General features: G+C 45.6%; 1 protein-coding gene across 1 annotated transcript; it reads right to left on the bottom strand.

Annotated features, from left to right (window-relative positions):
* Positions 1 to 22,429: 22,429 nt before the first annotated feature.
* HEATR6 (HEAT repeat containing 6) lies at positions 22,430 to 51,737 on the bottom strand. Its single transcript, XM_075904787.2, has 20 exons — positions 51,499 to 51,737; positions 46,509 to 46,616; positions 45,972 to 46,112; positions 43,679 to 43,794; positions 41,116 to 41,230; positions 40,690 to 40,791; positions 39,973 to 40,110; positions 38,586 to 38,881; positions 37,998 to 38,175; positions 35,659 to 35,865; positions 34,993 to 35,092; positions 33,957 to 34,309; positions 33,088 to 33,210; positions 30,927 to 31,013; positions 29,915 to 30,049; positions 28,420 to 28,542; positions 26,985 to 27,109; positions 25,759 to 25,855; positions 24,690 to 24,894; positions 22,430 to 23,527 (listed from the first exon to the last, which is right to left on the bottom strand). Exons 1-20 carry the CDS (start codon positions 51,709 to 51,711, stop codon positions 22,980 to 22,982), a joined length of 3,510 nt encoding a protein of 1,169 aa, XP_075760902.2. The 5' UTR covers positions 51,712 to 51,737; the 3' UTR covers positions 22,430 to 22,979.
* Positions 51,738 to 72,089: the final 20,352 nt, after the last annotated feature.

Raw genomic sequence — 72,089 nt, 5'->3', positions numbered from 1 at the left:
TGGGGAGGAGACTTTTCTGTAAATCAACAGACCCAGAAATAGAACTGGGATACCCCAGCTTTTCCATCTGGTGGCCACATCCCTCTGCACCTTCGAATAGCCCCTGTGTTGGCTGAGTTACGGGGGTGATGGTATTTGGGCTGTTACATACATTTCTTTGATTCTCATGGGCTTCAGGAAAAGTTCTCTGAAGTAATTAACTATGCCCAACTCCCTTTTTACCCAGGACAATTTTTTTTTTATTAAGTGTGTCATTGGGTATAGCTCTTGATTATTATTGGTTACAGTTCAGTTGAAAAAACTGGGAATGTTTTGTTACTGAGATTTCTGTGTGCATGTCTTCAGTTTGTGGACACATTTAGCATACATACAAATAAGAAAGTCAGCACAGGCAAAGCCAGCTCTACCTGGGACACTGCATTCCAATCAGAAGGCATGGATTCTACTATTTGAGCTATGGGAGAAACTCCATGAACTAGCAGCTATAGTAGACTTTTATCCTCTTAGTGGGTTGGCCACTAGAGGAAGCAAAAAGACCCACCTTCTCCTAAACAGGTGTTGAAGGTGACAGAAGAGCAGTAGGGCTGGTCAAATGTGAAGAGACCCACAAGCTTCTCCCATTCAACTCCATTTCAGGCCTCAAATGGAGCATGCCCTACTGTGCCAAACCATGGGCCCTTCACGGAGCTGTACAAGCACACCTCCAGCCTGACCCTGTGACCACCTCCACCTAGCCTGCTACTAGATTCCTACACTCCTCTGCTAACCTACCTCAGGCTGCAATCCGCTACACCACCTCTTCTGCTAGGGCTAGGGCTCTCTGAAGTTATTAGGTTTATTAAATTATAGCAAACTGTGCTGGGTTCATAGGGGATTAGGATGAAAATGATACCACATTATTTGTACTGCAGTAACACCTGGGTGCCCCCTGCGTCAGCACCCTATTGTGCTAGGTGCTGTACAAAACAGACTGAGCCATCTAGGACAGGAGCACTCCAAGTAAGAGATCACAAGGTGGCATTCCCATTTGGTCACAGCATTTTCTTTCTTTCAGACAGGTGAGCGAAGTGAAGGTTTTGTCTTGACTAGGAAAAATGTTGCATTTAGGTTGGTCTTAGCAAGCAAGGTACTAGCTCACCGTGACCTAAACTGGGCTTGACTAGGCGCAGTAGCTGAGTTGAGGTCAGGTTTGGCTAGCACCAATCTAACCGCAACATTTTCCCTAGCCAAGACAAACCCCAAGACAAGTCTTTGTGCGTGCGCGCCACATTCCTCAACTCCTCTCTAATGAAGTCTTCCCCCCACCAGCCATATAATTTAATTGAGAAGCTGGACAGTTCTCTGCCGTGTCCATTGGACACAAGGGGGCTGTGGTTTATGAGCATCGTTTTGTTTTTCAGGACTAGCAAGGTGCTGTTGTAAATCAAGGGAAGACGGAAACAGCGGGGGCTCTCGCTTCCCAGAGAGCTGGGCTTTCAGTGATATTTAATTGGTTGCATACTTTACTTATCAAGCCAAATGTGCTTTTCTTCTCCAGGATCACAGTTCGGCCGGCTAAGTTAGCTTAAAGGTTTTATGTTTGGGCCATTGAAATTCTTTAGGGTAATTTACTGAGGCCGTATGGGATTAGATGTACTTACTATCACAGGTTTTCAGTGTTTCCATCCTGTTCCTTCCCTGGTGGGATTAGATGGCCCTCTGAGGGCGTAGGTCTTTCTGGCTTTGAAGGGAGGGAAGGAATGACCTGTCTCAATTGGGAACACAAGAATGTTTGAGGGGCCACAGAGAAGGGGGCCTGATGCTCCTCTTGTGCTAGGGAGAATCAGGAGTCAATCCAGTGTAAAGTCTGAGTCCCTTATTGTGTAAGCCAGGTAAAACTGGGTTACAGCTCAGAACCAAACTCCCCTTGTAGAGCCACCCTGCAAGGGGGCCTGTAAACCTGAGAGTTTGCTGTATTCCCATGCATACAATAGTGCACAATAATAGAGTGCTTTCACCCCAGGCTGCTCCTGTAAGGTGCAGCAAATGAGATAAAGCACTTAGGGATGATCCAGACTGATTTCTTGCATCCAGTTTTACCCACTGGGGCTTGCACACACATGGGAGGTGGAGCTTTGGCTCATCCCCTGAGCCATATTAACAATGAGTGAGAAGGAGACTCTGAAAGGTGTCACTGAGAAGACAAGGTCTAACCCCCTTAGGTTTTAGTGCCTTGCGGGTTGCATGGGCCAGTACAGAGGGGCTCAGATGCTCAGAAGACTTGTATTCTCTTCATAGCTGCACCACTCTGAGCTTCTAGGCAACATGCCCCCTCCCCACCTCAGTTTTCGAAACTGTAAAATGGGGAGAATTATATTACCGTGGTCACCTGTGTGGAGGTCTAGGTTGGCAGGCATTATGCAACAGCTGGGTGCAACACGATCTTATATGGTACAGAGAAAAGGAAAGGATGGCTAAGAACCCTCCTGGGCATTAGAACCTGTCTCATAAGTCTACCTGCCTCACAGATGGACCTAGTCTTTCCTTACTGGGCAGGAGTAACTCTGACTTTCTATGGCAGGAGACTAGAACACAGAGAGATTATATTTTACAACCCCTAGCCCAGAAAAGGAGCCTGACAATTATGAGGGCCAGGCTGGCCATTAGAATGAGTCTTTTCCTGTACATGCTAGCGCTGTGCTGCTGTCTCTTACTCTGGTTATGCGGTTTGTTTACTGTCAGCACTTCAGACAGCTGAGACAGTGACACTAAGGGTATGTCTACACTACCACTCTAGTTTGAACTAGGGTGGTTAATGAAGGCAACCGGAGTTGCAAATGAAGCCTGGGATTTGAATTTCCCGGGCTTCATTTGCAGATTGCCGGGCACCGCCATTTTTAAATGTCCGCTAGTTCAGACTCCGTGCCCGCGGCTACACGCGGCACGAACTAGGTAGTCCGGATTAGGCTTCCTATTCTGAACTGACAGTACACCTCATTCCACTGTCTGGAAACAAGCTCTGTCCACTTCCCTCTGAAGTTTTCATGGAGATACTGTGGAAGTTTGAGAAAACTTTCTATTCAGTTCTGTAAATCTTAAAGCCCAAGGTTTGGATGACTTGACTGGTATCTCTCTAAAAGATGTAAAGGAATGGCATGAAAGAGGTCAGACTGCCTCAATCCCAAAACAGATTCTCCATGGCTGTGTCTAGACTGGCAAGTTTTTCCACAAAATCTACACTGGCCACTTGAATTTCCACAAGAACACTGACGATCTCATGAAAGATCGTCAGTGTTCTTGCGGAACTACTGTGCTGCTCCTGTTCAGGCAAAAACCCTCTTGCACAAATCATTTGTGCAAGAGGGCCAGTGTAAACAGCACAGTACTGTTTTCCGCAAAAAAGCCCTGATCGCGAAAATGGCGATTGGGGCTTTTTTGCAGAAAAACGCATCTAGATTGGCCACGGAAGCTTTTCCGCAAAAAGTGCTTTTGCGGAAAAGCATCCTGCCAATCTAGACGCGCTTTTCTGAAAATGCTTTTAACAGAAAACTTTTCCGTTAAAAGCATTTCCGGAAAATCATGCCAATGTAGACGTAGCCCACATGCTAAGTGTTGTTAAACGCCATCAGTGCTCCCAGGGTCTTGACCAGTGTGTCCTACAAGCTGAGCGCTTGGGTCAGTTACCTACAAGTGAGTCAAATGCCACCCCACTGATTAGCAGAGCACTTGGTTGTGCACACGCCCACATGTTTCAGTGCACATAAAATTTATTCCACACATGGGTGGAAAGATTAGAGGGAACACTGATCATGGTACAGATTGACTGGGGCGGGGGTCCTATAGATCCCCAAATGGTATTTGGCCCCACTGAGATCCTGGTGACATCTTGAAAGTCCAGAACCATTCCCCTCCCACCGCTTGACCCCAGTGCTACTTTGGGTCAGCAGCTTTTGCAGCCCGAGTAAGTTAATCAGTGACTGTCAGACCATTAACATACTACTAGTCAACAGACAAGAGAGCTTAGGGATGGAGCATAGCACCTGAATTCTGTTTTTTCAGCACAAAAAAGTGCTGAGTGGCAAATCGGATTCTTACCCTGCCCCAGCCTAGAGAACGTGTAATACTGAAAGAAAAGAAGCTTAAAACTCATACATCAGTGCTCGGCCCTAATAAAGTCTAGTTTTCAGATTTGGGTACATAACCCAGAGCACTGAGTTCTGAATAGGGGCATGTCTATGGAGATTTTACTGCCCAACAGGACCTAAATGCCAGCCTGAGCTTCAAAGTCAGTCTTCAGTTTGCAAGCTGGACTTGCATACCGTCTCCCATCCCTAGTCAACAACACCCTCAAGTAATTTGCTCAGTTGTGGCCACAAGAGGGATGGTCCCCCAGGTACTCAATTCAGGGCAGCACCCGCAAAAGGACCATTCCCAACCAATGCCGATAGGACAGCTCCATCTGCTACCCCTCCATACCTCGCGATCCCTTCTGAATGTCCAGTTGGGGGAAAATACCTTTCCTGTACCTTAAGAGAGAATGACTCGGGGGGGGGGGGGGAGAAATGTAACTACTTGACTCCAGCAGCCTCTCCCTGGGGACTGTTAGACAGGCGGGTTGGAGCTGTTTCTTATCTATGCTGGATTAGAGAATTTTTTTCAGCTCCCTTCTTGTTGAGCAAAGGGAGCTGGGCATATGGGAACATAACCCACAGCTAACTCAGCCTGCTGGCCACCTGATAAGTGGGGGAGAAGCTGGCTCAAAGGCAGAAATAGCTGCACCCACTGACTCCCTGGCGTCCAGCTGAACCTCGATTTGCTCGAGACCCAATTGCACTGGGCATGGCCCTGCAATCGAGGAGTCTTGGTGCCAGAAAGGCCTGGGACAAATGACAACGAGAGTCAATGGGAACTGGGTGCCTGTCCCTCTGGAGGTTTACAGGAGGACAGGGGAAGTGGTTCTGGCAACATTCAGCGCCTGTTGAAGACTTGCCTTCCCAAAGCAGCCAGCTACTCCCATGAAAAACCTTCAGAGAGCCATGCCTTGTTCCAGCTGACCTCCAAGTGTGGGGCTGACTCGCCCAGATGCTGACAGTCTGAACCCCATGGCTGGAGCCCCGCCCTCTGCTCTGAGGAAACAGACATGGAAAGAGATGCAGAATCTGGCCTCCTTGAAACCTGGTGTGCCATGCTCCAGTGCCTCTGAGTTATTGTGATCTGACGCCCATCTCAGGGCTGCGCGCAAGATGTGGCTCCAGAGAACAGACTTTTCAGTTAGACTCTAGGTTCCATGGCTGGGATTCAGCCCACGCTGAAACCAGATTAACCTCTGTGTAGCCACGGCTGTCGTTCCTGATCGGGGGGGGGGCTCTGAGGCAGGAGGGGTTTCCAGCCTCACGTCAGCTGCTGCGGGTGTAATAAAAAAAGTGTGGCCAGAGGAAGACTGTGGCGAGCCTGCGCTGGATTTCCTGGCCCCTGAAACAGGGGAGAGTTACAAAGGGTTAAGACCTTTGTCCCAACAGCCACCGATTCCAAGAGCTGCTGTGCCAGCTACTCGAGTGCTAGAACTGCACACAGTCGGCACCGGACTGACAGCCCTAAAGCCTGAAGTAGCCTGTTTATCCACAGAACGGGACTCTATTCTGGTGCCGGAGGAAGGCTGGAGGAATGAAATACAGACATGTAAGAGCCAGGCAGAGAGATGGGAGGTTCTCTGTTTTCTTGCTTTACTGGCACAGTCCCTTTGCCTCACCTGTCTGCCCCACCCTTCAGAAGTCTCCTCCACTCTTCTTGTGAGTTTGAGCACCACTGGACAGTATAGCTGTCAGAACTGCCAGTTTCCTGATCCATTAATTGCTTTGGAAAAAACACCCCAAGACCTGGGCCCATCAAAGACTGAATTGTGAGCTATGAATCCATGACAACTGGGCTGCTCTGGGAGCAGGCAGGTCAAAGCCCAGGAAGACAGTGTAAGAGCTGGGGACAAAGTACACTGGGGCCCCGGGGATCCAGCCAGGGCACAAACCCCCAGGGGAACCCAGAGTCTGAGCCACTTCGGGAAATGTTGCAAAACCTTCCTCTTCCAGAAGCCTTTCCGTTGTAAGACAAACTTACACTCCAACCAGCCCTGCCTGGCAGAGGTTGGCTCCACTCACTGCTATGGCACCTCCTGGTGGCTCATCTGGGGGATTAGTTCATCCCTGGTTTGATGCCTCCTCTTGCCCCAGTCTCTCACTCCATGGTCTGCTCACTCTCCACAAGCTGCAGACCAATGCATGCCTCTTGGTGGCTGCATACCAAGCCCTTCTCTTCCTGCCCAGGTGGGCATCAGGTTCAGTTAGGGGTGGGCCATCCCTCAACCAGGTGCAGCCTAGGCTGTCAAGCAGCCCTCCTTCAGAGCCATTTTAACCCCTTCCGGGGTGGTGTGGGGTGAACACCCGTCACCCTCCCACAAAAGTAGAATTCCATAAAACCAAGGAACTCAAAAGCAACCCGCCTCCCACTCGCAAGCAGAGTTTTCGGCAGAAGGATTATAGACACCACAAAGTCCACCAGGGACTTCATGGTTGCTACTGATTTTGAGTGACAGGTGCTCAGATACCATGGCGATGGGCAGCAACACAAAAGCCGTCTATACAGCAGCTGGACACGTGACTCCCTGCAGGGGCCGACATACACACTCTAGCTCTGACGGGGCTTGTTTACTGAAGCTAGCTACAGGGCCGCAGTGGTACAAGAATAACTCAGACTAGCTGCCTGTGGACAGTCCGACCAGCGCTGCCACAGCTCAGAGCTAGTGCACGAACATTTACACACACTGTGAACTACCTGCTGTGTAGATGTTCCCTTCGGTAGCCAGAAATCCCGAAGCACAGCACTGAGCAAACCTTGTCCTACTATAAAGGGGCTGTTTGGTTTGGAAAGGTGCTGGAATAACACCACATTTCAGGAGCAGATGAGATTAAAGACCCCACAAGCATGCAGCCCACATGAGCAGGGGGAAACACTGCCTTTCATAAAATAAATCTTCAGTCCCAGTTCAATGAGGGGAAATTAAAATGCCCAAACCTAGGAAATCAAGTTTCCCAGCAGGCTGGTCTTCGTAATGTTTCTGCAGTTATTGCTCAGGGAGGAGGTGGAGAGCTGCACAAAGGAAGCCATTGGCAGCGTGCAATGAGTTTCGTCGGTTCTACGCAACCCAAGAACGGGGCTATATATTCTTAGATACTGTGAACTGGTACTTTCCCTATTAATTAATTCAATACGTCCTGAGAGAGACAGAGCACGCTTGCAAGTAAGTTACACAGTGGGGTTGGGAGTCTCAAAAGAGTCAATGGACGTTCAATGCCCACACCCCACTGAAATTCAGTGGGAGCTGGCATCTAACTCCCTTTGGGCTTGTCGACACATGAAAGTTATTCTGTTGTAAATGTGCCCTGCCTTACTTCAGAAGAGCTAGTCCGGAAGAACTCTGTCTAGCCAAGCTCCCAGGCTCCTTAGAAAGTGCAAGCAGATAATGTTAGGAAAAAGCCAAGGTCAAGCAGGACAATAACGAGACAATCAGATTCTGAAGTGAACTAGGCACAAATGCACTCGCTTTTTCAAATACAAATCCAGGAAAGACATAGATCTGGCTGCCTCAGGCCTTCCCTAATCTGGGATCCAATCCTCAAAGGGTACAGTGCTAGCTGCTTCAGAGGAAGTGGCTAGGAACCTAGTACAGCTTGAACCTCCCTAGTCCGGCACTCTCTCATCCGGCAACATGGTCCAGCATGATTTTAGTGAGCCGGATGTCCACTAATGAGTGAGGCCAAGTTCCCCACAGTCCCATAAAGTTTGTTTACAGCCACCAGTCCTGGCTCAGTGTCCTGTGCTGTTCTTTAGCTCAAATTTACCCCAGGAAGCAGTGAAGTATTGGTAATGCCTGCTGAACAATATCGGCCCGCTGTGGTTTGGCAAATTCTCTGGTCAGGTCCCGAAGGTACTGGACTAGAGGTTTAACCTTATTAGGCAAGGACCAGATAGTCTGACCACCAGAATCAGCCAGCCCTGGACAAATCTGATGCCGAAATCCACATGGAATATGGATTATTTGTAACTGTCAGTGTCACCATGACGGCATTTACAATATGTATCATCTCCCACTCAGTGCCCCTGGACCAGGCCCTATTTTGGGGGAGGGGAAAAACATCACAGAAATACTTTAACAACTCTTCTTCCTCTGAAGTCAGTGGGATTTCTTGAGCACCTGTCTTAGTGCTTTTCTGAATCAGGGCCCATGTACTGCACCCTCCACTGTCCAGCTCCAGTCTGCTCCCTCCCACCCCCATTTCAATGGTCAGCTCTCTCCACTTCCCATTTCGCTCCTTCTTCCTTCCCCCGTGGCTCTATGGCCTCCATCCCGTCGCAGCTCTTTCATTCTATCCCATCCAGCTGCTCGACTGACTAGGGCAGGATGCTCACTGCAGCTTCTAGGCACTCTACAGCCCCAAGTCACTTGCACATTGTTTTATTGCATTTCATCCCCCACCCTTTGCCATCACGCTGTCAGCTGTTGCTTGCTTTCGGCTATTCGACCTGCTGTATTAACGGAGGAAGGAGGCTTTCATTGGCATGATGGGTAAATGCGGGAAATGGCCTCTGGAGCCTTCTTGCACACGCAGAGTCTTACTCCAGGAAGTGGCCCACAGCAAGCAGGTTTTAAAGAAACTGAAGTGCATAGTCAAGGATGAAAGCACACAGAGAGGGTTGCATGCGTTCAGCTCAGCAGATTTTGTTATGACCCCTACTGAGCTTGGACTCTGGCCTGGTACTAAAATTCTCTATGCTCAGTGATCATTTTGCACAATGAATTCATCTGTGTAATTGGGCTTGGTTGTCCCAAGATTAACCCTGTGTTTGTTTGGCAATTAGAGCTCTGGCTATGCAAAGCTGAATCTTCTTTCCTTTGGAGCTTATCTGAGAAGACAGGCCAGGTGGAATTTCCTAGACTTTCCTCGCTTGCTGGGAGTGGGGAGAAGGGAGGAGAGCAAAGAATTCCCCTCTCGTTTTAGTGTTATTTTTGCCATGCAGCAGTTTGCACAGTCCCACTGGTGCAGTCTGAGCCAGCCACGTTCGGAGTAGTTGCAACAGTCACAAGTCGAGTCCCAACATCCTGATCCAATTCCACTTGGAGCGGTTGCACTCCACCTACCTAAATTGCCCCTGCAGTTTTCCTCTTCCCCCTTCAGTGTTGCTTTGTCCTGTTAAACAACTGCCAGCCACCTTACATCCCAGAGGCAGCTGCCTTTCACTGGTAGGCAGAGTGATCTGTGCTCTCATAAGGGACCCTCTGTGAAGGCAGACACGAGACAAACGCGCAAGGCCTTTCTTTCTCTCTCCTTGTTCCTGTCCCTCTCGTCCATACTACTCACTCAAGTTCTCAGTGCTAGGATAAAGATTGCACAGAAATCCTCTTTGCAAGAGAGTAACAAAATGAACTGAAAGTCTCAGAGGGATAGCTGTGTTAGTCTGAAACTCTAACAATGAGTGGTCCTGACATACCTTAGGGCATGTCTACATCAGGAAACTTCAAAATAACTCCCCAAATAGCTATTTTGAAATAAGCTTATCCCCCAGCAAAGCAGGAGTGCAGATTTCAAAATAACCAGTCTGTTATTTTGAAACAGGCTAGGTAGTGTGGACGCTCCACTTACTATTTCAAAATAAGGAGGGGCATTTCAAAATAACTCCCTCATGCAGACCAGGAAATGGAGACCACACACACATATCATGAGATTTTGTGGGTAAAACACACTTCACCTGATGAGCGGGAGCAGAAATAACGGGAACCCAGACTTTATAACAGAAAAAGGGGAGGAAAAAATAACTGAACTGCCATTTGTTATTAACACGGCTGGAGGCCATTTCTAAATTGTTCCCCAGCTGCGTTTGCCAGTGCTTGGCTTATGGATGCATGCGGCGTGTTCTGGCCCAGTCACCCAGGAAGGCACCGAGATGCTCCAAGAGCACTCCTGCGGCCTTTCAGACAGGAAACCGCATATTTACTTATCTAGGTAATGCAATAAAAAGGGCTTTATAACTTGAGAGCTGCAACCCGATCTTTGAACTCACTCCTTTGCCTGACTTGGAACAAAATAATTAAAAAAAGTCTCCCTCCCAAGGAAAAATGCCTGAAGTCCAGTGCCGCAAGTTGCAGAAAGTCAGCATTAGACTCTCTCGGGATACCTTCCCAGCCAGGTGAGTTCGTGTCAGAAACAGGAGAGATTTCCTGAGTCACGACTGCATGTGGATATCAGCAGCATAAGGTCAGGTGAGTAACTAATCCACTGGATTTGGAGACATCTTCTGAAAGTCCCAATCAGTCCTGTGGGGCCCCACTCACAGCAAAGCTGGGCCCAGTAATTTGGGAATGCTCAGATCTGGGATTTTGGCTCATCTTGATTCAAGCCCTGATCTTTCCAGCTGTCACATGGGACTGATTTACTCACTGATTTGCTTCAGGGAGGCCTTGGCAGACCTTTTCTTCAGTGTCAATCCCTTCACTCTCCCTGGGCCTGAGTCCCTCTTACATGTGTGTACATAGGGAGCAACTCCAGGGAATCTAGTCAAGTAGAACAGATGCAAGAGCCTGATCCAAAACCCATTGAAGCTAATGAAAAGGCTGCAACTGACTTGAAGGAGCAATTTACTATGGCCGAGGCCTCATAGAACGAGGCTCCATGAATTTTGGGTTCAAATGCTTGCTAATGCTTAAAGCCAAATGCAGGAGGCATGGTCTCATTTCAGCAGATTGCCTGTTCACATCTTTCCAAATTCGGCATGATTTCCATTGAAAAACCTTAGCTGGATTGCCGCAGATTGGCTCAAAACTGGTCCCGGGTCCTCCTGGAAGGATCACTCTTGGGAGAAGCTTTCAGCAAATCTAGGCAGAGTTTGAAGATCAGGAATGGACGGACGGACAGACACACACCCCTTCCCCAAGGAGTTTCATGTAGCTCTAAGAATATCCCTCATCTCCCTGCTGTGAATGCCCCACTGCTTCCTAGTAGTACCCAACCCTCCACTAGATGCCCACAGGCTAACAGTGCAGGTAGAGTCAATTGGAAAGCCAGGAAAGAAAAAGCTAACAATTCCTGATGTAAGAGCTCAGGATCATCATCCCTGAGAGGTGGTGTCTGCATCTTGCTCTTTACTTGGCCAGCTCTTGATTCCAGCACTTGGGTGGGGTTGCATGAGTCAGTTTTATTGCTTTATGAACCCCAGTGCGCACGGCACAAATCTCTGGCATAGAATTATTTTTCAAACATAATAAAACTTGCCAAGGGATTCAGCAGATTCACTGATGCCATTAAATAGAAGGAGGTTATTTTACAGTACAAATCAGGGCTACTCAACTTTGGACACCCCAGGGGCCACAGTGATACTCACAGCACATGCCGAGGGCCGCAACTTAAGTGTGGTTGCCTGTACATGCAAATATGTATGCAGATAGCTTCTTTCACACTGACGGGCATGAATACAAAGATTAAGGCAAAACTACACAACACGCAGGCCCCATTTAAGTCAGTTCTGCTGATATTAATACAATGCAACATTTACCCCATTTCCACCCATATGACAACACTTCTAATGAGCTATGACAGTCCAGGAATTTGACTACTAAAACGTGTATCAACAGAAGACCATTATATTGACTCACCATTATGGAGAGAGTTCTAGTGGAGACGTGTTCAAAGGATCCCACCCACGGGTCATGTGTTGAGCCCTGCGTAAACCCAAACTGCGCCACGGGCCACAAACCAATAGGTTGCAGGCCACATGTGGTCCACAGGCCACATGTTCAGTAGTCCTGGTGTAAATGGATCTACACATGTAATCCACACGTTTACTGGGCGGGGTTCACTGTCCTGTGTAATGGTACTTAGATCATTTAGCCCCAGTGAATCCCTCCTTCAGTATGACACAGGTAAGTACCTATAAAGGCATCCGCCACCAACTAATGATGGGGGAGTAGGAGTCAAGAGCCTTCCTTATCTTCCTCTTAAGGGACACTTACAAGTTCAGCTCATTCATGACAATGAGGGTTGCATGAGCTATACAGCATCTAGTCCCTGAGGCTCCATCTATGCTGCAATGCTATTTTGGGATACCAGAGTATCCTGAAATAACTATCCCACATCTTCCCAGCAAGCCTGAGATTTCAAAATACATCTGGCTTGCTATTGCAATTTTCCTGTAAACCTCATGCCATAAGGAGTAAGAGACATTTTGTAAGAGCGGCTTATTTCAAAATTTGGAGCGGTGTAGAGCATGCCATAGTACGCAATAAACTATTTCGAAATAAGATCAAAATAAGACACACAATTTGCATAGCTCAAATTGCAGCTCTTATTTCGAGCTATAGTGCTGGGTAGATGCACCCTAAGTGACACACAAGGCCTTGCACATGGCCCATTCTACTGGAGTGAATTTCACCCCTGGGCAATAGCTATTAACTCACTTTCATATCTAGCTACCCTATTTGGGGTAACCTACCCTCAGACGATTCTTCAAGCAAAAGGCACCTACAGAAAAATCAAAAGATCTCGCCCCATACTCCATTATCGGTGCCATGGTCTGGGTCCTAAAGTCAATAAGGGCTTGTCTACAAACAGGAAATTGACCACTGTCGTTATTGTGGAACATGCTATAAGAGTGTCCACCCATATTCTGGTGGATTACCCAGTATAGACAAGCCCTGATGGCCACTCTGTATCCGGTTGGATTACCCAGTTGGTACAGTAGGTTGGTAGGAGAGTCCCAACCCTGTAACTAATCACAGAGCGTGATTGAAGATATGGACACGAAAGCCCTTTTATATTCTAGCTACTTAGTGAACCTAGGGAAGAAAAAACCCAGCTCTGTGCTCACACACACAAATTGCCTTTCAAAAGGCCGATGTGTAGCTTGCATGTCCCTTGCCACTTCTTTGGCTATAAATCATGCTGCATGTGATAAGGTAATTACCCTCTCCTTGAAACAATTCATAGAGAAGGCTATAAAAAGCCTGGCTTGTAAACAGAACAATAAAGAGGCAGCACAATAAAACCTCACTCAGGGCGGGGAGGGGACTCCATTTCTGCTGGCCATTAAACGCCTCTTGTTTTTTCAGACCAAGGGGTGTATGCCCTGGAGCTTGTAGGTGCTTTACAGAGGCCTTTGCCATCAACTCCCTGGGAGCTCCTATATTCCTTGCACAGGGACAATGTACTGCTATAAAACAAAGAGACGGGGGAGGATAACGCCACCACCTCTTCTCTAGCGTCAACAATGGAGCGTCTGCAGCGAGGGCAGCCTGCTCAGCTGCTCAGCATGGCGCTTGCTCTCTGGCCAGGCAAGGCGGATGGGCGTGATCAGGTCTCTCCTGCTCATAAAGCTTACATTCGTCGCACCGTTACACCACCGCATTCTGCCACCACCTGGCAAGTGATGCCTCGTGCTCAAAGGAGCGCCTGGATTTTTCTTGTTCCCCTTCTCTGGATTTCTGGCTGAGTAAGGTCGGCTATCACTCTTCCCAGAGGCAGTCAGTGCAGACCCCCACGGTTAGATCCTTCCAAGGGGGGGTTGCTTGAGAGCTTTATGAAGCAGCCACATGCATCCTGCCCAGCCTCTGTCTAGATAGAAACATTGTACTGTAGGGTATATTGTTTACAGGGCAGAGCTGGTTTTTTCACCATCAATCTTAACAGTCAAGCCGGCGTTCCCTGTGAGCTGTGTGCTTGGGCAGCCGCTCAGCAGAGAGTCAAAAGCTACCTCGCTGATTAGCAGGGAGCCACAGCTATGTGCTTTGTTTCTACTGGTGGTGCACATTCACACATGCCTCAGTGCACATAAAATATTTATTCTGCACATGGACAGAAAAGATTAGAGGGAACATTGCTGAGCATCTGTAGAGATATTCAAGGCCTGATTTTACAAGAGGAAGAATTTGCCCCAGAACCCATGAATAAAGGATACAACAGAGGTTGCTAATTAACTGTGACTAATTACGTGGGTGACAGATTTGCCTCTCCTTTGCCTGCTAGCCTGGGGACAGGTAGTTGATGTTACAGGTTCTCCCTTTGCAGAGGGCAGTGCATAGCTGTTGCAGAGGCTCTGGAAGGGTTAGTCTGTCCTCTATGTTGCCTTACAAGCACATTGGCTTTTGGAGATTATTATTAACCCCATCTAGGGGGCAGTTCCAGGTTTGGCTCCTCCTCTGGGCTGCTGTCACAGCATATGCACACCCCCATGCAGATACTGAGGAATATGGACACCACCTGTTCAGCTGTCAGGAAGTAGGCAACCTGCAGCAACCCACTTCCCTGTGGCAATGTGGCCTAATGGCCAGAGTCAGTAGCATAGTGCATGGGTTACAGGGCAGGACAGTCTCAGGGGGCCAGCGTCTCAGGAGTTTGGGGGCAGCAACCCCAGTAGGGGGCCCAGGCCCACCCTACTCCACTAGACCCTAACCCAGAGTCCTGTTATAGAGTGATCTACCACTCATACAGCAGGGACTCCTACTGCATCATGCTGAGCTCACGCAGATGGCAGATACCACTCACATGACCCTTCCAGCATCACTTCCTACCAGATCCGGCGTTGGGGTGATCCACATAACTTCAGGGTCTTCATGCTCCACCAGCTCAATGCAGCCTCCAACTCCCATCAGCTGGATCACTGGCTGAGTTACCTCTAGAGGTCCTGCTGCTCCAGCATGCAGCCCAGATTGAACGGAACTGCTCCTTTTTATACCACCCCAGCACTTGGAGCATGCCCAATCTGGGCGAAGGGGCGGGACTTCCTCTGCCCACAGGGGGTTTTAACCCCTTCTGTCCCAGCACCGTCACAGCTGCCTTTAGCTTGCCCCCAAATTAAAAGATGGCTTAGCTCAGGCTAAGCTTTGATTTATTGGGAATACCTTCTAAGTCCATGTAAAATAACCAAGAGATGGAACCGGCATGTGGCAAAGCATCTGCTTCTTTGCAAGGTCTCCCAAACATAATAGTTCTTCATAATTGAGGGGTTCTCCTGTCCTGGACCTTCACTATGTAGCCTTCTCTTTTGCAAAATTCAATGGCGCACACAGACTTTCCTAATATAATAAGGAAGAGAGATGCAAGTTGAATTCCTTTCAAAACAAAACAGAAAAGCCCTACCGCTACTTTGTGCTGACCTGTCCTCTTCTGTTTCCATATTAAAGGCATAAGCTAGCATCAGATTATAAGGTACTTATCCTCATGTTTTGCAAAACATCTAGCAAATCCCTGCTGCAGAAGGTGTTGAACAAACCAATTTGCTTTAATCAATAGCTAACAAGTCAGTTGCCTCATTAAAAGGATGGCTGATAAGGGGGCTTATACCAGTTCTACTGAAGGTGGTACAGGTTGAATCTCTATAGTCTGGTACACTCAGGTATAGCAACATCCGTGGTCCGGCACAATTGTAGTTAGCCAGATGTCCACTTATCATGGGTGTAGCGCAGTGTTTCTCAACCAGTGGTACAAGTACCCTTAGGGGTACTCGAGAGAAGTCTGGGGGGGGGGGTACGTCAACATGACTGAAATTTGGAGAAAACTGAATTTTTGTTTTAAGTTTTACAGCGTTTTATTAGTTTTGTACTTTCTCCACCCAAAAATTTCATCCCCCGCCCAGCTATGATTAAGTTGTTTAAACAAATTGTTGCAATGGTAGGGAAAAAAAAATTGTGTGTCTGAAAACTGTAGGTACTGTTTTGTTTTGTTTTTTAAAGGGGATACGTTATAAAAGTGTTGAGAGCAACTGGTGTAGCCAACATTCCTGCCGTCCTATAAAGTTTGTATACAGCCACCAGTGCTAGGTCTCAGTGTTTTCTGTGCTGTTATTTAGCTCTAATTTACCCCTAAAGCTGTGTCTACACTGGCACGTTCTTGCGCGAAAACGGCCGCTCTTGCGCAAAAACATGCCGCCTGTCTACACTGGTCACGTGTTCTTGCGCAAGTAAACTGACGTACTGTAGAAAATCAGGGCTCCTTGCGCGAGAACTCTGACGCTCCCTCTCAGGAAGAAGCCCTCTTGCACAAGAGCTCTTCCGGAAGAGGCCAGTGGACAGGCAACGTGAATTTCTTGCGCAAGAAGCCCCTATGGTTAAAAAGGCCATCAGAGCTTTCTTGCGCAAGAGAGCATCTACACTGCCATGGATGCTCCTGCGCAAAAGCACCTCTCTTGCACAAATGCACATGCCAGTGTAGACGCTCTCTCCACAAAAGAGTTCTTGTGCAAGAATCAGAGGGGTAGCCGTGTTAGTCTGAATCTGCAAAAGCGACGAGGAGTCCTGTGGCACCTTATAGACTAACTGAAGTGTAGGAGCATAAGCTTTCGTGGGCAAAGACCCACTTCGTCAGATGCATGTGTGACGAAGTGGGTCTTTGCCCACGAAAGCTTATGCTCCTACACTTCAGTTAGTCTATAAGGTGCCACAGGACTCCTCGTCGCTTGTGCAAGAAGCTGCCAGTGTAGATGTAGCCTAAATGTCTTCTAAGAGGCCAGGAAGCAGTGGAAGTGTTGGTAATGCTGCTAGACAATGTTGACCTCTCATGATTCAGCAAATTCTCTAGTTCGGCACCCGTCAGGTCCTGAGGGTGCCAGACTAGTGAGGTTCAACCCGTGTTTTAGAAAAGCTCTCTTTTGAAGATAAAAATAAGCTTATCACTCGTATTGAGGACAATTAGCAGGTCCATAACCCCAGGGTACCATGTGTATTCTGGAAATAGGAAAAAATCTAGGCATGCTGAGAATAAAAACACTGCCGCCAAGTTTTTGCCATATCGGCTGCGCTGACCCAGATGATTAGCGAAGGGCTGCAAATGTTCTTTTGTGCTGGTTACTATCGTCTTTCCCCTGGCTCGCTTGTTTCGCTCAGCCACCTGTTACCTCTCATCATTTAGGCCTTGTGTATGCTGCTGGTGGTGTGGCGGGTGCGCTGCTGTATGCTGCAGCGAAATGCAAACTGCATCCCTGCTGCAGCGAGTCGTGACACGTGGCAATGAAAGGCTTTGGCGATGGGGAGGAAGAGGAAAAAGGCTTTGGCAGCAGCAGTTTGGCTGCTGCGCACCCTCTGCTCTTGTCTTTCCCTGCAGTGGGGAAAAGCTCCAGCACCGGAGAGGCAGCAAGACACTAGCTGTGGGATGCACAATTCAGGGACATAGAGAACTGAGGAGCGTGCGTATGTCCTAAGGATATCACGTATCTTTACCCTGCTAGTCTAAGCAACGCCTCCCCATCTACACTGTCATTTATACCCAGGCTAGTGGGTGAGCAGTATCTGTACTCAACCTGCCACTCAAAGCATAGAGTGCAAGGGCTGGATTTGTCTGGGTACGGAGGCACCTAAAGAAGTAGTGAGCCCCCTCTTGTGCTTTGCAAATGCCCCGAGGCACCCAACCAAGTGCACTCCCTGCCTTTGAAAATGTGGCCTGAAGCTCTATGGGGCAGGAGTGATCACTTACTGCAGGCATATGCAGCATCTTGCACAAAGGGTTCCCATTCTGTGCAGTGCAGTGGTAAAGAGATACTGCTTCCAAAGGCTGAGGAAGGGTTGAGGAAGGAGGAAAACTAGGCACCGGTGGGCACATTCCAGAGGCATCTCTTACAGACACCTGAACAGAAATATGCAGCTCTGGATTAACGTTCCTCTGGGATTCGCTGGTACAACTTTTTCACCTTAAAGGGAACTGAAGCCCTGCCTCACCGCCTTATTTTGAAAACAGGGGACGCTCCAAAGAGACCACTCACGTCTAGTTTGCAATCTGTGTAGATTCTTAGCACTACAGTAACAGCTCCTAGCTTCTAAAGGAAGCCAGTCATGGGCTTTTAAATAAGCTGTGGATGTTTCCTCTGGTCTCAAACTTGGCATGTAATGAAGTGGCAGTTCTCTAGCAGTTTTGGCCTCTCTCCCCATCACCAGGTGTTTAAGGTGTCCATAACTCCACCTATTTTTCTGCCTGAATCAATGCTGGCAGAGCAAGTCGAGGGAAAGATTCTGGAGGCAGGGATGTCTTATTCTACGTCCCGTACTGGTCTACTGCACTCAGCACTCAAAGGCTATGTCTACACTCGCAGCTTCTTGCACAAGTATGGCCATTCTTGCGCAAGAATCCACAGAGCGTCCACACTGCCCGCCCGCTCTTGCGCAAGATTTACAGTACGGCGTGGCAAGAGAGCTTCTTGCGCAAGAGCTATGCTCTTGTATAACAGGTGTAAGCCCTCTTGCACAGGAGCTCTTGCACAAGATGGCAGCGTGGAGGCTGGGCAGAAATTTCTTGTGCAAGAAAGCCCCATGGCTAAAATGGCCATCAGAGCTTTCTTGCGCAAGAGCGCGTCCACACTGCCATGAGCGCTCTTACGCAAAAGCACAGCTCACACATGGCAGTGTGGATGTTTTCTTGCGCAAGACCTCTTGCACAAGAACCCTTGCACAAGATGTTCTTGTGCAAGAAGCTGCCAGTGTAGACCTAGCCAAACAGGGTCAGCTCAACCATATAAGTGAACAAGGCGGTCACCTTGGGTGTCAGGCTTTAAGGGGTGCCAAAAACTGAGCCAATGGGAGTGGCAGGGGAAAAGTCTGCAGGCGAACGCTTCCCTGAACTGTTGTTCCCCCAGCTGGGCGGGAGAGGAGAGGGGGAACAGGAGGATGCAGAGCCTCTTCCTCTCCCCACCAGGAAGAGCTGGCCATACAGGCACTTTAGCCTTGGCTCCTCCATTGCTTTCCCCAAATTACTGAATGGGAGGGGTAGGATAAGTCATAGTTTGCCTTGGGTGCCAAAAACCCTTGGAGCCAACCCTGCACTCAAACCTCTAGTGGGGCTGAGTGGCTTTCGCCACATGCAAGTTGCAAGTACTTGGGATGTGTCCTGGAAGTTGTCTGTTCAGACACATGGTATGGGTCCCACTGTGAGCCTATAACTAATAAAATAGTTGAAATGTTTGTGCAGCTGTTTCGGGGGTGAGGGGGAGGTTAAGCCAATGGCTCCTTTGAAATACGACCTTTGATCAAACACTCACCTGTAGCTAAGTGTAAAAAACAGAGCAGCACTAATCTCAAGTCCTATTCTGGGTCTCCAGATTCTGCCCATGAGCCGAGGACCTGATCCAGGAGGTGTCCTGTGTCACACTGTACATTTCAACCCCCACAAATAAATAACGGTCTTTGAGCACAGAGGCCAGGATATTTTATGGATGTCATAATCTGATGCTATATTTCCACCCACCTTGAAGCTCTTATGCTGTCAAAGACGTGTAAAGGGCTTTACTGTTAATGCAGCTGAGATTGTTGGTCAGCCTACTTTCTAGATTATCCCACTCTCTAGATTGAGGGCATGTCACACTGCATCTTTATCTTTGAAACAGTCACAAATCCTTCGTGGGTCTCAGTATAGCCCCCTGGCGTGTCCAATCGATTTTAAAAATAAACTAAATAGAGAGAGAACATAGGTTTCTACATGTGAGATGAGAATCCTACAGGCATACAGCCCAAAGTTTAGAGGGAAACTATGGAAAAAGCAAGAATAAAACTTCATGCATTTCCTGTAGGCTTGTCTACACTACCACAGACCATTGACCAAAATTACACAACTTCAACTACATGAATAATGTAGCTGAAGTCAACATACTTAAGTCTGCTTACCGCAGTATCTTCACAGTGAAAATTCAACATCTGGTCTCCCACGACTCCACCTACTCTTCGCATTTTGATGGAGTACAAGAGTCGATGGGAGAGTGCTCGGTGGTCAATTTATCGTGTCTATGCTAGACGTTATAAATAAACCTACACTGGATCGATCACCACCCTCAATCCAGGAGGTAGTGAAGACATGCCCTCAATCTAGAGAGTGGGATAATCTAGAAAGTAGGCTGACCAACAATCTCAGTTGCATTAACAGTAAAGCCCTTTACACGTCTTTGACAGCATAAGAGCTTCAAGGTGGGTGGAAATATAGCATCAGATTATGACATCCATAAAATATCCTGGCCTCTGCGCTCAAAGACCATTATTTATTTGACCATTCTATCCTGGTGACTAAGGATTAATATGCTTCACAGAAATAATTTTTGGTCTGCAGCAGTGCAGTTTAACATACTCTTTCCCAGACATCTGCTGAGTATATCAATGCTTTTTCATCAACCATGAATGTAAACCAGCCACTGCAATGTTTGTTTCTGCTGCACCAGAGTCAGAGGGAGAAAATTCAGCAATTGCGATTGGGAATTTAAAATAAAATGAGCTTGTCAAAGCTGCCTAGAAGCTCTATATATCCAGTTCCATTCATATGAACAGGAACTGGGCATTCAAGTCACTTTAAGGCCGGCTGCTTTGAAAATAGTATAGATTCTATGAAGAGAAAAATGTTTTCACAGCTGTAATGAGGATGGTATAATGTACTCCCAAGGTATATAAAATATACATTGGTTAATGCATAGCCCCCCAACCTGTTTGAGACCTGCAAAAAGCTAGGTATTCGGTACTCTGAGGTGGGGAAAAAGAGGAATTATTTTGGGGAAGTTTTATGGCCTGAGTAATACAAGTCAGTGGCCATTGGAGATATATCTACTAGCAATTGAAGATTGCCTACAATGGTATGTAGCCTGTCTCATTATACCATTCCTGCCAAACACTTATCTTGAAACAAGTTAAGATTTTTGTCCCCACTGCTCCTCCCGGAAGGCTGTTCTAGAACTTCGCTCCTCTGACGGTTAGAAACCTTCATCTAATTTCAAGCCTAAACCTGTGGGTGGCCAAATTATACCCCTTTGTGCCTGCACTCACATTGGCATGTAACTTAAATAATTTCTCTCCCTTCCTGGTATTTATCCCGTGGGTGTATTTATAGACAGCAGTCCTCTCTCCCCTCAGACTTCTTTTGATTAGGCCAAACAAGCCAAGCTCTTTGAGTCTCCTCTGATAAAGTAAGTTTTCCCATTCCTCAGATCATCCTAGCAGCCCTTCTCCACACCTGTTCCAGTTTGAATTCACTGTGAAAATGAATATACAGAAAATATGAGGAGTTATAGGTATATACTCTAAAAATGATGTTCTGTACGTAAAAAGCAAGTCACTCAAAAGTATCTTGTGTTGGACAAACTTATCCAGCCAGGAACTAGAAGTCACTTATCTGTATGGTGGACAATTGTATATTATTCAATAGGAGTCTATTTGCACATTAAGTCAAATGCTAATGAGTTGGCAGAGACTTCAGAAGGAAATTAACAGGAAGCAGTAAACAGGTGGGGAGGGGAACAGATCCTATTTTTAGATGTGCATCAAAGATTACTTCTGGTATATTTGGGGGCTGCAGAAAGACAGCCTTGTGTTCCTTCAGCCTATGAGGACAAGCCACCTGCAGGCTTGATCTTATGAGAAGGGATCTCAGCAATACTCGAAGAAGTTGGGCAAAGGGACTTGGAGTAAGCAATCTTAAAGACATGGAGGAATGTCTTGTTAGTTAAGTTTCGGCTCAAGAAATCGTGTTATGATTTTGTTTTCTATGGAGCCATTTGTTTCTTGTACTCTCACTATGCCTCCAATATCTGGTCTTTGACAAACTTATTCTTGTTTTCACCGTATCCAGGTGTGTGATGTGTTAAGAAATGTGAGTTAAATCTTAGAAGCTGATGTGTCCCATCCCTTTGGGAACAGTGTATCTAAGAGTTCTTGCGTGTTCACTGGAATATGGGCTGAACCTCCAGAGGGATGCCTGGGGGTGATGTTTGCCTATTGCTAGCCTGCAAAGGGAGCAGCCGTGTTGTGTTGCCAGAGGCTGGTGGTTTCAGGAAGCTGATCCACAGCAGGCACAGACAAGAAGGGTAGGTGGGGCTCATGTGCCTCACAGCCCTGGGTACACCTCTTCCCTTGGAAGCATCTCACACAGCTGTGCCCATCTAAAATACAGGTGATTAGCTAGCCAATGGGGAAGACAGTCAGTACAGCAGTCCAGTTCTAAGGTAGAGACCTGTACCTATTCTCCATACATACTCCATAATAAAAGTAACTAAATAATAATTGGTATTCAAGAGTTGATATGTCCTGTTAAATCACTGCATGGGAACAGAATCCGGAAGACAAAGTAACAGTGCTCAAGCACGCAACATGTACAGAGATTATACCTGGGGTTCTCAATACAGCCTAAAGGAGTTAGCCTCCCAAATCCTCTATGCCAAAACCTCAGCCCAGATTCTATGAACATGGTCACCCTTCAAGAAACCAGTTGCAGCTCTCAGGCAAGTAGGGTAGCATCTTGGCTGATGTACGGCATTATCAAACCTGGGACTACAAGTTCCAAACTCAGGCAGGAGTTATTTTGGGGGTATTGGTGAGATCAGTGTCTGTGCACAGGTGAAACAGTCCACTTGTGCAGGAAGAGGGTGAGTGTGTGAATTGATTTGCATCACGCTGCTATTCAAGTATTCCAACTGATATCTGAGTTTATTGCATGACTGTAATGAATGTGACAAAATATACCATGCTGAGAAAAGGCCATCAACTCTTTATATTTATGATCAGAGTTCCAGAAAAGTTAATGCAGACATTACCAATTCTGCCAGTGTCCTTTGTGGGCAAGCTTTTGAAGATAGCAGCCGACGGTGATAAAAGATTTTGGAAATAAGCTCATAAAAGGCTCTGTTCTTATAAAATATTCAGAGAGTAAAAAAGGCATTTGTTTTCAGAGTGATATCAGATCACTTACCAGCCAAAACAAATGGAGATAATTTACAATGAATTTAACAGTAGGGAAGTAAATGAGATTAAATGGGTTTTTTTCCTCAGCTTTGTAAAATTTTTCTCAAGAGTTTCAACTGATTCAAGTAAGTTTGAAATAAATGTTTTAATGTTGCCAATAGGAAACCTCTCTCCTGGACATCTTGCATACATGAAAGTGAGGTAGTCTACCTCTGTATATCATCAGAAGGCATAATTTACTGGTCATTAAAGCAATGGTTTTCTCTTCCTAAGCCTCTGTTAGTTCAGTGGAGTTGATGTGGTTTGTCAAGATACCTTCTAAATAAGCAGCTACTGCAACTCTAGTTTTGCCTTCTGACAGCTCCTCAATACCACAAATATGCTCAATAGCTGTTTTCAGCATTCTCTCTCTTTCCCGGGAGTTTGTGTGTATTCCTGCTTCATCTTCAACACCTGATTTCATATATTGCAAGATATAGGATCTGATCACATCCCCATTTTCTGCTATTGTTTTCCTAATGAATGGCAGGTCTGTGCTATTTGCCAAGCTTAACAAATGAATCAGGGCCTGGCAGATCTGCGTTCTTAGGCTGGCACTGTATTTGAACTCGAGAAAGTCCTCAGTATCTTCACTCTTCTGCAGAGCTATAACCAATGCACTCCAGATCTGGGAGAACTGGTCGGTGGTTCCGTAGCGCTCCCTTTTGGTTGGGATGGAGAGCGCCATGGCAGATTTGATTCGAACTTTGAAATTCTTGCATGACTTCACCACTGATGTAAGAGCATTATAGGCTTGTGCGGTCCAAGGAGCTTCTCCTAAGAAGCACGCAAAGTTGCAGTCAATAAAACATACCAAGTCAATGTTACAAAAGCCACTGTCAGAAAAGTTTACATTACACCTCACCAAACTTGTCTTCATTTGAAAACTCAAGATTTTTCCCATAAACATAAAACCTATCAACAGTTTTTTGATGTATTGAAATAAAAAAAGAAAATCTAGCTTTTTCCTCTATGTCTGAAAAATATACTTAAGGGACACTACACTGAGACTCCTGTTGTGTTGCTTTTATAGAACATTCTTCCAGCTAATTAGAACAATACTTTTTGAAGTTCAATTATTGAGTAGATGCCACTTATTACAAGGCAGAGACCTTAATTTGTTTTGTTTTAGTTTCTCTGAAGGACAAAATTTATTAGGAGTCCAACATTTTTTCCATTATCCTTAGTCACTAAACCTCATATGTAGCACCCGCTATTGCCCAGATCTTTCAAACACACACTAACTTAAACTTTACTATTGTGAATACCCATATTTAAATTAAGGTAGTAAAGCTAAGCATATATGGAAGTGTTTTCAGGAACACGATCTATTTAAGTGCACACAGACATTCTGGGCCAGATTCTGCCTATGGGATGTGAGGGAAATTTCAAACACTTTGAGGTTATTTTTTAAAAAAAATATCAAACATGCATATGCTAGATCAGCCGTGGCCAACCCACAGCTCGCGAGCCACATTCGGCTCTTCTCCCCGCCCTCCCGAAAGTGTGGCTCATGAAGCTGCCCCCGTGGCTCGTGAAAAGCTGTCTCTGCACCCCTGAAAAAGGCCCCTGACTCCCTTTGCTCACCAGGGCAGGGGAGCCATCCGGCACGGCCATTCAAAATTGCGTCTTCAAGATGGCGGCAGCTGGCAGGAGCCTCATGTGGCCAAAAAACCTTTAACCGTGTTTCTTAAAGGGGCAGTCCTTTTTTTCTTTTTTTTCTCTTGACAACATCCCCTCCCCCACCAGCTCTTTGAACTATATGCACAACTATTTTGGCTCTTTGCCTGTAACGGGTTGGCCACCCCCGTGCTAGATCTATTCTTAGTTTAAAAAAAAAAAAAAAAAAACTCTTAAGATTCTCTTTTGCAAGCACATTGTGCATTCCCAGCCAAAGAGGTCTGTGAAAAAAAAAAATTAAAAGTAAGATTTTACTTACCAAGTGGCAAGGCAGGGTTTTTAAATACGTTTCCTAGTGCATAACATGCATTCCACCGTACTTTCATGGTGGCCTCACCCTGGACAGTAGAAATAAGGGCCTGAATGGATTCCTTAATGGCTTCACTAAATCTGGGTTTTACTATGTGATATGGTTGAAGGAAATGAAGCAAATTTCCTAGGGCCCGGACTGCATTGCTCTTTACCTGAAAAACAAAGCAAAAATTATATTTTCAATGTATACACATACATCTGTCAAGATCTCTTGGTGCATATACAAAAGTAAATGCATGCATATGGTACTGAAATAAATTAATTTTAGTTATTTAAAAAAAAAAAAAAAGCCAACTGTCCAAAAAACAACCCCTTAAACTGCCTCTTCAAAAAGTTCCTGGGAAAATAAGACAGGCTTTACAAAATGAGCAGAACTTTAACCAACTTAGGCTGTGTCCAACTGACAAGAAAAAGCTACACTTTGTACTTTACTCAGGGTATGTCTTCACTAGGGGGGAGGATTGATGCTGTGGTGATCGATCCACCGGGGTTTGATTTAGCAGGTTTGACCCACTAAATCAAACCTCTGATCATTTTCCCATCAACCTTGGAACTCCACCAGAACAGGATGAGTAAGGGGAATCAATAGGAGAGTTTCTTTTGTCATCCTGACATGGTGTGAACCCTGTGGAAAGTAGATCTAAGCTACGTCGATTTGAGTTATGCTACTAAAGTAACTCAAATTGCATACCTTAGACTGACTTGTCCCCACACTGTAAATAACTAGATGCCAGCAGTTTCTATCTTCAAATGAGACAGATTAATATAAAATAAAATAATGTAAATGGTGGATATGGATTATGGTAATAATGCCAGTGGAGTCTCAATAGGTTTTGCAGTAGCTTCTAGGATTTGTTTATATGTAAGTGCTACTGTCAACTTCCCCAGTTATGCCATTCTTAGAAATTACTCAAATGAAACACATTGTATTAAATAGTCAAAAGCAAGTAAAGAGTTGTTTTAACTTTTGGCTTTATGCTTAGATTTATTCCTTTCCCTGCCCCACTCCAGCGAACCTTGTCTTTGTCCTTGGTTGCTTCAGTTGCTGACCGTAACATTTTCAATAGCAGGAGATCTGAGAATTCCTCTTGGAAGCTCTGCCCCATCACTTCCCTAGCAAAATAAGGATCCAGGATCAGAGCAGGCAGAAACAGGAGAGACCACAACAGAGCAAAGATAAGATATAGTTCCCCTATATACGATAAATAACTAAGTTGATAATACTCTTGATTTTAACTAAAATGCTGTGATGGAGGATAAACACAATATAGTATATATCATCACTGCAGGAAAGCCTGCTGGTAGTGAAATAAGACTAATGAAATACAGACATCAATAACCTGCTATCTGAAAGACAGAAAACAGTGTAGGAATCAATGGTAAATTTTCAAGTGGTAAAAAGATAATTGCAAGCTGGTCCATCATTCAGCACGAAGATGAGTTGATTAAGAAATATATTTATGATCCTATTTATCATTTCAAGGAATATTCAATTAAATCAAAATGTAAAAAATACAAAAAGAATAAAAGGAAATCTCATTTTTATGCCATACAGAGGCTGTGGAACAAATTGCTCCAAGATATGAAACGAAGAGTTTAATGGTATTAAAAAATGGATTAGATCTGGATAATAAAGTCATCCACGAGTTACAGATGATAGGAATACAAACCCTCATGCTTTAAGGTACAAGACAACCTCTAATTAAGAGCATCTAGGAAGAAGAATCCAGTATAGGCACATTAATCTAGAATTGCCCTCAACCAGGTTCTTGCACCTTTCTCCAATATTTATGGTATGGAACAGTCAAATACAACTAGGGTAAGTCTAGACTGCAAGGCTATTTCGGGATACCAGAACTACCTGAAATAGCTACCCCACATCCAAGGAACGTGTCCGCTATTTTGAAATAATTTTTGAAATAACAGATGCACTATTTCGGTATTCCTGTAAACCTTGTTCCCTGAGGAATAAGGGATGTCCTGAAATAGTGCTTTATTTCGAAATTTGGCACCGTGTAGACGCACCAAATTTCGAAATAGCCTATTTCAAAATAAAATTAAAAAAAAAGATACACAATTTGCATATCTTATTTCGATTTTAGAGTGCAGTCTAGAGATACCCCTACACTGATCTATTTGGACCATTGGTCTAACCAGGTATGGCAATTCATATATTATTTGGAGACAAATAATAAAGCTCTCAAGCTATTTTTCAAGTTTTAGCCAAAATGTTGCTACCTACATGTTAACAATCAGCGTGTCTGTCAGGTTGCCTAAGGACCAGGCTGCTTTGGCACGGACGTTGGGAGACTTGTCATGGAGGGAATTCAGGACTGCATTTGCTGTGTCAGCAACAAACATCACATCCTAGAGAATTAGAAGTTTTGTCATTTTTTTATGCATAACATTTTTTTTTTAAATGGAGGATTTCCTTAGCTCTGTACATGTCATTGTATTTAGTCACAGTGAAATCTGCAAAGACCAGCTATATTAAAGCAAACTTCCATGCTAAATAAAAACTTGAGATACTTTTAATTTTTTTTATTTTATGTTCCCAGTACAGCTTTATTTGATCTCTAGTTAACAACCTACCTCTACAAGGTGTCCAAATTTGCTCCTCTCTTGAGTGATTGCTTCTACATGATTTCACTGCATATTTTAATTTCAATGGTACTTTGATTTAAGCATAATTACTTGGACTGCCAATCTCGTACTCATCAAATGCCATTGTTGAAAAAGTAATTGCTTCTCCAAACTCCCTGTTGAGATGTCTCTCTAATCTTCTCTTTTGTGGCATGTTATATTTCGTTTCCATTTCCTTGCCTGTGATTAAAGCTTTTCTTTCCAAATATTTTAACTAAAATTTCAACTTCAGCTACTATTCAAATTTGTCAAAATATTCACCCATCTAAGACTTTTCAACCATGTTGCAAAAATAATGGAACCGCCTATGGCAACCATGTGGGTTAATACGGCTCCATAATGTAGTTTAGTCCATCTGCACAGCTGCAAATTCACATACACTTCCCCCAGGTCCCCTGTAGGCTGTGCTGATGGGAGTCTGTATCAAACACAGCTTTACAGTACACAGGGACAGACTCGGGATGAGATGTGCTGTGCCTCTTAGAAACACAGCACAGAACTCACAGTCCTGTCAGGCGCTAGCATCACTTTTAACTAACTTTGCACCGTCCCCGTTCTGGGCTGCTCAAGACTTGTCTAAGTCACAACTAACTGTCCTCAGCTGCTCATGGGCCTCCACACCGCCTGAAAACTCTGTAGCACTATGTGCTGTGACCCTATTCCTGACATGCCCCTCTTGCTCCAGCCCCAAGCCCCCTACGCAAGGCCTTGTGTAGGAGTCGTCTGCCCTATAGCTGCCTTCTGCAGTTCCTGCTCTGAGGCAATCTCTCCCAGCCAGATGCAAGGCTTTTAAAGTTTCCTCATACCCCTTTCACCTGACAAAGGGGCTGGAGCGGGGGGCGAGGACTTTACACGGCACCTCCATGCCACATTTCACACAGAAATACTGGACAGGTTCAAATGCCTATAGTGCCCATAGAACAGAGTGCGCAGTGTTGGTAGAAGTTCCACAAAGAAACCTCATGTCAACAGCTTGCTGCTCACCAAACGCATTGTTAAAAGCTTGAGAAAGATCATAATGGCCCATCGCTAACCTGCCTAAGACACGAGAAGAGGATGTAGACTCCAAGGGCTCGTGCAGCGGCAGCTTTCACCAGTGGATTCTCACTGTGAGTCAGCCCCAAAAGTAGCGTGATGCACAGTATCTGCCGGTCATCCTGCAGTTAGCAACGGGAACAGAGACGCATTCTTTAAAAGAGAACAGCGGTGACAATATCGTGCTGCAAAGCCCACTCTTGGGGGGGGGGGGAAGAAAAGCTAAGAAATCATGTGTGTTTAAAAAAAATAAATACCAGGAGTCTACAGAAGCAATGAGAACTTCCTGCATTCCTGTACAGGAAATAAGCAGAAGAGCTGACTAGCATTTGGATGCCACACAGGAAACAGGAGTACTCCCAACTCTGAACATAAATTATATGGCTGGTAGACAGAGTACTGTTGATTTCACCAACCTGTATCTTTTGTTATACAATGACAACCGGCTAGGGCCTGTGTGCTAGGGGGAAAAGAAGCAACAGAAAGGACTGGGGCACACATAGGTTCACTGCCCACCTGGATAGAACAGGAACTATTGTAATTGTAGGAGACCCAACATGCCATGAGACAGTGTCACTCTTCAGTGCAAAAACATTAAAGAAGGATCACAGAGCACATTAAAATTCACACTGTAGAGTTTGTGAGGATACAAGTCTGCAGCCAAGTCAACTGTACTGCACCCCAGCAGTAGGGCAATGACTGACACCAAAGTCTGAAAGGGAAGTGGGATCAAAGTACAGAGGTATGAGGTACACTCTGTGCTTGGAGAAGCCGGACCAACTGAATTCCAGGGACACTGCTGCATTAGCAGTTCCTCTTTAAGTGAGACCTGGCAGAGTTCTCTGAATCATGAAGGGCACAGTGACATGAATGGAGCTGCACAATACAGTGGCTATTTGCTGCCAAGGCTTTAAAGTACAGAAGCATATTTCACGGGGTAAAATGAGAGCAATGCCATCAGATTCAGTTGCAATGGAGAAAGCAAACATTATAGGTTCAGCTACATTTTGCTAGCCAGCCAAGTGGGGGGGGGGGGGGCAGAGAAGTGTGTGAACAACATCAGTCTACTGCCTTCAGTTTAGCTGTCTGCATGCTTCGCTGAACTTTATCAGCAAAATAGCAATATCTTCCCCATCTCACCCACAGAATAAGATTCTAAAGGCCATTCTTCTCCATGCAACACAACTGAGCTATTCAACCATGTCATTAATATGCAAGGCCTTGAAACAGTCTAGTGCTTGCTTGTGTAGCCATCTCCTAAAATACCTTTACAATCAAACTTTTTGAATATTCCCAAGCAGGCCTTTTTCAATCTTAATTGTTCATGGTTTATACAGGGAACTTTAATGTGAAAAAATATGAAGACTGCATGACATTAAAAAAAAAGTAGTGACCATATGAATTTACCATAGTTTCAACAGTAATATAGTTAGCGGGATAAAACCAGAAGACATAATATTTAAAAAGACACAATCAAGAGAGGGCATTTGTTACCTGCAGAATGCTAAAAGCTTCTGGTAAAATAGAAGAAAGAGCATCACAGGCACTTGTCTGAAGCGTAGGATGTTGAGCATTCTGAAGGGCACCAGGTAAAGGGCCATTTAGCATCATAGTCCAAAAAGTTACAACCTGTGGTGGAGAAACTGTTTACCAACTGAAACTATTAAACCACTGATGCTGATGTCAGATGAGCTTGACAATATTGCCCACATCTCTGATCCTGAAATGGACTGTCTTTTCTAAGACCATCTTTGAAACACACCTAGTATCACAACAGTGGGTATAAACAAGCAGGAAATTTACTATTACGACAGTTGGAAATCTCAAAATAGTTATTATGCTCTATCCTGAAGTTGTACAAATAATGTTTTGACTCTCCCTGTTTGTTTCATTTCTGTTTTATTAACATTCCATAAAATATTTTTAAATAGCCTTCAGTACACAGAAAGAGTATTTAACAGACATGCATTATTGCCAGAAGCACAATTTCTCAACTTCAATGAGCGTGTCAAAGAAATAGCCCAAATGGATTTTTCTGTGATCACACACACTTGGTATAGCCTCTTCAAGTTTAAAATATCTAATTCAAGTAATCACACAAGAGATGCCCGTAACTCGTCGTCACTTCCTTAAATTAGCTTGATATTTACCAGGAGGTTTACTCAGCTTTGACAAAGATTGTCATAACTGTCTTAGCATAGAACACACGAATACCATCTTAAAAGAATGAGTATGAACCACAGCAGTTCCTGTCAGCTCATTTTAATAGGAGGAAACAGCTTATCACAATAAAATCCTACAATCTATGCTTGTTTGTAGATTTTTACAGTATCATAGTTTGCTGCTCAGTGTATACCATACCAGTATCTAAAGATACTTTGTACTTCCCCTCTACCTCAGTTTTACATTAGATTGTTATATCTACATTCAGGGCCAATAAGTTTTCAGATTTCAAGACATGAATCTTCATTAAGTGTAATCCCATCTCAAAAGCCCACATACTTACCAAGTTAACAGGTACTCTCTGACTGACAGAAATGGTTGAATCTGGTTTATGCTGTTGTATTATGCCTGTGCCCAGCTCCTCCAGAAGCTGCCAAGAAAAAGAAAATGAACTGGCTCCTTATCAAAGCAAACTCCATTATTATTTGACTATAGAAATATTTAGCACAAACCTCCGTCATTTACACAATGAATGAAATCTGTAATTTAATGTTATTTTACGTTACACTCTATGACTGCTAGCTCAAAGTTAGTGGAAAAGTTCTTCTTAAATAAAGTCTCCAAGGAGGGCAACATAGTAAACTTCTCTGCCGAGATAGAAATGTCTTATGGTTCCCGAACAAATGGAAACTTCCATATCTCCCACATCAGCTGTCGTGGGAGTAATAAATAAGGGTCCATTTCTGGATTGCTTCCACAGCTAGAGCTCCCACTGAATTCAATGGAATTATGAGTGTGAAAAGAATGATTTACTGGACAGAGTAGGGTTTTGCACAATAAGCTGCTGTATGGAGAAAGGAAAGGTCTTGTCTGTGTGTACTGTATGAAGTAAACGCACAGAAGCACATTCAGAGTTCTCCCTCTATACCAGCGTTTCCCAAACTATGAGCCGCGGCCCAGTACCGGTCTGTGGGAAAAAAATACCAGGCCTCAGCATGGCTGCCGGGGTGTTCCAGGCTCCCAGAGTGCCCGTGCGGCACCAGATCCCCCAAATCCTGGGCTGGGCGGAGGATGCAGCCAGATGTTCTGGGCTCCTGGCAGAGGCGTAGAGAGGGGGACCAATGGGAGCTCCCCAGGTGCCACACTAGGGGAGCTCCAGGCTGGGCTGCGGGGGAGGTGTGGGGTGCTGGGCTCACCTGGGCTGCAGGAAGAGAGAGGTACCGGGAACCCAGCACTGGGACTCAAGGGGAGGGACAGGGAATCAGTGCTGGGCTCAGCATGTCTGTGCGGTTTGGGGGGAGGTGCAGGGAAACGGAGCTCAGCTGGGCTGCGAGAGTGAAGAGCTGCGGGGTGCTGGGCTGAGCTGCGGCAGGGGGGAGGTGCGGAGCTCAGAGATCAGTTTGGCTGCAGGAGGAGGGAGGTGCCAGGAGGCCGGGGATAGACTCAAGGGGAGGGAGAGGCAGGAAATCAGAGCTGGGCTCAGCAGTTCTGCGGGGCTTGGGGGGAGGTTCAGGGAAACGGGACTCAGCTGTGCTGTGGGGGAGGCACGCAAGGAACCAGTGCAGGGCTCAACTGGGCTGAGGTGGATGGGGGAAAGGCATAGGGAACAGAAGGCCAGCTCAGCTGAGCTGTGAGGGGCTGCAAGAAACTGATGCTGCACTCCCTTGGTTTATGGGGGATGGATTTGGGGGAGGTGCAGGGAACTAGAGGGGGTGGACAGCTCAGCTGGGTTGCAAAGAAGCCTAGTGGGGAGGGGAGGGAACCAGGAGCCCTGAAATGACCTCTCCTGGTCCAAAAAATCCCTCTTCTGGGACCAGTAAGGTCCAGAAGGTGCCAGACCAGAGAGGTCCAACTTCTTACCTAAGTCCCCTCCTTGCACCCTCCCTTCTAGCCAGATACCCTACCCCCAATCTGCTCCTGCTCCCGCCTCCTGGAATGCCCATGCTGCGCCGGGTCCCCCAAGCCCTGGCCCAGGCTGGGCGGAGGATGCAGCCGGGTGAAACAGTGAAAATGTATTCATTTTTAATTCTTTTTTTTATATGCGTTTATATTTTTGGACTGCAAAAAACAGCTCTGAAAAAAAAGGGTTCCAACTAAAGTAAAAAGTTTGGGAAACGCTGGTCTAGCCAGCTTTCTATACATTTTACAGTCCATTTATCCAATCTATATTTCCTTAACTTGCTGGCAAAAATATTGTGGGTGACCGTATCAAAAGCTTTGCTAATGCTAGCACTGGGGGCTCTGGGAGGACCAGAAACAATTTATTTGCATATTCACCATTTGCTTAATGAATATGCAAATCTGCAAATGAATGTTACCAGTCCTCCAAAAGCTCACAAATGGATTTACTGGTCCCAATGTCAAAAAGTTTGGGAACCCCTGCTATATACAATTCTCTTGGATTATAAAGATATTTTCACATCAAGCTTAACTACAAATACTTTAAAGCATGCGTACAGAGTAGCATTCAGTAAAAAGCTATCTGCATTTCTCCATGCTCTTACTTTGGCACCATGGAGCTGGATGGATGGATCTGTTTCTTCCATGCATTTGCAAGCCACCTCTCCAAGCTCTAATAAATAGCTCTGAGCCACAGGGAAATAACCCTTCACAAGAAGTGCCAAGACCTGCAGATAATGAATAGGAAAAAATAAATACTGAATTCTAATTTACCAACATGAAAAAGAAAAAACAATATTTTAGTCAATACAGTAACCATACACTAAACTAACATGAGAGCTAGAAAGTACAACATAAACTAGTGAACACAAAAGATATTTGAACCCTGTGGAATCTAGGATCTTGTTTCATAGAACAAGACAAAAGTACTATCAAACAAGAACTTGCAATAAATTAATTATTCACATTTAAAGTAGCTCTCCTGAAGCTCACTACTACCTAAGCAAAAGAGAATCTGTGAAACTGACAAGCCCTGGCTCTCCTATAGTTTGGCTGTCCTGGTTAATGAAGCCAGCTATGACAAGCATCCATTTCTCTGGCAAGGAAATGAGGCAGCTTAATTTCCTTAGGATGGAAGTGACAAAATTATACTTTTCTGCACTGTTACATCAAGAAAAACAAAGGTGGGTTCGTGAGTCTCAATCTTACATGGTGCTTCATTCAGGCCAAAGTCATCTTTTGCTATCATTTCACCGATAGATCTTTCTAGTCAAGATTTAACTTATATTCAACACCGGAAATAGAGGTTTACATAGAGAACACTCCCAATTCTTACTACATACATTCATGCCCCATCATTAGACAAGATAACTAAATGACGAGGGCAGCAGAACCAGCTGATACTGGTAAAATTTGATATTTATTCTTAGTTTCATACATTTAGTTAACTCTTCTAGCACTTGTTCATTCCTACCTGTAAAGATTCCAGTCGAACAGGAGATGGTTCATAGACAGTACCAGCTGTGAAGCTAGCATCGCTATCGGAATAGGAATCCTCTCTGGGCAGAACAGCAGTGGAGATACAAAGACGTATGAGCCAGCAGGGTTCCGAAGATGAACTCTCCCAATTCCCTGTGGGTTCCCCTTGTGTGGGTGGTGCTCTTCTCCACCACTCAGAGGAACTTAAGCGATGAGGAGTTGCTGTACCGCTAGTACTTAGCCCTGAAGAATTGGGTTGTTGCAGAAGTAACTGAACCTCTGGTGAAGGAGCTTGAGCGGACACAACAGCGCCCAACAACGTGAGACTAGAAACCCGAACGTTAACATCTGTTAAAGACAATATGGGGGAAAAAATTTGTAAAGGGTAAACATCACTAAGTGGTGATGTTACTTACACTGTTACCAATCATAAAATGTTGTTCTTTAAAAAAAAAAGCTAGTAATTAAGAATTTGAGCTGAGTTAAGATGCAGGTTCAAACTCTGTAAACTGGGATTCTCTGGTCCAGAAACTTCCAAAGTCCAGAATGGATGTTGCAAGACCATAGCGTCCCAGTGGAGCGCCAGCAGCGGGGAGCCCTGTAGGACCAGCAAGGTAGCAGGCTGACGGCAGTGCCACTCAGCACCTGGCATCAGGACTGCCCTGTGGGGCTGGGAGACCCAGCACATGGCTGCGTGGTGGAGCTGGGAGCCGTGGCAGTGGTGTGCGGTTGTCCAGAGAGGCCCGGAGCTGCAGTGCGTAACTGCCTGGCAGGGCCGGAAACCACAGCAGCAGCAGCTGCCCAGGAGGGCAGCAGAGCCAACAGGAGGTGGGGAGCTGGTAGGCTAGGCTGGGGGGGGGGAAGGGGGAGAGGGCTGGGGGCAGGAGAGGCAGAAATGACCTCCCCTGGTCCGGCAAAATCCCTCATCAAGGACCAGACGTTCATCAAGGTACCAAGGGTGCTGGATCAGGAAGGTGCAACCAATGTAACATATACAGAGAGAAAAGGATCCACCCCAGTGCAATGCAAACCTTTATGATGAACGTATGGCTTTATCTGGTTCCAAACTCTTGTCAATAGACCAGGTTTTAAACGGCTATACGGTGCATTCGATACCAAATTTGCAAGGCACTAAAACACATAAGAGATCACTGCATGAGAGGTGATAGAGGCCAAGCTGAAAATGATTTGTCCTATGATTTAGGTCATTTAGATAGCTATGTTGATTGTATTTGCAAATAACTGAAGACAGTTGCACAGTATTTGAAAATTTGACCCAAAAACTGTGCTTCGAGAATAATTACTATGATCACATATGACCAATCATAAAAATCGAGATATGGAAGGAATATTTTAAATTAAAAACTCAAATCAAAATTACCATTAAAAAAGAAACAAAACCTTTACAATTATTATTCGATAGTGAGTTCTACAGTATTATTTTGTACATCTGCTCAGCACAGAAGCCATAAGGGAAATACAGAAACAAGAAAACTGTGTTTGAGAGATACAATGAGACTTTCCAGGCAGAATCAATATGGCAAGCCTTGTAAGGATGAAAAACAACTGCTATTGTGAGCCAGGCAGATCTCTGGATTTCTGCATAATCACCCTGTCTCAGTCTTGTCTGTAAAGGACGAGGCCTGCTTTCAAGGTCATTAGAAAATTATAAGCATGTTCAAAGTAAGTGTAAGTACCTTGATGATTTGTGTAAGGGTTTGTGAGGAGGATTCTGCCACCAGGGCTAGCAGCAGACAGCGGTGCAACTCCCTGATGCTGGAAGCAATAGTTACAGAGAAAGGGGTAAAAGCTCTTTTATGGTCATGTGCATCTTCAGCAACAGAAAGAAACTGCTTAGAACCTTCCAAGATGGCTGAGAGAACTTGAAGAGCACAGGCACGAGTCTGAAATGATACAATAATTTCAATTCTGTTTCAATCAAAGAAACAATGGGAAAATGTCAACCCTTCCTTTTCCTGCTTCTTCTCATTGTGTGTGTGTGTGTGTGTGTGTGTGTTACGCAGCAGCTCTCTCCTCACTAGGAAAAAAAGACACTATGTGTGTACGGACCACAGGATATGCTAAAATCAGGGGACTCGGCTCTCTGAAGCATGACAGGCTTTTGCAACTCACTAAAGACAGAATGTCCTTAGTCTCTTCCCAAAAAAAGCACATTAGTATGCAGAGTACATACTCTGTTAACAGCACAAATATTATGACTGCAGGTCAACAGCAGATATTCACAGGCATGGCTTTGCAACTCACTTATCCACCATTCCTTTTCATTACTGGGGTATTAGGATTCAACACCTTATCTGCTGAGGTTTCCTTGGATTCTCCTATCAAAAGCTTTTAAATGTTCGGCTCTTTACCATTCAGCATCATCACAGACCTTCACATCTGGAATTCAGGGCACCCTAAAATGCATAATTCTCGACCTAGATCTTTTCCATGCATCAACTATTGGGTTGTAATCACTATGGCAAAGTGCCCATCCATCACAATATGCCTGTCTTTTTAAGGGGTTGTTTTAATATCAGTACTTTCCAGCTCTTCTAAGCTCCTCCTCTAGAAACAAACTGAGATACGGGCAGTCCCCGGGTTACGTACAAGATAGGGACTATAGGTTTGTTCTTAAGTTGAATTTGTATGTAAGTCGGAACTGGCTCCAGATTCAGCCGCTGCTGAAACTGATCAGCGGCTGACTACAGGAAGCCCTAGACAGAGTTGCTCTGCCCCCGGCTTCCTGGAATCAGCCGCTGATCAGTTTCAACAGCGGCTGAATCTGGACTCCTGGGACAGAACAGCTAGGGTGCTGCCGGGTAGGTCCCCGCAGGACCAACCCTGCAGCACCCCAGCTGCTCTACCCCAGGCGTCCCGCAACAAAAGCCTGGTCTGCTGGGGGGGGGGTGCACTAGCTGCGCCCCCTCCTCCCCCAGCAGACCAGGGAGACCCGAGCCAAGCGGCGGAGGCGCAGAGGTCCCGCCGCCTCTGCGGCTTTGCTCCTGTCTCCCTGCTGTGCATTAGCTGTGCACAGCAGGGAGACAGGAGCAAAGCCGCAGAGGCGGGGGATCCCGCCGCCTGTGTAGCTTTGCTCCGGGGCAAAGGAGCAAAGTCGCACGGGCAGCGGGGTCCCGCCGCCTGTGTGGCTTTGCTCAGGTATCTCTGCTGTGCTGGGGAGCCCCCCCCAGCACACCAGGGAGACCCGGAGCAGCTTTTCTCGCCCCGGAGGACACGGTGGCGGGACCGCTGCGCTCTGGGCGGTCCCGCCGCCCGCAAGCTCCAGGGCGAGAAAAGCCCCGTTCGTAAGTGCGGATCCGACATAAGTCGGATCCGCGTAAGTCGGGGACTGCCTGTATTTGAAATTCATTTCTATTCCATTTCAGTTGCCTTCCCTTGTATAGCATTCCATATATTTATCCTGTGTGAGTGAAGTGTCGTCATTTCTCAACTGGAAGGAACCATCACCACTTTTTGAACCACTTAGGGCTTGTCTATTCCACATTATTGGACATTCCACATTATTTCCCCATGTGGACTTTTTGAGTATACGGTAAGAGTGCACACTAGCTTAATGCATTTTGAAAGTGTATGACACTAAACCTCCAGAGGGCAGTCTTAGTGTGCAAAAAGACTGTCCACACGTAGAACTAGTGCAGAGCAGCTACTGAGCTTTAAATTCATACTTTAATGCACACTTTCCCGTATAGACAAATTCTTAACAGTGTGAAATTTTTTCTTTATCTCTTCCAATTTGATCAACCCTTTTCATACATTTTGGAAACTCTTTGGTCACCTCAATGACTCTTCTGTAAGAAAAATAAGTTTAACGCCAATAATCTGATCTCATAATTTTAGAGTCTATATACATAACAGATCCTTTGTTATGCTAACAATGCACCCTCTCTTAGTCCTGTGGTACACTGAGAAAGGCCACAAAGATCAGGGAAGGCAAATCTGAAGACTAGAACTTAATGAAATGAAATGAAATGAAATGAAATGAAATAAAAGCTTTCAGGACAAAAAATTCCCTTACCTTTGGAGAGGGATCCTTCAAAGCAATAGTCATCAAGGATACAGACTGTGGGCTGCCTATGCCAGGTGTGTCAGGAACAAAGGCTGACCAGTAGCCATAAAGAACTTTTTTTTCTATTGATTTGATAGTGGAAAGCAAACAGGCTAAAGCCCCTTGACGAACTTTGGCTTGATATGACCTTTAATGAAATAAAAAGACGAATTAATAGCAGCTCTGAAAAAATAACTAATTTGACTTCATTTATTCAGGTTATTGACTAGCTATAAGAACTCCAAGTAGAACAGCTAAGTCCAAAAAGAAAAAGAGAAAAGAGAGCATCAGTTTACTTACAGACTACTACTAATTACCACTTTTCAATTGTCTTAGTTAATAAATATATAAATCACATTAAATAATTTCTCTAAGAGTTTCAAGACTCCAGTGCTGGGACTGTGTGAGTGGGGAAGGGAGTAAAACACTGCACATGTGCTAAACTGGTGCCTTATCTAAAAAAAGGACAAAAACTATCATTTAACATGCCACACAAGCATGAGTGTTATGAACAACATATGATTTGCTTCATTGCTTTACGTTTACATGAACAATAACCTCATTTTGCTTTGTATTCCACCTTCAGCATCAGAATACTCCGACTCACTGCTGCTGATCCTTTTCCAGGTGGGACAGCATGATGATAAGTGACCCTTTCCAGCAGGCATATATGCAGCATCTAATGTACGATTCCAGGGATTTAGACAAGAACTGCTTTGTGCATTGCCTGAATGTAACTGAAATACGCCCATTCCATGGATTGCTCCATCTCCTACATCACCTTCCAATTCTTCTTTCACTTCTTCCCCCAACTGTCCTTTCTTTTGTTTCCCCTTGGACTTTTTTCTTCTGGTCTGTGTCAAGAGGAGGGAAAAACCACAAAGGACAGATTAAAGTAAGAATTTTGCCACCAGAAAACATTTTATTATCCTGCAAATCCAGATCACATTTGAGAAACAGAGAGACACTAAAATCCCCAAAAGTAGCATAAATGAATAAACTTTAGCATGTTTATTACTTAAGTTCACCAATATGGAGTTGCACATTTTATAAGTAGTTAGATGGCTTATTAGAGATAGACAGATTAACTTTAGCCAGTCAAAGAAAAAGTTTGGGTCTCTGGTATTTAGTTACTGTTATGAAATAGTGTTAAATAAATGAATTATACATAGATTAAGATCTGATTGTTTCAATGCATTTCAGCTTGCATACTCGGTTTATTAATAAAGAAAAAATAAATGTAATATTAACAATTTAATGTCCAAGAGGTACATGTTATAAGACATTTTTGTTTAGAAAAAAGTATTTTATATTAAGATACTTAGCAGGAGGATATCTTTTCAAGTGATTTATGTAAGCGTTCCTGTATCTCGTTTAGATTTATAGGAGATACTCATTAACTTTAAAAGATTACAAGCTAACAAAATGACTCTATAGCTTTATTTTCTATAATGTCTTTCATGTAATCTATAACCCAAAATACTTTACAAAGTAAAAAAATAAACAAAGGGAAAGAGAAATGGATATATACAAACAAGAAAGAAACTCATTTTTAGATAAGCTTAACTTCTCCAGGAAGACGTGATTGTGTGTTAGAAAAGAAGTAGTGTAACTTGCGATAGAAAGTGCCACAGCTAGTATGCCACCATCAGTCCCACATTTGCAGGTCACAAATTCTTGACTACAAATGCATAACTAATGCACACAACGAAAGTCTATCAAATCAATCTCCGCAAAACCCTCTGTTCTAATCATTTGACTTTGCAGAGCAATTTATTATTCAGCACAGAGATTTATAATCAATACCATTAAGGTAAGCAATATGAAATACACCACATGCTGAGAAAAGGAAGAAACTTTCAGCCATTAACACTATAACAGGAAATACATAGTCAAAACAGATAGACATAAACAAAAATCAACACATTGTGTAATTTACGTTTACCCCTGTTTGCTTAATGGTGCTCAATTCCAACTGTTCCTGTTTGACAGGCGATCTTCCATCATACTGAGGAAGTGGAGTTGGGTACAAGACTGCAGGCACTTCCACGTTCAGTCCAGGAAGCCCATAGTACATGCATTTCTAGAAGAGTAACAAAAAACAGCCTTCTGGTCCATTTGCATGTGCAAAGAATTGTCATATATTCAAGTAGTCACCAATTGTTTTCCATTTACTTTACAACTTTCTTTTCTGTATCTTGTCTCCCTAAGCTCACACCCAAGCGGCTAATGGCAGATAAATAAGCATGAGGAGACTCTACTAGCCTAATAAAATACCTCAACAGTAATTCTGATTCTCCAAGTGGACATATTTTGGCAACTGAATTGAATTATTTCTAGAAGGATTTTAACAAGGGTCCATCACTGAAGCTAATGGGAGACTTGCCTTTTAACCATCAAGGCATTGCCATCACTTTCTTTGTGAGAGGAAATACGAGTGAGAGAACTGATGGCTTTATTATACTCTAGAGAACTTTTTCACTTTCTCCAATGTCTTTCATTTCATTTTCTATATTATCCTCCTAAACCACACATCAGCTTGCCATGTGATTTTTTTCCCCTGTCTTCTCTCTTATCTGTTTCCATTTAAAGTGGGATAGGAGGAGCATACACTATACAGTCCATCTCTCTATAAGTGGATTTAAACCAAGAAACCATTCACCTTTAATACAGCAAGAAGAGACCCAAGCTCATCAGTCTGCATTAGCTTCATCTTCCCACCATTTAACAGTGACTGGATACCTTTCAGAGCATTCTGTAACAACTGAAAATAACATAGAATTAGCCAATCACACAAATATAGCATATTTCAACTTATGAATTTCACACTTTATACAGTCCAAAACAACATAACTGTTTAGCACCACTGAGGTATTTGGAACAACCAACTAGAGCTGAAAGATATTAGTGAAGTCTCAGCTGACAATATTGCAAATCACAAGGCATGTACAGCCTTTGCCAAACAGGAAGTCTTTTGATTTGCAGTAAGTCTTTTATAATCAATTTTAAAAGTTGTCTAGATGTCGCACTGCAAGACGTAGTATAACTTTATAATTAGCGTATTTCAGCAGGTTAGACTCAAACATACCATACAAAAGGTGATGTCATCTATATCGGAGGCTTTTGAAGACTGTAACACGTTTAGGAAAGTTTGAAAGCACAGACTTCTGTAAGAGTCATCTAAGTATGGCTGTCCAGGCACACTAAAATGAAAGCAGATATATGGCTCTCAATAAATGTTAGCCAAGCTCAGATCTATGCCTCCCTAGCATAGCAGAGACATGGAATAGATCTGCATTTTGGCACCTATGAAGGATGAAACTCTGGTGCTAGAAAAACCATCTGGAAACACTGGTTCCTAAAATCTCAGTACACCTGCTTACATTTATTCTAACTTCTAGCTTTTCCTGTCTTATTCAAGTGAATTCCTATGCTTGGTTTTTCAGGCCGCAAGGATGTGCAGGATGATATCAATAGAAGCAGTGTCACAATTCTGCTAGGAATGTCCTCAGACACGGGTGCATTGGTCCCACTGAATTAATGAATCTGCATGTGTATATACTGGGATACAATTTAGCCCTCAATATGATCTTGACTTTTCCATTTTCTTTCATTTCCGCAAAAACATAGCCAGCCTTAATGCAGTGAAAAATTTACCTTTTTTATTTACATTGTTATTTTCATTACTAAATGAATACGAGGAAGGTGATCACTACACCAATTCAACCTGAGCTACCTAAATATCAGCTTACCATCTCATGACCATTCCTGTAGTTGCTCTAGATTCATTAAACAATTTTTTTTGTGCTGGATCCCTAACAAGCTGGTGCCCCTATGTTTAATTACCTCAATTCAGCTGTGTGCAAGTTTGATAATGTTCAGAATAAGATTCAAATATTGCAAGTGATTTTCCCAAGAGTAGAATCCAATTAGAAAAATCACATTCAAAACTGCCAGATGTTGCACTTTGCTCTGGTCTAAGTAAGTCTTTTGACTTCATGCAGGACCTCAGAACACTCTTCCTTTTTAAAGGTCCCATTCAGTGACACGTCATATCTTCCTAACTGCAAAACTCTTTAGAGCAGGTCCAAATTCCTGCTGGCTTAGATTGAGTGTTTATTCAGTTTAAGTTTGTCATAGACAAACAAGAAAAAGCTTCCTATCTGAATAGTTTAGTGAAGGTTTTTGGATGCACAGTAAAACTCCAATAGTCCGGCATCCAACTTTACGGCTCTCCCGATAGTCCGGCATCAAAATGGCAAGGATCCAGGACAAGCCAGCTGTTCTGCATGTGACTCAGTCGCAGCTCTCCCCTCTACCCATCCTACATGCCGGGCTTGAACCACTCTTCTGAGAGCCCCTCTCATGCATGGCAGGCAGGGAAGTGGCCAAGACTGCCTGGTGCTGGGCCAGGAGCCGAGGGCTGAAGCCTGGGTGGATGGAGCACTGAGGCCAGGCAAGCTTGGCGCTCGCAGGCTGGGCTCAGGGAAATGCAAGCTCGCCGCACTGGCTGGGCTGGCAACGTTCCACAGGTGGGTCTCCTGTGAAGAGCTGGGCCGATGCTGGGGAGCGGAGGAGTAGAGGTGAGTCAGGGAGGCACCTGGTGAAAGGGGAAGGGGGGTCGGCGAGTGCAAGGGGGCAAGCGTGGGGAGTGTGTGGGGCACGGCACAGGTGGGGGTTGGGAGTCAGATACTAAAAGTCGCCAAAACCAGCGCGCTGCACAAGGCAGGCGCGGCTACAGGGATCTTGCGCTTCAGCTGCAGCAGGGCGGCACTGCGCTGGACCTCAGGCCAGGGCTGGTGGCGCTCAGGGCTCTGTGTGGGATGGGAAGGCGGGGGCAGCACCTCTGGCAGGGCTGGGTGCTTGGGGAACCTGGCTGCACACCACAGGCTGGTGTGGCTGGGCTCCTTGCACAACTGGAGCAAGCCCACACTGAGAGCTGCGCACTGGCGGCAGCAAACCGCTTGGCTCACGGGCAGGGACTGAAGCTGTTATAACAGTACCTCCCAATAATCCGGCACCTCCTAGGTCCCTCAAGTGCCAGATTAGCAGAAGTGTACTGTACTAAGATCTTGTTCTGCTACCAACTTATTAATTCTTGGAATCTTATAACAAACCTTTCATAGACCAACCATTCCAGTGCCATAGATAATCCCAATGCAAGATGCAATCAATTATTTCATAAACATTAACCACCACCACCTTAACTCACTGATTATGGTTGCACAGACCAGGTAGCACAATATACCCATCTTTCCCTCCCTCCTTCGATTAAATGTCCTTGGAAATCATTTTAGTTTTTGGAAACTGAGAATTCCGAGTTTTCCCCAAATGAGTATAACAATACCTAGGAGCACTGCAAGTTTCTACTTTCACACACAGAAGTCATGTTTATAATACCCAGGGTGTAACACAACACAAAGCTGCAAGGGGAAAAAAAAACTCCTTTTGGCTTTCATCAAAACGCACAGTCCCACTAGAGTCAATGGGACTACTCAAGGAAATGGAACCCATTTACATGGCCCTGAAACCATCAGGTTGATCTTGCTTTTACTGTGTTTAGCAGGAATGCACAAGCTGGTTGTCAGCATTTTCAGACACCCACTTTAAAAGCACCCATAGAAACCTCTTGAAAAAACTTTATGTAATACCTCAGACATAGATTTGCCATGCTGTGTACTGATGCCCTCCTGAGTTCCACATCAGGCTGAGCAGGATCACTGAACTGTACCAAGAGTCCGCTCTTCCCCAACAAATCCGGGAGATACTAAAATAAACCATCAACAGTTACTATGTGGCAACCAGATACACAGTCAGGTCTGGTGAATGCAAATCAATTGGCAAATTCCCTTTTTACTTCAGAAATAGCCAATGTGATATAAATCAAGCTACTCCTTATCTCTTATAGCTAGATATAAATATAGCAACTATACAGTAGGTTGGACAGATATTCAAACAGAACTAAGATTTAAATGCCCTCCGATTAGAAATTATGTTAATTGGCAAAGTTGTCATTCATTATTACACAGACATTGGTCACGATTCTATAGTTAAGACGGAGCTCCATTTTGTATTTAAGCAGGGATTCAACCTCCTTGTTTTGTATGACAAATATTCAGCACCCTTCCCCAACTTACAGCACTTGCCTTTTGGGTACAGAATGAATTTTTGAGCATTTAAAAGTAAATCCATTAGTTTATAAAGTAAAATTAATTTTAAAATGTGTTAAGAAATTTAGTGTAAATCAGTCTTTTCTCTGTCCCAAAAGATCTTAACAATGGAACAACACAGACTTCACATTTTGCAGTTAATTAAAGTTACTTAATAACTTGTACACTGTTTATATTTGAAGACACTAGGTTGTAATTAAACTAAGTTATTATCGATGGTTGTACTTAATTGCTAAGATTATACAGGCTATACACAGCTCAAGCCAACTGTTCAGGAACTCAGAGGTATCATTGTGACATCACAGGTAATGTGCCCCATCAATGCCTTTTTTCTACAGTTAGTTTGCCAGCAAAAATGCTATTGGTTGTAATGAGTCACTGGTGTCAAAGGGTAAGACTACACTTGCACCCTAGTTCGAACTAGGGATGCAAATGTAGGCATTCGAAATAGTCAATGAAACAGGGACTTAAATATCCCGCGTTTCATTAGCATGATCTCGTCGACGGGTTACTCGTATCAACAGCTGTTTCGAAAGTGAAAGTGCGCGCCGGGACGCGTTAGTTCGAAACAAACCCCTTGGTTCAAACTAACATTACTCCTCATTTTTGGAGGATATTTAAATCCCTGCTTCGTTGACTATTTCGAATGCCTACATTTGCATCCCCAGTTCGAACTAGGGTACAAGTGTAGACATACCCAAGGAGATTGCACGGGTGTCAGGTGTTCAGTGGTAGGCAACTTGATGCAGCTGTCGCTGCTCTTTAAAGAATCCATAACTTCATGCTAACTTTGGCACCAGTGCTAGAAAGGCTGTCATGGCACTGCTATTCTTACTCCATTGTACACTGAGGGTTTGATCCTGCTGCTGCGTGAATCTCAGGTTGCCGCTGAGTGCACGGAGTCCCAAGTGAGCATGCTGAACACCCTGCAGATAAGTGCATAATCCAAAAATCAAGTCTGCACCGGAATCTGCCCTGGTAGCAAGAAATGGGCTTTTACAGGGAGGCGATATGCATGCTGCAGACAGGCATATGGCTCCAGTGCAAGAAGGACACTTCTGTCTAGGATCAGCTCTCCATCTGGCTGAGATAGTGACACCATCAGCCAGCCAGACATGCCTGTTTCACACAGCACTGGTCTCATCAACACAATGCTCTAAAACAATACGTCAGTTGCAAATTAAGGCCCAGATTCACTGGTGCGCTGAAAATGCTTTGTGCTACACAAGCAGATTAATTGGCTTGTGTGCTCTGGCTGCTTTGGAGTTACTTTGCCCTACAGTGATGCAAAAACTAGAAAAAACATGAACAAAATCTAAAGCATATGTTTAAATACTTTAATCTAATCTAGAACAACAAACAGCAAAACATAATCCGACTAAAGGGCAAAGTTAAAATTCTTTGGCACCTACAAAGGATGAAACTCAAGCACTATAAACACCACCTGGAAATACTAGTTACTAAAATCTCAGTACACATGCACGCCAGCTCCCACCTGCCCTCCCACACAACCCCCTGCACTGCTGCCTCTCATACAGAGGCAGCAGCCATGTGGGAGGGAGGGGTGCATTTAACCATGCACGTTCACAAATGAGCCCAGGCTCTTTGGTTAACCATGTAAACAATTACACTTTCACAACCCTACCAGAGTGTTTGCGCCTGGGAACAGGATATATTTTTCTTTTGGAAAAAAGGAAGGGGATGAGACTGCAGGGATCTGAGGTTTTGAAGATCACTTTCTCTTAGCAAACATTCAGCACATTTTTCAACCTACCTTCTGACAATTAGGTCCATTGTTGTAAACAAGAGCTGCTAAGGCTTGCAAAATTTCAGTGTGTGTCCAAGAGCTGCATTGTTTGAGAGCAGAGATGGAATAGGATAGTAGAAAATCCAAATTCTTTTCATCAACCACTACCTGTCATCATGTAAAGAAACAGAACTTATAAAAGCTTCCAAAAAGCATTCTATTATATTGCACATTCCTCTAGATGGATTGTTTTAGCTGTTAGAAATTCACGCTGCTTACAGAAAGAGCCTACATTTAGGAAGATGTAGGTGAAGGCATAATACACAAGCTCTTCAGTCTCTTGTGAGAGGGTCAGCACATGTAGTTCTTACAACAGCCAATCATTTAGCAATGTACAGCAAAGACTGTAGATCAGAAGAATGGTAGGATGAATAGGAAGGTGAAAATACAGGCACGTTCATATTAGGTCCTCTGTATTGTTTCTGCATCATGGAGGCATGAGCTGTTTTGGCTCACATCCATATCCATGAAAGGGTATGGATAGAACCATCAAATTTTCCATACCTGGAATCTGTTAAGGAGATGATGAATGAGCTGACAAACTTTGTTGACAAGATGTTCCTGGTTGAGATGAACCAGTTGACAAGCTTGAACAAGTAGAGCACAAACATCCTGAGGAGAAAAAAAAACCGTTGAAGAAAAAAAGGGCCAAAAGCCTTAATAATGATTTATCACTGAAACAATACAATATTTTGGCTCCAGAATAGAGACTAACCCACCAGCAAAGGTCTCAATTGTACAAATGATTTGCATGGGCAGAATACCCAGATCCATGTGGAGCACAAATGAAATCAGTAGACTGCCCCACTGATCATTCATGACGACACCTGCTGGATCTGCTACTAAATATGTAAATTACCACTTAATAAACCATCTCTGCGAAACAAAATATTTCAATACAGGGCACAACATATAATAAAGCAATCCCCCCCCTCGCCACGGTGATGCCTCTCTATCAGAGGCAGCAGCTTCAACAGGAGCCAAAACGTGTGGGGAGCCAGCTTAAAATAATAACAAAAAGAAGAGTAAGGAAAGCAAGGAACAGAGGAAAGAAAAAAAAAGGAGCAATGTCTATATATTAAGGTGAAAGGAGAAGATTAACCTAAGCACGTCCCACAAAAGAAAAGAAAAGCTGGGAGTCGTTTGTGAAAAACAAATAGGAAGAATAATGGGTAATTAAAGAATGTTACTGGTTTAGTGTGAAAGTAGCATGCTACAAACAACGTACCCCCAATAAAATATGTTCATTTTTCCATAGGTAATTTATTTCCCCTACAAAACAATTACTAAGATGTGCAATAATTGAGAACTGAAATGCTGCGGAGACAGGAAATTCTCAAATAAAGTGCTAACAATCATCTTCATTATTAGGGATGTCAGAATGAGTTTACACGTTGGGTGGAGGGGAGGCGGAAGCTGGTGCTTAAAGCCGGCTCCTTCCCCGTAAGCATCAGCTCCTGTTTCCACTGCCCCTGCTGCCTCTATCAGAGGCAGGGGGGACAGATGGCTTAGCGGCAGCCAGTATGCACAGGAAGCGGGCTTCAAAGCCAGCTCCCTGTGTGTACTGGCTCCTACTTCCCCCCCCACCACCACCACCACATGCTGCTGCCTCTCTATCAGAGGCAGCAGGGGAGGAAGCCAAAATGTGTGGGGAGACCGCTTAAAAGTTGGATTGCCACGGGCACCGGCTCCTGCGTCCCCCTTCCCTTGCTGCCCTCTGATATAGAGGCAGCAGAGAGGAGGGGATGCATGTAGTCATTAGGATTAATCAATAAGCCGAGGTTTATTGATTAATCATGTAAACAACTACATGCTGACATCCCTATTCATTATTCCCATCATGTTCTCCTACTCACAGCATATAAACCAGAGATGTCTGCTACCACTGACACTACCACACCTCTTACAACAGTGGTTCCTGACCAATGCCAGGCTGTGTTGCAGCCAGCAGTTCACACTGCCACACCATGCCCATGGCTTGACAGGCCTATACGCAGGGGGGTGCGAATGCACCTCCCCATGGTTCCTATGCTGGTCTCTCCAGCGGCCCAATGGGGGTGTCAGGCCCTTGGCCACATCTCCCCCTTTGCCCAGCTCAGCGGGGGGTAGGAGCTGCTGGGGGAAGCAAGCAGGAGGCCACCTTGCAGCGCCTTGACTCCCCACGGAGCACTAGCTACTGCAGCTCTGCCCCTGCGGTCGACTGGAGAGCAGCAGCGCAGTCAGGGTGGGATGGACCCAACTGTGGCCGGGGGAGCCACCAAGGGACCACGGGGGGAAGGCGGCACTGGCTGCTGACAGAGGCCCCCTGCTGACACCTGAGACCTTCCTGCCTGCCCCATATGCATCACCCGGTCCTAGAGGTGGATGGGAGCATCCTGGCTTCTAACGTTGCAGCTACTCCTGTCTTCCTCAGGGGTGCCCAGTAGGCTAGAGCTGCTCTGCTGAGTTCAAATGTGGGGTATGCAGGCTGGGGGGACCCACCTTTGCACATCTCCCTCTCTCCAGGAGTGGGGACTAGTGCAGTGAGGTGGGGACAGAGGGGAGTCTGGAGTGTCTAACTTTTGTTTCCTTCTAGGTTGCAGGCAAAACAAAAGGCCTAGCTCATGACATTTGCAAGATTACATTTCAAACAAAAACGGCGAGGAGTCCTGTGGCACCTTATAGACTAACTGAAGTGTAGGAGCATAAGCTTTCGTGGGCAAAGACCCACTTCGTTCTGACGAAGTGGGTCTTTGCCCACGAAAGCTTATGCTCCTACACTTCAGTTAGTCTATAAGGTGCCACAGGACTCCTCGCCGCTTTTGCAGATTCAGACTAACACGGCTACCCCTCTGATATTTCAAACAAAGTTTACATAGGTGTTAACGGCTCAAGATAAAAAAGGAAAACATTCTTTTAGCAGAAACAAAGAACAGGACTATGTAGCACTTTAAAGACTAACAAGATGGTTTATTAGGTGATGAGCTTTTGTGGGCCAGACGCACTTCCTCAGATCAAATAGTGGAAGAAAATTGTTACAACCATTCTTTTAGCCACAGTGAAGCTACCTCCCCGTGAGTGGGGCTGGCAGGGGCTGTTGACCCCACTCCTGGGGAGGCTCCTCTGCAGCATCTCTGCAGGGACCAATAAGCATTCCTCATTTAGGGTGATGCTTACTGTTTAGCCTGTTAATCTTACACATCCCCAGTTCACACCTGTGTTACCATGGCTTCACCGCTATTTTCTGAGCACTAGCTGTCCACACTTGGGGTACGTTTAGACTACAAGCCTCTTTCGAAAGAGAGCATCTAGACTACAAGCCACGTTTTCGAAAAAGTCTAGATGCTCTCTTTCGAAAAAGCAAGTTTGCATTCAATAGTGCCTTTTTTCAAAAGAGTACTTTCGAAAAAAGGGTTATTCCTCGTAAAATGAGGTTTACTGCGATTGAAAAAACTGCTGCGTTCTTTCGATTTATTTTTGAAAGAACACGGCTGCAGTCTAGACATAGGTGATGTTTTTTCGAACAAAGGCTACTTTTTTCAATAAAACCCTGTAGTCTAGACACACCCTAGTCTAGGGGTTGCATCACTATCTCTGCCATAATAGCAAGAAAGCAACACAACTTTCTAGTGCAGACATGGCCATTCTGAACAGGTGTATCCTACAGGCAGGCTGAGAACGTACTACGCTCAAGTGGGACAACACTCACCTCCCTCCGTGTGACAGTTTAAATTGTGATTAGTCTCCGGGGCGGGTGGCATCCCCACGTGAGGAGAAAACCTGGGGTGGTGGCGAGGCAGCACCTTCAGTTGTACTCTGGGCTGGCTGCGTCACTCTTCCCTACCCCCAGCTTCCTTTTAATCCCTCCTCCCCCCAACCCTTCAGAGCTGCCCCTCCCGAACCTCCCCCCCAACTTTATCCTGCTCCCCCGCTTGTATCTGGCACAAAGCGGCCCCGCCCCGCCCCCAGGGCCAAGCTCGGCCCCGTCCCACGGGCTCGGCTCCTCCAAAGCCCCCAGTTTACCCACGAGCTCGCCCCCCCCCCCCCCCGCTAGGCTCGGCCCCCGGTTACCCACGAGCTCGCCCCCCCCCGCTAGGCTCGGCCCCCGGTTACCCACGAGCTCGCCCCCCCCCCCGCCAGGCTCGGCTCCCGGTTACCCACGAGCTCGCCCCCCCCCCCCGCCAGGCTCGGCTCCCGGTTACCCACGAGCTCGCCCCCCCCCCCGCCAGGCTCGGCTCCCGGTTACCCACGAGCTCGCCCCCCCCCCCCCGCCAGGCTCGGCTCCCGGTTACCCACGAGCTCGCCCCCCCCCCCCCGCCAGGCTCGGCTCCCGGTTACCCACGAGCTCGCCCCCCCCCCCCCGCCAGGCTCGGCTCCCGGTTACCCACGAGCTCGCCCCCCCCCCCCGCCAGGCTCGGCTCCCGGTTACCCACGAGCTCGCCCCCCCCCCCCCGCCAGGCTCGGCTCCCGGTTACCCACGAGCTCGCCCCCCCCCCCCGCCAGGCTCGGCTCCCGGTTACCCACGAGCTCGCCCCCCCCCCCCCCGCCAGGCTCGGCTCCCGGTTACCCACGAGCTCGCCCCCCCCCCCCCCCGCCAGGCTCGGCTCCCGGTTACCCACGAGCTCGCCCCCCCCCCCCCGCCAGGCTCGGCTCCCGGTTACCCACGAGCTCGCCCCCCCCCCCCGCCAGGCTCGGCTCCCGGTTACCCACGAGCTCGCCCCCCCCCCCCCCGCCAGGCTCGGCTCCCGGTTACCCACGAGCTCGCCCCCCCCCCCCCCCCGCCAGGCTCGGCTCCCGGTTACCCACGAGCTCGCCCCCCCCCCCCCCCGCCAGGCTCGGCTCCCGGTTACCCACGAGCTCGCCCCCCCCCCCCCCCGCCAGGCTCGGCTCCCGGTTACCCACGAGCTCGCCCCCCCCCCCCCCGCCAGGCTCGGCTCCCGGTTACCCACGAGCTCGCCCCCCCCCCCCCCCCGCCAGGCTCGGCTCCCGGTTACCCACGAGCTCGCCCCCCCCCCCCCGCCAGGCTCGGCTCCCGGTTACCCACGAGCTCGCCCCCCCCCGCCAGGCTCGGCTCCCGGTTACCCACGAGCTCGCCCCCCCCCCCGCCAGGCTCGGCTCCCGGTTACCCACGAGCTCGCCCCCCCCCCCCGCCAGGCTCGGCTCCCGGTTACCCACGAGCTCGCCCCCCCCCCCGCCAGGCTCGGCTCCCGGTTACCCACGAGCTCGCCCCCCCCCCGCCAGGCTCGGCTCCCGGTTACCCACGAGCTCGCCCCCCCCCCCGCCAGGCTCGGCTCCCGGTTACCCACGAGCTCGCCCCCCCCCCCGCCAGGCTCGGCTCCCGGTTACCCACGAGCTCGCCCCCCCCCCCGCCAGGCTCGGCTCCCGGTTACCCACGAGCTCGCCCCCCCCCCCCCAGGCTCGGCCCCCGGTTACCCACGAGCTCGCCCCCCCCCGCCAGGCTCGACCCCCGTTACCCACGAGCTCGCCCCCCCCCGCCAGGCTCGGCCCCGGTTACCTGCAGGCTCGGCGCCCCCGTGGGCCCCGGCGCGCCCGGGCCGCAGGTCTCGGAGATGAGCTGGTCGAACAGCAAGTGCAGCTCGGTGCGGCGGCCGCTCTCGCCCTCCCGATCCGGGCCGGGCAGGGGCCGCAGCGCGCCGAGCCGGGCCAGGCAGCGCCGGATGGAGCCGCTGGGCTCGAGCTCGGCCTCGGCCCCCGCCACGGCCGCCATCTTCCCCGGCGCCAGCGCTATGGCAACCGGGGAGCACTTCCGGGTCGGGTGGCTGGGGGGGGGGGGCGGGGTGCTCCTGCTGCTTTGCCCCCAGGGGCCCCATCACTGTTGCACCCGGGGCCCCAGCACCCAGCTCCAAGGCCCCGCAGGGGGCCCACGTGCCCCAGCCCCACTCAGACACCCAGCCCCATGGCAAGCCCCTGGGCGGGGTGAGCCTGTTTCCCAAAGCCTGGGACTGGCCTCACTGCCCCCCAGACCCCTGCCTGGCCCTGCCCCCCACAGCCACGCGCCTGCCCCCGGCTGTCCCTCCGCACCCGGCTTTTTGACAGAAGTGGCCATTTGGCCCCTTTGCTCTTGCCAACTTCATCAGCTGGCAAGAGCAAGCGGGACGACGATGCCCGCTTTTGCCAGGACCGTGGGCATGGCTGGGACAGCTCTTAAAAAAGGGATTGTGCTGAGCAAAATGAGCTATATGGTCACCCTACCCAGGGGCCACCGCCCCGCTATTGCTCCCCTCACTGGACACATGGCCAGTGGGGGTCAACCCCAATTCTACATGTGGACCTCTCACTTAGGTGCCTTCAATTTAGGGGACCCATCATTTGTGATGATTAAGATCTGGAGCATCCATAATTTTGTTCAACAGAATCCCTGGTCTGGGCACACCACGGGTTTGGTCCCTAACTCAGTTGTTCTCCACCTTTTCTGTTCTGTGGCTCCATTATAGTGCAGAAAAAACTATGGGACCCTCCTAAGGTTACCAACCCTCCAGAATTGGCCCAAGATTTTCCTGGAATCAGCATCAATCACCCAGTGACTACTGAAAGGAATCCTGGAGATTTTAAGTGGCTATTTTAAGAAAATGACAGTAGGTCATGTTAGGGGGAAAAATCTCACGGAATAGCTTCATCAGAGTTGGCAACCCCTATACCTCCCATCCAATTTGGCTGTGCTGAGAACTGCCTAACTAACACATCAAATAAATTTCTATTTTATTGGAAATCCAATGACAAACAAGGAATACAATCCTAGACCTTTAATAAAGTCATCCATGTATAAACATAGGCTCTAATCCTGCAAGGAATTCCTCAAACTCAGGAATACGCAACCCCCTTCCTTACACAGCTCACAGTTTTATGCTCGGATGAGTGACTATTTCTTGTTGAAACACACAGTCAAAATGTATTAGTTTATCATATAAAAAGAAAAACTCAAATGCACAAATAGAAAATGGGAAGCAACTCTCTATACAATAATACTGCAGAAAATGACCTCAGGGTTACAGTGGATCAAAAATTGAACATGGGACAACACTATAGCGCAGTAGCAAAAGGGATTTTGTATCACTGGGGACCAATAACCAGGAGTGTTGTATATATAAAATAAGGAATGTAACTGTCCCACTTCACTTGGCAGTAGTGAGGCCCTGCCAAGGTACCATGTTTAGTCCTGCTCCCTTCCCCTTTGGCCAGACACGCTGCCCCCCAACCCGTTCCTGCCTCCTCCCCCCAGCCAGACACTCTGCCCCCAGCCCGCTCCTGCACCCTCCCCTGCTCCAGAACCCTCCCCCTGGGCAGGCACCTTACCCAATCAGGGCCCAGCCCCCATCTGGCCACAGAAGCCTGTCCTCAGTCCCGATCCTGGGGCAGACCCCATGGTCTAGCCCCCATCTGGCTTCAGGAAGGGCTGGACGCAGACCCCTTCCTGCTGCGGCATGGGTAGGAGGGGAAGTGATGATCCAGCAGTGGTGGACAGATGGGGGTTTGGTGAGCATAGCAAGGTTAGTGTACTCCCTAGTACATTTTTATCACTGACTTTCTTGGGAGGAGCAAGGGTAAGCCCAAGATTAGCAAGAATTTTTTTCTATGTTGCAGCAAACATATGCCTCTTTTTTAAAAGATGTCTTAACATTTCCATCTGTCTTCAAGAAAGGAAAGCAAAAACATTCTTTTGCTATTCCAGTTTGGAGGAAAAAGTGCTCTGGAGTGTAAAATACTCTTTTCCTGTAGTGTGACTTATGTCAAAAGGCTATGTTTCTGCTTCCTGATTACAGTATTTCAAGCACACACAAAGAGCTTTCAGGATGGTCATGTGAATGCTTTATCTGATGTGTTGTGCTAATACATGTTTGCACAGGAAATCAAAACAACATCTTCCCTTTCCTCAGACAATCTAATGAACAAAATTTTGCTCACACAAATTATTTAGCAATGATATTATAACATCCCAAGTCCCCCGTCATGACCAGAGCTTCGAAGACTCTGTATAAATACATACAAAGTCACCGATTTTTCATATAAAGCAAACAACAGTAGACAGTGATGTTAGTCTAGCAAATCTGCAGTTAGAGACAAGTGTTTGCAAACACTTTTACTCAGCATTTGCCCAGCTCTAGTACAAATGTATGTATAGCACTTACATCTAATTTAGTGAAACATCTTGGAGGGAATAGCATCCAACTGTTTGCTTCTTTATTTGGAAAAAAAGAATGTCGTTAGCCTCACAGAGAGTGATTTTTAGGGCCAACAGATGTTTAGAGGATTAGATGATGAGATTATAGTCTAACATTCACAGTGCTTTTCTCAATTGGGTGTTTGATGTTGTAATTTTCAAGGATATTAAAAAAGCATATGACATGTTGTGAGGACAAAGGGCCTTTTAGTTAATATGCCTGTTTCTGGTTGTATTTGCTAGTTAGATTAGAAATATCCCTAATGAAATGATTTTCAGCCCAGCACTAGCTTCATATCAGGGAAGCTGTGTTAGGAGTTTTCTGGTGGATATTACAGCGGCTCTGGTTGGGGATCTGTCTTTGTAGTTTCTGTGCATTTTTGGAACATCAGTGTGTTGATTTATTTATCTATTCCAATCTAGGACAACTACCAGGAGCCATATGATTAAGCCAGACCATCAAACATTGCTTAAAAGAACAAACTTTAGCCAACTGTACACCCAGAGAGATTGGGTGGTAGCATAAAAGCCCACAAAGCAATCTGCTCACCTCAGCAAAAAGTCAGTTCAAGAGAAAGAACAAACAAATGAAGATCTTACAGTAAATGATATGGAACAAAAGGTGTTCCTCAAAGTCAGCCAGCAAAGGACTCAATTTCCTTCCACAGGTTTAGAAGCACAGTGCCTGTGTCATTTTGTACAGGCATCGATAGGGTTGGAAGGATTAGATTTTTATCAATTAATGGTTAGTAAACATCTATTTCACCATCCACACACAAAATGGGGAAATGATCTCACTGATAATTGAAATATACAGCTGGACAAACTAATAAAAATGCTGCTTGAGAACTTATTAGAGTCAAGACCCAGTGATATAGACATTTGAATTAGCCTATTACTAACAGACTAGTGAATGAATAGAAAAACAGGTATGGATTTAAGGATATTTACTTTGTATACTTTGACATATGATACTGATCGTTCTTGTTAATTGTTTATAAAGTTTTAACTTTTTAAATCTTAGGACTTAGTCTCATTAAACAATTGTCCCACTAATAATTTCCCCACCACTATGAAAATGTAAATCTATACAAATCTTTAAAAAAGCATCAATATCTGTCAAAATTATAAAAAAATAAAATCAAATTCTGCCAAGCCTAGACATAAGTGACATTTTTATGTCCTTGTCAGAATTCTATTTCATTTCATTGTTAAACAGTACTGTTTAGCAACAGGTATTTGTCTTGTTTCACAGCTGTGGTTTTATAGATGAAAATGAAACAGACCAGATCTGGAACTGAATGGGGTGTGGTGGTAGGTGGGAACCATCTGGAAGCCACAGAGATGAACAAAACAATGGCTTGGTCATGCAGTGCTGTTCATGTACCTCTCATAATGCAGCTCATGTGGTTTATATAGAACCAAAGAATCTGAGCTTTAAACATGACACAATTTATAAAATACCACTTTGAGGTATTAAATCTTTATTAGACCCGCTACTGGAACTCCGGAAGATCGACTGCAGCAGAGTCTATCTTCACCGTAGTGTAGACAAGCCCCTGTAGAACAAGCCATTGATAACTGTGAAATAGCAACAAATTTCCCACCCACGCTTAGCTGTCCCTACAGCTTCACTCCAGGACTTTGTCTACCATAGTTTCCTCTAGCTCAAAGAGCCTCTCCCTCCCTCTTCATATCCTGGTTAAATCCAAATGGACCCACCTGCAAAGTGATTCAGCAGTAAGGCATCATGAACCTTAATGTAAGGTTTATCACCTAAAGCCTAAGCTAGGAAGATGCAACAAAAGAGCCCTACATTCCTATACAAGGTCTTGGAATCAGCCGCCCCGTTTCCAGCCAATGTAATAATATCCAATATCACAAAGTGTCTTGATCTCAAAGTGTTTATCAATGGCTCTACAAACTACATAAGGATCACTTCATGCACCACCAAAAGACTGTCCCATCTAGGATGAAACCCAGCAGCTGTTTAACTGTGCATAATTATATTGCCTAGTAGTTTAGGAAAGTGCACAAAGAAGAATTCTTTATCCGGGAAACAGGAGGGAGAATATAGGGTGGAAGAGTCCTTATTAAAGTAAGTACTTGAACTGCAGTGTAACTATGATGTTAGGACTAAACTTCTTTATTATCACAAAAGGTTCCAGTGGATTTTTTAAATGCAGTCGAATGATCAGGATCTTGGTTTTACTTCTAAATGGAAACATGGTGATTCCCTTTGGGATTCTCAGAGTAACGGAAAGAACACGATGCTGAACGATTTGCAGGGCATTTGCACCGCTTGCCAAGTACCAAAGAGTTAATGGCTGATAGGTGGAGTAGGTTCAAGCATCTGCAGAAAAATCTACAGTAGGTGGCACTCACTGACTAGATTTCCAGTCTGTTTTGTCACAAAGCCCAGGTGAGTAAGCCCTACAATCTGCAGGGAAAAAAATAACAAATGGTCTGGCAGCACTTTATAGACTAACAAAACATGTAGCTGGGATCATGAGCAGTGTGATTTCAGTCAGAAAGGCAAAGTGGAGCAGTGGCAAGTGTTGCCTTTCGCTGCGTAACAGGATGACACGAGTCTAAGATCAACTGTTTAGGAAAGGATCACATGGCTATTGATCACAGATAGGAATTTTGTATAGTCTTTTTTATATTTAATTGGAGGGAAAGGGGAATTTACAAAACTAGGTAACAGGTTCTACATATTAGGTCAGGAAATAAGGCAACAGTTCATAGTTGTTGGCTTTCAGCCCTCACAAAGTTGCATAAGTTACCCACCTGATGCCCTTATTTTATATCTGACTTGACTATATTCATAAAAAGCTGATGGATACACAGCATTGGAAAGTCAAGGAACTTGGAGCTTGAATCTTTTCTCTCTTACACTAGAGTGGAAAGTCAACTTAAGATATGCAACTCCAGCTATGTTAATTGCGTAGCTAGAGTTGCTGTGTCTTAAATCACCATCCACTCAGCGGGAGGTCAACGGGAGCAAACACTCCCGTCGGCTTCCCTTACTCCTTGTGAGGAGCAGGAGTACCGGCACCAACAAGGGCACCCTCTGGCTACATCTACACTACTTGTAGATGTAAAACAAACATCTACTTGTAGATGTTCGCAAAAACAAGCAGTGTGGACGTTTTCTTTTTGCGCAAAAAAACCTTTTTCCGCAAGATCGGAATACCTCCTTTTTTGGAGCATAAGGATCTTGCAGAAAAAGGGGTTTTTGCACAAAAACCCCAGCGCAAAAACAGATCAGCAGAAAATATGCAAATGAGATTGCAACTCATGCAAATGAGACCCTCCTTAGCATATTTTTTGCCAAAAAAAACTCTTAGTGTAGACATAGCCTCTGAGTTCAATTTAGTGGGTCTTCACTAGACCCGCTAAATCAAACCCTGGAAGATCAATCGCGGCATCGTCCATATTCCACGTAGTGTAGGCACAATCTTGGTGTAGATTTGGCCTAGACACACATTGACTAAAAGTCATTCCTTTTTTGATGGCTGTTTGATGGGTTACATTGAAGGCATTGGGTGTCTCCTGCCAGGGCCTAGGGTATAAGAAATGTCAGCAGGAAGCTGAGGAATTGAAAGGGTGGGGTGTCATCCCTCTAGATCAAAAAGCATGTTAGAGCAAAGCTTGGGCTTGTTACAATCATGCTGTACCTGCTCTGTGAATAGAGTAATCCAAGCAGAGGTAGAACTAGACAGCTTGCAGTGGTCTACTGAGCTGGTGGGAGGTAGGGGTTGGTAGTAGCCACTATCTCATGCGCCAGCTCATGGTAAACTTTAATTTGGGGAAAAAGCGTGTCTCCAACCCTCCTAGTTGCAAACAGAACCTTCCAAATGTGAATTGAGCATAAAGCAATGAACCCAGGACTTCCTGAATCTGCAGACAGCCCGAAACACCAGCTCTGAGAGTTGTGAACTGTTCCCATTCATTTCAATGGGATGGCAGCTCTAGCTCTATTTTCCCACCACTGGAACTAAGAAAGAAGAGGGACATGTGAATTGTGACAATCTATGGTTTTATACAGAGCTTGGGAAATGATCCCGATTTTGTTATTTTCCCCTTCTTGGTTCAACCCCTGGATTTACAGATGCAAATTCAGTGGCTTTTAACTGCCTTGAATTCACCACAGATCTTAAGCAGCCCAGAAATGGGGCATGGTTTTCTTATATGTTCTTGCCCTTTTATTTTGGAAGGAGAGTTGTTTGGTCTCTTTGTTAATTACCTTTGTGATTATAATTGTTATTTATTATTTGGACTGCAGTAGCAGCCAAAGGCTCTGATGGGGGCCCGAGGGTACTAAAGACTGTACAACACGTTGTGAAAACCATCCTCTGTTGTAGGAGCTACCTTACTATTAAAGTGTTATACTAAGGCAAACTGAGTGGGCTTTTCTTACCTTCCCACTTAGGCTGTTGCTCTAGGTGTAGCATCTGCTCCATAAATACACTGGGAGGAGGAGGACTAGAAAGCAGAGCATATGGCCACCTCCGCCATTGTGCAGACTTTGTCTCAGGCTAATTTTAATCATTTTCAATACAAATACACAGGTAGGCTCAGTTCTTTTTATTTTGAAGCCATTAAAATCTCTTGTGCTTCAGTTGCATTGCCACATTTCTAAAGGGTGCATGGAAGACAGCATGCACCCTCATTGGTCTAACTCCAGAAAGCAACCACGTATTTATTGTAAAACAGAGCTATATTTATATTTTAGTGCTCAAGGATTGTTTCTGGAAATTGCTGATGGTTTTTTTCAGTCAGATACCGCTCTGCAAATGCTATTTTTCTGTGGCCAGAGATCAGGGCAATTTCTAGTACAACTGGAAATGGAAACTTATAGGGCTTACCATGTTACCGTAAAACACTTTTAAGCATTTAACACCAAAGCATGTGTTGTTCCTTTCCTCCTTTTCAGAGTATTTGAGTCCCATATGCCATGCATGCAGGAATTTAGCCATGCAACCTCTAACACCAAAGGGAGTTAATTAAGTTGCTTTATTCCCTGCATGCTACTTTGAATTAGAGCCCCATTTCCCCATGACTTATGCCATGGCTTTCAGGGTAATTAAGAGAGATTTTAAAGTGAAAGTTTTACTCAAATGACACACAATCAGTATGTTGCCAGCTGGAAAATTAGACACATCCTGAACTATGTTCAAGTAAATAAAAGGGGGACTAGATAGTGGCAGAGCTCTGGCTATGGGTCTTATGCTTCTGGCGGATAATGTTCAGCCTCAGTAGCTTGCTGTGTCCCACCAGACAGCCTCTTTTCCTAGAGACAAGGGTCAGAGCCTACTGAGGCATGCTCATCATAGACTAGTCTATAGTAAGGGGTGAAACTCCTCTATAGTCCTGCTCTCCCTACACAGGGACAGACTCTGTAGTGGCATGGGAAGGGTTGGGAGGGAGGGGGGAACCCAGACCCATCCACTATTCCAGGTTCTGGCCCAGAGACCCTAAGGCAGTGGCAACAGACAGGGCTTGTTCTACTCCCAGCCTGGCAACTACTTTCTCAGGCCTGCTCCTCCACAGCACTCTGCCCTACTTGCAGTCCCCAGCTCTCGCTCAGACACCTTCTCACTCACAGATCTTTGTCTCCTTCCTGCCTCCAAACTCCTCATGCACCACTGAGCCAACAGAAGACAAGTCCTTTTAAACTAGTCTCAACTGGTTCTTGATTGGCCCCAGGTGTTCTGATTAGCCTAACTCCTACTTGGCTCCAAGTGTTCTAACTGGCCTGATTGTCCAGACTGTGCCCACAAAAGCTCATGATACCATCTACATGTTTTGTTAGTCTTTAAAGTGCTACCAGATCATTTGTTGTTTTTTTAAGTTTATTTTGTACAGACTAACTCGGCTACCCCCTGAAACAATTCTGGAAAGTTCCTGCTGGTTCTAAGCCAACCCCTGCCAGTTTACCCAGGAAACAGAGACCTACTTCCATATAAGAAGGGGTTCTTCTGTCTGTGCTCAGTATCTGAGTTAAGGAACCACTTTAAGGAACCACCTGATAAGTATTTTATACAAGAAACAGAAAAACATCAAGAATTACATCTCTAACTTAGAGAGTCTCATCTCAAGACAAACATCCACACCGACTAACACCTTACAAGAGTTTTGTTCTACCAGACAAGAAATCTACTATACACACTTCTATTCCCTACAACAAAGAAAAGACAATAAACTTTCTAAACTGCCCCACACCACAGGCTACAACAGCAACTACCTCAACCCACCGGATAATATTGTTAACCTCTCCAGCTACAAACTCATCCCAGCAGAAGAGTCTGTCTTATCCCGGGGTCTCTCTTTCTGCCCCACCTCCCCCACAAACTGGATAAATTTTGTGGTGACCTTGAGGCTTTTTTTTGCCGCCTCTGCCTCCGAGAATATTTCCAAACCACCAATGAACATCAATCTGACCTACCAGATTCCCCCTATCAACACCAAAGGAAAAATAATTCTATATGGACTCCCCCTGACGGTCGGAATTACAATCTGGATTTCTATATACAAAGCTTCCGCAACAATGCACAGACTGACATTATTCACAAATGACAACAAGCGACACAATCTCAACTGCGCTATAAGGCTGACTATAACCAGGAGGCAACCAGACAACTCTCCAACACCACATTTTACAAACCTCTCTCCTATGATCCCACCTCGGAATACCAAAAGAAACGACACTGTCACCTTAAAAGCCTCCCTACAGCTACTCAGGAACAAATCCACACAGAAACACCTTCTGAACCCCGACCAGGATTGTTCTATCTGCTTCCCAAAAATCCATAAACCTGGACACCCCGGACGTCCCATCATCTCAGGTATCGGCACGCTCACTACTGGTTTATCCAGCTATGTAGACTCTCTTCTCAAACCCTTCACAACTAACACCCCCAGCTATCTCCGAGATACTACTGACTTCCTAAGGAAACTACAAAACATCGATAACCTCCCCGATAACACCATCCTTGCTACCATGGACGTAGAAGCTCTATACACCAACATCCCACATGAAGACGGATTACAAGCAATTAGAAACACTATCCCAGAGGACACCACTGCCAATCTGACAGCAGACCTATGTAACTTTGTTCTCACCCACAATTATTTCCAGTTTGAGAACAACTTATACCTCCAGATCAGTGGCACAGCCATGGGTACACACATGGCCCCACAGTACGCTAACATCTTTATGGCTGACTTAGAACAACGTATCCTCAGCTCCCGTCCCCTTTTACACCTTCTCTACTTACGCTACATCGATGACATCTTTATGATCTGGATGCACGGCCAAGAAACACTGGAGACATTCCACAGAGATTTTAACAACCTACAACCCACCTTCATTCTCAGCCTGGACTATTCTACATGAGAGATCCATTTCCTGGACACCACAGTACAAATCACCAATGGAAAATTAGACACCACTCTACAGAAAACCCACCGACTCATACAGTTACCTTACATGCCTCCAGCTCCCTGCCAGAACTCACCATATGATCCATCATCTATAGCCAAGCCCTTCTGTTACGGGGTCCACAGGCCCACCCCGTCCTGGGCAGTCACACTACCACGGTTGCCGCCCAGGAAGGTCCCAGTCCCCGTGACGCGGCGCCGGGTCGGCCCTCCCGGCGGTTACTCAGAAGATCCCACGAGCGAGGAGGTGAGGGGGGTCCGGGCCCTCCCTCTCTCCAGACCCCAGCCCAGGGCCCTAAGGCGGGGGAGATGCTCTTCTCTCCCCCGACCTAGCTGATGGGGCACGGAGCCGCAACGCATCAACCCTCGGGCTCCAGTACACCCGCCCTGGGCTGCTTCCTCACGCCCTCGCTCGTCCGCTCACCAACCGGCTGGTCCCACTGCCTCCTCGTGTCCCTCAGTCTCTGCCTCCAGCGTCCTCCTTCTCGTCCTCCCCCTCTGCTTCTGCTTCTCCTGACTTTATACCTGGGGAAGGTGCCGCCCCGCCCCTCCAGAGCACCCCCACCTGTGCTCGTCCACGGCTCCAGCTTCTCCTCCCCAGCTGCTTCCCCTCACCCCCAGCGTCCTCTCTATCTCCCGCAGCTGTGGGGCATAGGGCTGGCTGGGGCGCCCGCGGGGCTGCCCGCCCCGAGGCTGGTGGGGTGCCGTTCCTGCCCTGTTGTCCCCACTAACCTTGCCGGGGGGGGTTCTTCCCCCGCGATGTCCCGGGCTGCGTCCCTGGAGCCGCCAGCCAGGCGGCGTGTTCCGGCTGCCCCGCTGCCTGCGTCCCCGGCGGCGGCGGGTCCAGCCGCGGCGTTTCTTTCTGCCCCGCTGGAGGGGGCCTCCTCGGTGCAGGGTTGCCTCACCCCGTCACCGCCTTCCCCCATGTTGCTCGGGGTCCCGCCAGCTCGACCGCCTGCCGAGCGGCGCGTCCCGGTTACCCCACCGGACGCGTCCTCGGCGGCGGCGAGACAAGCCGCGCCGCTTTCCCCTGCCTCGCTGGGGGGGGCCCTTCTAGTGCAGGGTTGCCTCACCCCATCACACCTTCGATACAACCGCATCTGCTCTAATCCCACTGACAGAGACCAGAAACTTCAGGATCTCTACCAAGCATTTATAAACCTCAACTACCCTCCCAGAGAAAAAAAAACAAATTGAAAGAGCCAGACGAATACCTAGAAATCATCTACTTCAAGACAGACCCAAGAAAACCAACAATAGAACACCACTTGTCATCGCCTATAGCCCCCAACTTAAACCTGTCCAACACATTATCAATAAACTACAACCTATGCTAGAACAGGATAATAAACTCCAAGAGGCTCTGGGAGACAGACCCATAGTCTCCTATAGACAATCTCCTAACCTCAAGATGATTCTTACCAACAACCACAGGACATACCACACTAATACCAACCCTGGAACCTTCCCTTGCAACAAACCCCATTGCCAGCTTTGTCCACATATTCACTCTGCTGATACCATTATTGTACCTAACCAAGTGAGTTATAAGATCAAGAACACATATTCCTGCGCATCCAGAAATATAATTTATGCTATCATGTGCCGAAAGTGTCCGTCTGCTATGTACATTGGACAAAAGTCTCAGACACTTTGCCAAAGAATCAATGCCCACAAAACAGATACAAGACAGGATCACAAAGAAAAAACAGTTTCTTGCCATTTCAACCAGAAAGGGCATTGTCTCAAGGACTTGATTACCTGCATCCTGCTTCAAAGACCTTTTCACACCAGACTTGAAAGAGAATCCTCTGCTTATTAAGTTTGCAGATGACACTAAACTGGGTGGGGTTGCAACTTCTTTGGAGGATAGGGACATAATTCAAAATGACCTTAGCAAGTTAGAGAAATGGTCAGAGGTAAACAGGATGAAGTTTAATAAAGAGAAATGCAAAGTGCTCCACTTAGGAAGGAACAATCAGTTCCATACATACAAGATGGGAAGCGACTGTCTAGGAAGGAGCATGGCGGAAAGGGATCTAGGGGTCATAGTGGACCACAAGTTGAATATGAGTCAACAGTGTGATGCTGTTGCAAAAAAAGCAAACATGATTCTAGGTTGTAGCAACAGGTGTGTTGTAAGCAAAACTTGTGAAGTCATTCTGCCGCTCTACTCTGCACTAGTTAGGCCTCAGCTGGAGTACTGTGTCCAGTTCTGGGCGCCACATTTCAAGAAAGATGTGGAGAAATTGGAAAGGGTACAGAGAAGAGCGACAAGAATGATTAAAGGTTTAGAGAACATGACCTATGAAGCCAGGCTTCATGAACTGGGCTTGTTTAGTTTGGAAAAAAGAAGATTAAGGGGGGACATGATAGCGGTTTTCAAATATCTAAAAGGGTGTCACAAGGAGGAAGGAGAAAATTTGCTCCTCTTGGTTTCTGAGGACAGGACAAGGAGTAATGGGCTTAAAGTGCAGCAGGGGAGGTTTAGATTGGACATTAGGAAAAAATTCCTAACTGTCAGGGTGGTCAAATATTGGAATAAATTGCCAAGGGAGGTGGTGGAATCTCCCTCTCTGGAGATATTTAAGAACAGGTTAGATAGACATCTGTCAGGGATGGTGTAGACGGAGCTTGGTCCTGCCTTGAGGGCGGGGGGCTGGACTCGATGACCTCTCGAGGTCCCTTCCAGTCCTATGATTCTATGATTCTAACTATTTCGAATTAGCACGTCCACACTACAGGGAAGCCTCGAAATTAGTCCCAGGCAGGCTCCTCTAATGTGGGCATGTTATCTTGATTTAGAGCCCCAGGAAGCACTAGGGAGTAATTACTTTTAATGGCCCTGCAGAGGAGCTATTTCAAAATAGCAGCAGTGGAGTGTCCACACTACCGCTATTTCGAAATAGCAATTTTGAAACGGGCATTATTCCTCATGAAATGAGGGTTTCTTATTCTGGATTTTTTTATTTTGAAACAATTTCGAAATAACGGGCTTGCTGTGTAGATGCTTTTACTTTGTTATTTTGACATAACACTGTAGTGTAGATGTGCCCGCAGAAAGTTAACAATTCTGTCACAGTGTAGCTAAGTTCTAATAGTAAGAATTCTTGGTGATGCTTAAGCCTGAAAAACCAAGCTCAGCTTTCAGGTCACAAGTTGAATTTCCCAGGGCTGGCAGCGATGAAAAAATATCTTTTGTTTTTTAATCTGGTAGTTCAATATATTCATTTTGGTAGTCATAGATATAGCACCTCTGTGTACTATTTGTTCAAAGTAATTTCTCAAAATGGAAACACATAGCTAAATCTCTCTCTTCCCCAACTTTAATTTTTAAACACTTAAAAAACAACAAATAGTCTAGCAGCACCTTGAAGACTAACAACACATGTAGATAGTATCATTAGCTTTTGTGGGCACAACCCACTTCTTCAGATGAATGGAGTATTAAAGGTCCAGTTCCAAAATAAATATGGGTTGAGTGGGGGAGAACAAGAAGGAAAAAAGGGGGGGAAAGTCAATTAGAATGTTCATGTTAGATGAAGCTGATAGAGAAGGTGCAAATTGTTCTTAAGTACCCATTGTTTAGTTTTTTAAGTCATTGGGATGTGGAAGGCAGTGCGCTAGCCAGGAAATATCTTTATTCATACCTTTGTGATGGGTCCCAACTCTGTAAATGAAGTTAAGTTCCAACGCTTCCCTGTGTATATGGCTTGTGGAATTGGCCTAAAACAACTCAGTGACTTTGAGATCCATTAATGAGTATCGGGGCAGGTTAAAGTGTTCTCCAGCAGGTTTTTGTGTGTTGCCTTAAAATACATGTTCAGTACCATCTTCTTCCTTAACTTAAAAAGGAAAATATTTTTCTAGGCATTGTGATGTTCCTCAGGGTACATTCTGGCCTACTGAACAGCTGTCCCCCCCCCCTCAATTCTCCAACTTGGGGTGCCTCTTGGAGAGCTACTTCTGACTTGCTCTCACAGCCATAGCAGGGGTGGGCAATAAAACAGTGGCAGACCACTAGGATTAGCCTCTGGTGGGCTACTACCACTATATTTACCTGCACCTCCACAGGTGTGGGCCTTCACAGCTTCCATTGGGTGGGAACAGCAATCCACAGCCAATAGGAGTGGCTATCTCCTGTACCTGTGGAGACACAGGCAAATATTGCAGTGTGGGGGCCCACCAGTAGCTAACCCTAGCCAACCAGATCTGGCCCATCCCTAGCCTAGAGAATGTAAATTACTCCCATTTGAGTAATCTGAGTGCTTTTCGACAGCCATTCCTGATTTATATTGCAGGGACACCAGCAAATTCCCCACCCCGGACATGTGCATCTTGTACTGTCCAGTATCCTCCTGAACTTTATAAGCTCATATAAAGAGAGCCTGTCATTTCACTGATAGAAAATTATATGCATAAGCCTTATTATCGGATATGGAGATTTCCAAATACTTAAATCTAAAATTACACTAGTTTAGCTAAACACCACAAGTTTATTAATAACTACAGAAAGAAAGATTTTAAGCGATTACAAGTAACAAGGCCTAAAAGTCAGAATTGGTTACAAAGAAATAAAAATTAACACAAACTAATACCTAACTTACCAAACTAAAGTGAATTCAAAGCAAAGAGTTCTCTCACCACATGCTTTAGCAGTGTTACTTGCTCAACTCTGACAGGATTTCCACTCCAAATTCAAAGCTGTTTCTTTGCTCATCAAGTGTGGTGGTTGTTGCCATAGACAGAGAGAAAGGAGGAATATTTTGAAGGTTCTGTTCTCCTTTTAGCTCTTTTTCTTTTAAAATAATTTCCAGCTGTGGTTCAGGCAACTGCCAATCTGTTTACATAGGAACCACAAGCTGTTCCATTAACAAGATGTATATTTCTTGTTCACATCCTTCTTTCTGCCAAAGAATGGCCCCTTAATCAGGTGATAGTCCATTTGTTATGCTGACAGCTGGCTGAAATGTTGGCTATCCTTTTGTCTCTGAGCAATTGATCTGAAGCTGTTTCCCTGGACTTGGAACATGTCTTATACAATAGCATTTTATAACTTTACATATGTTGCTACACATATTTTACCAGGACAATAATGGTCAGCAATTTATGAACTTTTAAATGATACCTCATACTGCATATGTTGTACAAAATGTAGTATGGTCTTGTTTAAAAAAAAATACAGGCACATTTTCAAAAGCAAAGCTTCAAACTAAGTCAGAATTCTCTGTAGTCAAGTCAACACTCATGATCAACAAATTTGAGCATTCTTTCTTGTCAGTTTCAACTCTGTGGCCTGGTGCAGAAATCTTTACTAACCTCATTGAACCCAACAGGCTACTTGGTAAAGGGATAAGATTTTCAGCTGATATAAATCAGTTGATTCCAGCAGCGCTACATTGACCTGCGCCAGCTGAAAATCAGCCTAACGGCTTCTCTGCTTTTGGAATCACAGAGTTCCTTCTGTTTTTTCAGCCTTCTTGCTTAAAATAGGCATTCAAACATTCATGACCAGGGACCCCTAACCTTTCCATTCACTGGGTCACAGCTTTGTTTTCAGGTTTATTATTTTTAAAACTTTATATTTATGGCCTTTTTCATTGTCCTTCCTTATTTTTACTACAGGGCCAAAATATTCCTTTTGACTGAAAACCCCTTTTGTATGATTCCCTTTGAGCACAAGACTGAAACATTCTGTGGACTCGTGAAACATACAAAACCAGACAGCTTGCCATAGAAAGGCATTGATTCAAATTCATTCCAGGTGTAACACCACTGAAGCCAGTGAGGTTGCAGCAGAGATGAATTTGCACCGACATCTGCTAGATCAGTCAATGTTTGCTCTCCCCTCCAAGACCAAAAAACCAGAACAAACATTACACAATATCCAGTAGTGGGGGTGGGGGAACAGGAGAAGTTTGTAATTGCTGAATAAGCTCTGCTACTCCCATGCAAATACATCTGGTTCAGCAGCAGAGAAGCAGACTTCAAAGGACATATAAGTTTCACAGTTATTAGACTCACAGTTCAAAGAAAAAAGGGAGCAGCTGGTTTAAGCCATCTGGTAGGGGACATCAAATGGTCTCTTTCTTCCCCAGTCAGTCTATGAAATTTTAATTAATTGTATGAACCTCTTCCAGTATCAACCGCTATAACATTGTTAAAAAGGAAAGTCTTAATAAATCATCAAAACTCCTCTCTCAGGAGAGCAAAGCATTGACAATCCAAAGCCTGTGGGTTCTTTACACATCTATCACACTGGGCTATCATTAACATTTTAGTTTGGGATTTTCGAAGAAGCCTAAATCAATGGGATGTCTCATTCCCATCAGATCCCTTGAAACTCCCACCCGTAGATTTGAGTATAGATTAGGTAGATTATTACCCACACTGATTCCATACTGCATAAAGGAACACTTTTTGACTGAAAAAGCTATATGTAACGGTAATGTTTTTACCTGGCTTATTGCACAATAGATGAATACAATTATGTATTACCAGTAGCATCTACACACTTCCATCAAAATTGAGGTCCCATTGGGCCAGCTCAGAGCTGGCCAAGATGCAGGCTAGGGGCTTGATCAGGCCCACCTAACATGTTGATCTGACCTGTGGGCTGCATCTGGCCGCTTTCTATTTATATCCTGCTGCCCGTGCCATGGAATTTCCAGGCAGTGGCTCAGGCAGCAGGATCCTATTTTAATGGCTCCTGGCTTCCGATAGCAGCCCTACTCTGGCAGGGGCTGGAGCTGCAAGCCCGTTATATAGCCTCAGCAACCCCAGGCAGCTGCCAGGCAACACGGTAGCGGTGGGATCAGGAGCCGTGAGCCCTTTGCTGTGTTTTTAATTCAAAATCTTTGGTCCCAGACCACTCTGGGGTGAAGGTAGGTCCCAGTCCTGCCCCTTCCATCCCAGGCTCCTCCCCTTCCTGGGGAATGGAGCCAGCCTGTGACCATGTACCAAAATTAAGTGCCTCCCCCTGTGAAAATTATTTCCCACCCAGGCTAGCTCCTCCGAGATAGAGCTTACAAACGAAAAAGACAAGACAGGCAAAGTAAATTGTGAATCTTTAACTGAGCCAGGAAACAAAGGTTGAAATCCTGGCCCCAATGAAATCAAAGGACATCAATGGCATGGGCACCATTTGGGGGGGGGCTGAGGGAGCAGTCGCTTCCCCCTCTCAAATTTGAACCCCTGGATTTCATACTGAGGCTTGCTTAAAGCTGCATGCCCTAGTTCCAGAGGCAGGTCTTAAATGCAACAGAGTTTGAGCTGCTGGCAGCTTTGCTTTTGGGGCAGGGAGTTTGTTTTAAAAAGAAGGAGGCGGGTGATTAAGAAAAGACTGCACAGTCCAGTAATTAAAGGATCATTAGATCATCATGAAAACATTGCCAGGTACTTAAAAAATTGGGGGGGGGGGGAGAAAAGAGTAACAATGAGTATTGTGCTGCAGAGATTTGAATTTGGACCAGTGCTGTTCAACATTTAAATGTTTTTGAAAAATGGGTAAATAGTGAAGTGCTAACATTTGCAGATACTACAAAATTACTCAAAATAGTTAAGTCCAAAGCTGAGTGCAAAGAGTTACAAAGAGATCTCACAAAACTGGGTGATTGCCCAACGCAAAGGCAAATGGATTTCTATGTTGAGAAATGCAAAGTAATGCACATGGAAAAATATAATCCCAACTGTGTACACAAAAAATGAAGGGATGTAATATCTGTTACCACACAAGAAAGAGATCTTGGAATCATTGTGGATAGTTCCCTGAAAACATCTGCTCACTGTGCAGTAGCAGTCTAAAACCAAAAAAACTAACAGAATATTGGGAATTATTAGGAAAGGAATAGATAATAAAACAGAAAATATCATATTGCCTCTATATAAAGTCATGGTATGCCCACATCTTGAATACTGTATGCAGAGTTGGTCACCCCATCTGAAAAAAGGTATATTGGATTTGGAAAAGGTACAGAAAGGGCAACAGAAATGTTTAGGAGTAAGGAACAGCTTCCATATGAGGCAAGATTAACAGGACTGGGACTTTTCAGCTAGGAAAAGAAATGACTAGAGGATGGGGAGATGTGTTAGATGAGAGGTCTAGAACAGTGTTTCTCAACCTTTCTTTTATAAAGTACCCCTTTAACAAAAATTAGAAGTACCCCCAGTACCTACAGTTTTCAGACACACCAATTTTTTTCTATCATTGCAACACATTTGTTTAAACAACTTAATCGTAGCTGGGCGGGCGATGAAATTTTTGGGTGTAAAAAGTACAAAAATAATAAAGCACAGTAAAACTTAAAACAAAAATTCACTTTTCTTCTAATTTCAGTTGTGTTGACGTACCCCCAGACTTCTCTTGAGTGCCCCTCGGGGTACTCATACCACTGGTTGAGAAACACGGGTCTAGAAAATAATGAATGGTGTGGGAAAATAGAATCAGGAAATGTTATTTACTCCTTCGCTAACATAACACAAGAATTAAATTAAAATGTATAGGCAGCAGTTTTAAAATAAATTATTTCTTCACAGTCAACTTGTGGAATTCTTTACCAGGAGATGATGGAAAGGCCTGAACTGTAACAGGGTTCCAGTAAGAACAAAATAAATTCAAGGAGGATAGGTCCATCAATAACTACTAGCCAGAATGTGCAGAAACCGTGTCCTTAGCTTCTGTTTGCCAGACGCTGGGAATGGGCGACAGGGGATCATGAGGATTCGCCTCTTCTGTTCATGCCTTGTGAAGCACTTGGCATTAGCCACTGTGGCTATGTCTAGACTGCAGGCTTCTTTCGAAAGAGGCTCTTTCGAAAGCATCTTTCGAAAGAGCCTCTTTCAAAAGATCGCGTCTAGACTGCAGGCGGATCTTTCGAAAGAGAAATCCGCTTTTTCGAAAGAGAGCACCCAGCGAGTCTGGATGCTCTCTTTCGAAGACGGCCTCTTTACATTGAAGAACGCCTTCTTTCGAAAGAGGAACTTTCAAAAGAAGGCGTTCTTCCTCGTAAATTGAGGTTTACCGCCATCGAAAGAAAAGCCGCGTTCTTTCGAAATAATTTCGAAAGAACGCGGCTTGAGTCTGGACGCAGGGGAAGTTTTTTCGGGAAAAGGCTACTTTTCCCGAAAAAACCCCTGAGTCTGGACACGGCCTGTCAGAAAACAGGACACTGGGCTAGATGGACCATTGGTCTGATCCAGTATAGCCGTTCTGATCTTATATAGAGCCCAAATGTACCCGCCCCCCTGCTGTAACCCACTAGACTTCTCTCTCTCTCTGCAGTTCAAAAGAAAGTAAAACTATATATTAACAATTTAAAGCTAACCAGTGTCCCTTATGTGACTTGCCATAAGATGTCAGAACATGTTAATATTAGCACTGAGTCTATTTATTTAAATTTTCTTTCTTTTATACAGGAATTCTGAGTTCTCTGCCAAAAAACTAGAATTTTCCAGTGTCTTAGTAGCCCTAGAAAGAAGTGATGTGTGTGTGAGAGGAGGGCAAATGGAATCAGTTCCCTTCCCCACCCCCATTTGCTGCTTGGCTTGTATTGAGCATGCCCAGGAACACTGCTGAAGCCGCTGTCCTCATCTGCCCCCCATGTTCTCCATCTCTTCCCCCTCCCCATCAGGGCATGCACAGGTCACCAACCGTCCCCCTCCTCCCACCGCCCAAATCTGAAATGGTGCCCCTGGATCAATGGAGCTGGGATTTTGCTCTTGGAGTCTAAACACAGGGTTCTACTCTAGGTTCTGCCTCTCATACACTGTCTGCAAGTCACTTACACCTTAAATCTGCAAAAGCAGCTTTTCAATTTGAGCCTCTCCATTTGGGAGATTCCCTCTCTTGATGGCAGCTGAGATTTTCAGAACTGTCAAACTCAGGCTTTTTTTTTTTTCCTCTTTCTTTTGAGTCAGGAAATCAAATTCTCTCTGAACAAAAGCATCTGATTGGCAGACCCCTGTGCTCTTCTTGTGGAACTCTTTCACAAGCTCATAAGAATAGCTCTGGGTACAGTACACGGCATTAATCTCTCCCTGATGTTGCCTCTTGATTCAATGAATGTCCTATGCCGGTGGTGGGCAATGACTGGGCCCATGGGGCAGGATGCGGTTCACCAGGGTGAGCCCCTGGCGGACCACCAGCGCTTTATTTACCTGCACCTCTACATGGACAGGTAAGGTGAGGAAATACAGATAATGAGAAGAGGAAACATCCCCTACAGAAGATGCATACGTCAGCATCACAGAATATAAAAGTGGCATCCCAGTTGGGGTGTGTGTGACTGTGCTAAATCTATTAATACACTAGATTTGTAAACACAGAGTCCTTATAGCGTGAGTGTTGCAACTATGCACATCAGGGTGCACAGAATAATTAAATAATCACAGAATTAAATACTGGGCCTGATCCTGGGACACCGTAAAGGTGGTAACTGGAAATTCATAAGTAATCTAAGATCAGGCAACACCCCATTCGCCCA

The sequence above is a fragment of the Pelodiscus sinensis genome, chromosome 21, assembly GCF_052426305.1.
Source record: "Pelodiscus sinensis isolate ZL-2025 chromosome 21, ASM5242630v1, whole genome shotgun sequence".
NCBI lineage: Eukaryota > Metazoa > Chordata > Testudines > Trionychidae > Pelodiscus > Pelodiscus sinensis.
Note: the sequence above shows the minus strand (reverse complement) of the source record. Positions and strands in the feature narration are given on the sequence as shown.

Excerpts from the sequence above, each read along its gene's own strand:
- HEATR6 (XM_075904787.2), bottom strand. The coding sequence starts at position 51,711 with ATGGCGGCCGTGGCGGGGGCCGAGGCCGAGCTCGAGCCCAGCGGCTCC. Across the intron at positions 38,176-38,585 it reads GGAATACAAAGCAAAATGAG|GTCATATCAAGCCAAAGTTC; the intron begins GTTATTGTTCAT and ends ATTTCATTAAAG. Across the intron at positions 28,543-29,914 it reads AAGCTTTTAGCATTCTGCAG|GATGACCGGCAGATACTGTG; the intron begins GTAACAAATGCC and ends TGCTAACTGCAG.